Genomic DNA, 69704 nt, shown 5'->3' on the forward strand with positions numbered 1-69704 from the left:
AGAGCCACACAACTTCTCTTGCAGGTCTCAGTGCCAGGCATGCACAGACAGATCTATCAGTTTTCCTTTCCCAACTTTCCTCTCCTGCTGGACAACAAGAGCTGGAGCCAGAAACAGCATGGAAATTAAGGACCATGGCAGTGGCCGTAAGAGCTGCCAGATGTGCAGCCACATCTGGGCCTTGGCCAGACCTGAGCTTGGCATTATTGAAGTTCACAACTATTCAGCAACCCTCCCTCTGCATCCCAGCAGCAAAGGTCGTGCCTGACTCTGCCCAAGATGGGACTCGAGGTAACAGGGGAAGAAATCCTAGCGAGCCTAGCTCATTTCTTCTCATTGAGACAAAAACTCTTTAAACTTGCTGCATTTGGCCAAGTTGTAGAGGAAACATTGGGAACTATGAACACAAACACCCTCTTGCAGCTGAGCTCTGAGCAGCAGCTGCCTGGGACACGGATCTGAGCTCTCCTGCAGCACCTCCAACACTGCAAACAAAGAAAGGTTTTCCCCATTTAATCAAGCCTGCAAGCTCTAAGCTTCTACAACCACAGTCGATTATTTTTAGGTTTCCCCGGAGCCGATGTTCCCCAGCTCGGGTTTGTGTCTCTGCCGAGGCGCTGCCGCCGCTCCGCGGTGCCGGGCGGAGCTGACACATCCCGAGCTCCGCATCCCCTTGGATCTGTGCTACTGCCCCCAGGGCTCGGATCAGCACATCCCCTTCATCCCCTTGGATCTGTGCTACTGCCACGGGGCTCGGATCAGCCGGGGGCCCTTTCTGCTGCTGATGGGGAGCCGGGCTCGGGTCCGGCACGTTTTCTGCACGAACCCGCACCGAGGGACCTGCACGGTGAGGAGATGGCTCCTGGTGGCCTGGCCAGGGACAGGAGTGACCCCAGCTCAGCCCCAGCATCTCCCTCCTGCACAGAGAGCGCTGCTCAGCCCTCACCATCCTCAGCGCCTGGGCTCTGACAATTCACACCAGACCCAGCTCGTCTGCGGGGCTCAGACATTTCCAGTGCGTTCTGGGGTAAATTAACCAGGCAAGAGCAGAGCGGGACCTCCCTGGCCGAGAGAGAGGCAGCACTTCTGCTCCCAGGTGTTCGGACAGGTGTTACCCACACACAGCCTGCTTGTAAAAGCGAGCAGATTATTACATTTCATTCCTGTATTTCCACTGCCACCTTCTGTACAGAAGAGGAAGCCTCTGAGTTCAGCAGCTCCGAGGAATGAAACTGGAAAATTCTTCCCCCACCACCCACGTGGAAAAACTCAGTCACTATTGAAATTAAACACTGAAGGATTTACATTTTCAGTAGCTCAACAGCACACTGAGTTGTGCTAGAGACACCCACAGGTGCCAAAACCTTCTAATTTTACAAAGAAAGTACATCACCCTCACTTTGTGTTTGTCATAAATTCGTGCAGTTTCTGGGATGGGATGTAATGGGTGAGAGAAATAAACACACGCTATTATTTTAAAAAGTGAAGTGCAAGCCCTGCTATAAATATCAAAACCTCATGCCAAATAAATTCATAGGGCCATGATTAAAGCATGTGATCAGCCATAGTTGTTTTTCCTCTCTGTGTCATCCTGAGCCTTTCCCAGAGGTTTTCAGGCTGAGGCTGCAGTGTCCTGGCTGTGCCATGGAACACACAGCTCATCCTTGGGGACTACACTGCATCCAACCACACAGAAAGGACTGCAGGAAACCTTTGCTCTGAAGAGCTTTTTTTATACTGTCTCAAGAGCTCGCAGGCATAAAAAAAAAATTTAAAAACAAAAAAAAAATCCCACCCCAAGTTGAATTTTCGTGCCCTTAATTTTAATTTCAAATATTAAGAACAAACCTGATTTTATCAGTTGATGCCTTGCTCCGTTGAGCCACACAGAGTCATTGTCAAAGCCGGACCCAGAGCAGGAGCTTTGCAGAGCTGCATCCCTGGAAGTGCTCAGACTGGAGAAGGCTTTGGGCACCTGAGCCAGGTGCTGTCCCTGCCCTTATCAGGGTGAGTGGGTGATCTTTAAACTCCCCTCCTAACTCAAAGCATTCTGTGATTTCATTCGTCCCTCTGCTTTCCTACAGATAATTACTTGATTACCTGATTAATTACATTCAGGAGGCTTTCCCCTAAGCACTATTCAGCATGATTATCTGGTGCCTCCAGACTTTCAAGGACTCATCTTCCCTGATAGCTGCCCCACGCTGCCCTGCCAGATCTGATCAGCTCTGAGGATGATTTGGAGCAGCCTCAGAACATCCAACCACTTTTAATCGGGGTCAGTGTCTTCACGTCTCTCATTTGCTCTGCTCTGTGACCAGGACCCGCGGGACACAGAGGAGGCGCTGGGGCAGGGAAATCATCCTGCCGTGGTTCCAGAGCTCCGGCAGGGCCACACTGGGCAGCACCTCTGTGCTCTCAAGGCTGTGCAAAGCTGGAGCCCAGTGAATTAAAGACTCCAAACAAGCTCCTCTGAATCCTGGATTTAGGTTCTTGTTTCCACAACGCTCAGTTTGTTTAAACTATACAAGTGAGTGAAGCAATTCTGGCTGAGCAGCCTGTTTCGAGTTTGCTTTCCAGCTGTCTGCTGTATTTGAGTCTCCCTCCCACCAAACTTTAGAGTCCAGATTCTGTGGGAAACTTTCCAAATTCTGGCTGGAATACTCAACCATTAATTCCCAACTTGCCCATCTGCCAGGTCTAGAAAAGATTTCTTTAAATCCTTTAAAACCTATGTCTAAACTGCTTGTTTATCTGTCAGCATTGTCTCACACTATTTAATTTTGAAGCTTAGCTTTTTAAACCTCTCAAGGTTGACCCTGCTCTGACCATGGAGCTGTCAGTAACTTTGCACCGTGTTAAAACTGCCTGTGGTACCAGAGAGGCTGCGTGCCCACTGGCCACACTGCGAGCTGCTCAGATCCTCCCACAACAGCCTTTCCCCTAACCCCGCTAAAATATTTAAACAAAAACAAAACAAAACAAAAAAAAGGAGTTGAAAGGAGGCTGAGGAGCTGGAGAGTGAAAATGCAATTTCCGTGTGAGCTTGCCCGGGCTGTCCCGAGGCAGGCAGGAGCCTCCTGCCCTGGGGATGCTCACACACAGAATTGTCGCCTGTTCATGTGCTCGGCCACTCGGGCTGGCTGCTGGCACGGACCGGCTCACACGGAGCTTTACGGGACACTAATTTCAGTTCAGACACTGCACTTCTCTTGGTTAAATCACTGAGAGTTTGCTGACTCCTCCTCCGCTGCTCCAGCCGCAGAGATTTCCCCATTTCCGCATCCCTGTGCTCCGATATTCCTCTGCCCCCCCTGCCCGAGTGTTTGACTCCTCGGGAGTTCCGCCAGGCTCCCACTGCCACGGCTCGGCCCCGTCCCGTGCCCTCACCCGCCTTTCAAAGCAAAGCTCCCAAAAGGCTCCTCTAAAGCGGGCACCACATGGCCACACACACAGAGTACGTATATGGACACAAAATATGTGATTTATTGTGAATTTTGCAAAGACACATTTAAGCAACAAAATATACATTTGTGAACCTTTAGTTTTATACATAACAATCTGCTACCATAGCAATAAATTAAATATACATTATTTACAACAGACATAGGTCACCAGAAACTACAAAGCACTGCCTCTCTACATCAAAAATAAACTCTGTCAGATACATTTCTTCAAGATTTATTTTTCACTCTATAAACTCTCTTCACATTCTGTGATATAAATCCAGCATTTCCCTTTTGCAGTGCTACATTCACTGAAGGCGATGAAAGCATGCTGGGGGCAGAGGGGGAGAGGAGCAGCGAGAGCGGAGCCGGGACGGACCCAAGAACCGGGACAGACCCAGGGGAACCGGGACAGACCCAGGGGAACCGGGACAGACCCAGGACCCGGGACCTGCCCCGGCTTTGGGGGACCCGGCACCGAGCGCCTCCCGCAGCACACAGATCCCAGCCCCGGGCACAGCCCCTCTGTGGCAAAAACATCTCTTGGTCCCTCACCTGCCTCTCTTGAAGACCCTCAAAACTCTGCAAAGAAACCGAGTTTGCGCTTAGGATCTCCTGCGGCCCTCAGAAAAAAAAAAAAAAAAGCACTTCTGTGTTGTGCTTTGGCTCCGGGGGGTTTCAAGAAGATGCAAGTCCGTGCCCAGTGCTCTCCTGAGCGGAACAGGAGCAGCAGCTCTGTGCCAGCCCCGGTGCAGGGGATGCTGGTGCAGGGAAAAGGCTCCCAGCCCGCTCTGCACAGGGACTCGGAGCCAGCGGTGCCAGATGTGGAGCTGCAGCTGAGCCTGCCCCAGACCAGGAGCTGCTCTGGGCTGCAGCAGGAGCAGGCAGGGACCGGGACCCGGCAGGAAAGGAAGGGGAGCAGCCCCAGCGACAGAGCCCTCTCACCCAGCGGGGGCTTCCCCATCACCCCGAGGCGTTTCTGAGCCCCCTCTGCTCCCTCTGCACTTCTGAGCGGGGCACAAGTTGTGTGCATGGAAACAGTGGAATCAGAAAGGAAAATGCACTGCCCAAAAATTCTAGTGTCAGTTAAGGATCCTTTCCTTTATATATATATAGATATATATATTTTATACATATATATGTATATATATATCTCCCTTTTATATATGTATAGATGTATAAGTGTCACTTATAAGCACAAAACATTTTGCAAAATATATACAGGAACAGCTTCACCCACTGCTGGAATTGCAGAAGTCCCCGGGATGTAGCACGAGCATTTCTCAGCCCCAGAACCGCCCCGGGACAGTCCAGGACAGCCCCGGGACAGTCCAGGACAGCCCCGGGCAGTGGGGCCGCTCTGGGGCCGGACCGGACCGTGCAAACCCAGCTGCTGGGGGGTTACAGCAGAGTTTGGGCTGCTGGAAATGTCCCGCAGGAGCCACAAACCTCGTGCCAGACCCCGGCCCCACCTCTGCTCCAGCACAGAGAGACAAATCCAGAGCACTGAACTCTCCCTGAGGCTTCACACTGTTCTGCCTGTTAGTCCCGTCAGAGTAATTCCCAAATCAATCTAGGTCAAAAAGGAAAGCCACAGTTTCAAATTTTTTAAAAAAAGCAACAAAACAACAAAAAATGGCAAAGCAGCTGACAGTAGCCACTGCATGGTCTGCTGAAAGATCTCACGGAGATCAACACCCACAGGAATGACGACACCTACAGAACCGAGTGACTGCTCGGGGGGAAGAGCAAACCCAGAGCAGACCCTGGAGCAGTCATTGCACCAGCCAGTGTTTCACTGTGCAGCCTCAGGAAACCAGACCAAAGCTTCTAAGAGGAGAACTGGGGCTGGGTTTGAAAGTGCTGCTGAAGCATCATCAGACAAGTGCTGAACAGCAAAGTGTGTGATCCTGAGACACCTACAGCTACACTGCATGCTCCTCTTCCAAAGGGAACTCCAGGCTCAAACTGCACTGAAATGCACAGGCTGGGAGCAGGAGGGGGCATCCCCATGGGAGTTATTGATATTTACTCGTCCTACACAGCACTTAGGGCCGGTGAAACTGTTCCTTGCCTTCTCACAACTGTTCTTCTTTAACCTGGTTCCCCTCCCATCAGGGGGAGGCTGCAGCCTTCGCACAGGGATTAATTACAGCAGAGCACCGATGTGAACAGGACTGTAAGGCTCTCAGGGAGCACCTCCCTGCAGGACCAGGGTGAGCACAGCAGCTTCTGCTTGGCTCGGCTCAGCTCTGGCCCGGGGACATGACAGGGAGGAGGGCAGGTGATGGTTGGATCCTCCTGCCCCAGAGAGGGGAGCAGGAGCGGCCCCAGCCACGGCAGCTGCTGCAGGAGCACAATTCTGCACCCCCCTCCAAAAGCTGTCAGGTGCCCTGTGCCCCTGGGAGCACCCTCTGGGGGAAAGTGACTTTGGCACTCAAAGCCCTGTTTTCAGTAGGAATCACAAACTCAAAGAACGGTGTTCACTTGAGACTGAGAACCTCATTTCATGAGGGTTTCCAAAGGTCACAGGCTGTGGGGACAGGGGGGAATATCTCTGCAGCATCGTGGCCTGTCTTCCAGAAAACGGCTACGGGAAATCCACGGGCAATGGGAAATCTACGGACAGGCTTCAGAAAACTTCACATGAAGTTCCATAAAGGAGCAAAAGGATTTCTTGGCATATTGAGAGAGGTATTTTCTGGGAAAGGGCATTATGAGAAAGTTACCTTTGCAGAATCTATAATCCTTTCAGAATAACAAGAGCTTGCTCAAAAGCAGCAGGACAGACTCTGCAAGGGCTGGAGCAGCCTAATGCCTCACAAGTCACTGCAGTTTTATGCATTTGCTTGCCTGGTGACCCAAGCCATAGGGCAAAGCAGAGCCCAGCAGGTAAATGCCCTCTGGTTCCAGTTCTAGTACTTAGAAAAGCTAAAGCTGTGATACAGCCCAGCTTTAGCTCTGGGTCAGCGTTGCCAGGCTGTGCTCAGTGTCAGGCAGGGACAAAGCAGGGAGGACAAACCTGCCAAGGAGGATGAGCTGCCTGCAGTCCCCAGCTCCACTCCCTGGCCAAGCCACTCACCTGCCTCTTGTGCAAGAAACTGGGGAGGTTTGGAGTGAGGGGCTGCCTCTGCCCCAAGGGTTTTGGGGTGTAGGTAGGAGCTGGGGATGCCTGGAGAGACACTGCAGACCCCACTCCAGGGAGAGCTGCCCAGGACACCCCCAGGGAGGTTTTGCTCCACTGCCCCCAGAGAAGAGAACAGCAAACGATTGCAAATTGCCCCAGAGCCACTAACACTAACTTTGGCCTGACCCCCCACCCTTCAAAAAACAAACATAAACCCCTGTTTCCCACTGATAACTGCAAATTAAGCACGGAGGGACCTAAACTACGCAGAGGTCTCTCCTGCTGCCCCTCTGCCCAGAAGGAGCTGCCAGGCAGCCCAGGGGCAGGGGGAATGTGGGCAAGCACAGGGTGAGCCAGCACAGCACCAGGAGGGGACGTGGCCCTGGCCATGTGTGTGTGTGCAGCACGGGCAGAGACACGTCCCCTCGGGCACACAGGGCGTGTGCCGGGCAGGGGGACAGCCGGTGACGAGGTGCTGCTCCCTGCCAGGACAGCACTGTAGCAAGGTGAGAGCTCTTTTCTGGTGTAGCAGGCAGCCAGCAGGCGAGGGCACCTCGCTGCCCATGGCTGGGCTTGCGTGGTCCCATGGGGTGTTGAAGATTTTTCCCTTTGTTGAAACATTCTGTGCAAAGAAGAAAAGGATGCAAGTGTCAGGAGTGTGGAAGAAGAATACTCCCACCCCTGAGGGCTGGCTGTGAAGCATCTGTCCCAGGGAGGGGGCTGAAGCCACGGCAGTGCCCTTCCCCAAAGCACCAGGCCACCCATCACTGCCAGATTCTGGGAGAAGGAAACTCAGTGATGGGGTGAAAATCCCAGCTTTTTGAGACCTATGCTTTCAGAAATGTAAATTTCTCTCATTTCAAGTTCTATGGACTCTTCTGCTCAGCTTGGGTCTTCCTAATGACACCCTTAATTTCATGGAACAGGAGCCCAGGTAAATCCCACTGAGTTCCCTTTACCTCTGCCCATGAAATCCATCTCGTGAATCTTCCATTTCCCCCTGGATTTTTGGAATGGGTAAGGGCCTGCACCTCCCTTCCACCCCAGGGCCCAGAGCACAGCAAACGTGGAGATGGGCACCAGTGTTTGACAAAGGTTAGGTGGGAACAATGCAGCCTGACCCTGGGAGCTGGGTGCAGACCTGTCACCAGTGCCTGCCCTTTCCCTCACCTACAGCAGTTTAAGGGGCTCCAAGGCACAGGCTGGACCCCACAAAGCAATAACAAGCTGAACACAAAGAACCTCTTTGCACAAAACAAACAGATCCACACTCACCTGCAGGTCCATGACTTCCTCCTGCTAGTGGCTCTACGTGAAAGAACAGAACACGGGGGGGTTGCAGACAAACAAGTCACAAAATCCCTTCTCTTTTCTCCCTCGGGTGCACCCCCAGAGCCCAGACCCCCCATGCCAGGCAGGGAGGACACGAGTGCCCAGCATCCCCCAGGGATCCATCCCCCCTGGCACCCACCATGCTGGAGCTGCCGTGGCTGAGCTTGTCAAAGCGAAACTTCAGGTTGGACCTCGGAGAGTTTCTGTTCTTTAGATCTGCTGGAGGGAGAGGACAAAGAAAGAACGAAAATAATAAACTGTGAACAAAAATATTTGCTGCAGTACTGGCTGCACTCGCCCAGATAGGCACTTTAATAGGCTGTCAGGAGTGCTACCAATATTTAGTCTGCCTTGGCTGAATGTTTGGCAAAAGCTGTACATTAAGTGTTTGAGATGGAACAAATTGAGGCTTAATTACATTTCACAGTCTTTCTCCTGGAAATGCCACTGAAAAGGCTACAAGGAATGACTGATCCATATAATGTATGGGTGGATTTTCATGTTCTTGGCAGGAAAAATACAAAATAAACACTTCAAGAATTAAAAGGGGCTGGTTTAAGGCTTCAAAAAATCATCAATGAAATAAGGGGGAGGACCTGCGGGTGCCGAGACACAAAAAGCCTGCCTGCACTCCGTGGCCCCATTTTGCCTGCAATACTCCCAGTCTCAGAGCTGTTTGGGTCTATTTGTGCTTCCTGGCTGTTTCAGAAACAGCTCCTCAGCTGACAGAGTGCCCCACGTGGATGCTGGTGCCTTGTGGCTCTCTGTGGCTCGAGGAATCAGAGACACGGGGATTTGTGAGCGAGGGGTGACTGCAGCCATCCCCTGTGTCACTGCACTGTCACCCCAGGATGGGCCACAGAGAGCTGCTCCTGCCTGCTCTGCCCTTTTGAGCTGCACCTCAGTGTGGAAAGGATCTGAGCGAAATGGATGGAGCTGGTGAGAGGGCTGGCAGGACAGGAGTGGAGCCAGGACCACGGGAAGCTGCTTGTTGATTAAATAATTGTGAGTCATGGCTCAGCCTCTGGAGACAGAGTTTCCACGACTACTGCACATGCCTGTCAGGGGAGACAGAGGGAACAAAGCCACAGCCAGAGGCACCTCTGCTCTCTAATTGAGGAAGGAAACAAATTCCCCATGCAAGCACAGAGCTACAGCTCATGGGGCCATCTCTGCAGAACACCCTGTCAGGATGGGGCTCCCCACACCCCGTGGGTGCCTGTCCTGCCAGCGTGAGCACAGCTGCTGCTCCTCCATCCCAGAGCACAGACCCCAACCCATCCCAGAGCACAGACCCCAACCCATCCCAGAGCACAAACCCCATCCCAACCCAGAGCACAAACCCCATCCCAACCCAGAGCACAGACCCCAACCCATCCCAGAGCACAAACCCCATCCCAACCCAGAGCACAAACCCCATCCCAACCCAGAGCACAGACCCCATCCCAACCCATCCCAACCCATAGCCACAGACCCCAACCCATCACATCCCAAAGCCAGAGACCCCAACCCATCCCAGAGCCAGAGACCCCATCCCAACCCATCCCAACCCATAGCCACAGACCCCAACCCAACCCAGAGCACAAACCCCATCCCAACCCATCCCATCCCAGAGCACAGACCCCATCCCAGAGCACAGACCCCGTCCCATCCCAGAGCCACAGAGCCCATCCCAGCCCAGCACTCCAGGAGCGCAGGGGCTCTGGGTGGCTCCAGGAGGGAAGGCAGAGCCGGTGCCAGCTGGCAGTGTGGCTGTCACCCACCCGTGGGGCTCCTGCTCATGATGACAGGGGTGGCCGTGGAGCCCACGCCGGGGCTCTCGCTGCCGGGGGAAGCGCTGTACACAAACACGTCCTGCTTGAAGGGCGACGCCGTGGAGGGCTGGCTCCCCTGCTCACAGACACAGCACATGGCTCTTCCTGCAGCCAGCTCTTCCCCCACAGCCTGCCCGTGCCCCGCTGCCCCCGTGCCCACCGCACCCCACCACCCTGGGCTGGGCAAGGGCATCCCAAGGCTCACGGGGGTGCCACAGAATGGTTTGGGTTCTCGGTTTGAAGGGACTTTAAAGGCCATTTACTCAGCCCCTCGCTCCCACCAGACCAGGCTGCTCCAGCCCTGCCCACGCTGGCCTTGGACACCTCCAGGGATGAGGCAGCCACGGCACCCCAGTGTCCGGCAGGCACACCCACCCTCCTCCTCCTCCTCCTCCTCCTCCTCCTCACACCCAGGGGCGGGTGGAGCCTCTCCGTGCCAGCAGTGGGAGGCACCTGGGGGCTGGCAGGTGCCAGCAGAGCCGGGCTCTGGGGGCAGCAGCGAGGGCTGTGCTGTGGGGAGGCTCCGGGACATACCACGCTGTCGTACTCCTCCAGGGTCTCGCTCTCCCCCGCCGTGCTGCTGAAGCTGCTGGTGCTGGAGGAGGAACGGGAGATGTTCGACCGCCCGTTCTCTTTCAGCTTCATCAAAGGCCTGGGGAGAGGCGGAATGAAGCAAGGGCGGTGGCTGTCACCAGGGGATTGTGTCCCCTGGGCTCTGGCGGGGGACAGACCCTCCTGCACGACCCCAGGAATGAACCTTTTGGGGTGCTTCAGCACACAACCACGTCCAAAGGCGGGATGAGGCACTGGGTGGGTGCCCTGGTCGAGCTGACTTTGCCTTGGCAGGGAGGGACAGGCACAGCCTTCTGTGCCCTGGGGACTTGGGCAAATGCTGCTTTTTGCTCTTCTTTGTATAAACCAAAAACGAGCTGCGCTCACGAATCACCAGAATTTTTCTCCCTTACTATCAAACTTATTTTAGAATTTAGATACGGTTTTCTTTGACAAATTCCCTGATGTCTGCTGAGCTATGGTGGAAGGAGGACGGGCTCCTCCTGGCTCACCTGTCTTTGTTGGGGCATATTTCAGGGGAGCTGGGGTTGGATGATGTTTCAGATTTCATCTCTTGGGAAGAATGTCCTAAGTCTGGTGTCTTCTGGGCTCCAGAAACGCTGTCACTGAGGGCACAAAGGGACAGGTTGCACGAGTTATACAAGAGACTTAAAAAGGATGGTCAAATTGTGCCACCCAATACCAACTATAGAGTGTGAGAGTTTATAGAGGATGCTCAATAGTCGCCACCACAAACTCACCACCTGGTCCTGCTCTCGGCCTGGCTCTCTGAGGTCGTGGGCAGGCGAGGGAACAGCCCTGAGCGGCGCTTGATGGGGCTCCTGGACTGGTTCTTGGCAGCAGCAGCGGGGACAGGGGGCTGGGAGCAGAGAACAGCCTGGGTTTGAGAGCACAGCTCTCTGCTGGGAGCTCAGACCCCAAACATCCTGCGAGGAGCTGCACTGCCTGTGCATCTCAAACCACACGATGCCAGAACTTCTTTTCTACCTCCTTTTACCTTGGGACCAAAACCCCAGGAAGTTTATATTCGGTTCTTCCACAAAACGAGCCCAACTTGAACAAGGCATCCGAATTGACAGCCTGCTCGAGTCTCCCCCTCACCCTTCCCCTTGCTGCCCGTGCAGGAGACAGCCAGGCTGCATCAGCAGAATGCAGTGACCTGTCGGGCTGTGGAGGGGTGGGAAGAGGAAGGGACAGAGGGACAGAGGGACAGAGGGACATGCTCACCGAGAAGGTGGTCTTGGTGACCTCGCCGCTGTTGTGTGCAATGCCCCCGCTGAGGCTGCCTGGGATGCCACCCCCGTGGTGCCTCTTCTGGCTGCCCACCATGGTCTCCATGGAGTGGCTGCGCACGCGGATGGCTCTCTGTGGCACAGGGGACAGGGTCATCACAGGCTGTCCCCACAGCTCCTCCCCAGGCACAGGGAGACAAACCCGCCTGTGCCTCCCCGAGAACAAGCACAGCCCAACAAGAGCGCACTCGTGACACAGCCCTGGCAGTGCAGCTGGGCATGGGCTACCCCTGGCGACCCCCAAAGCCACCACAGCATCAGATTCTGCCCCCATTGCTCCGGGACATCAAGGACTGCAGCTCTGGGACCAGGAGATGCAGACACAAGCTCCAAGCTCTGCCTCCTGCCTGGCTGACCCACAGAGCCCTCGGCAGGAATGGGGAGCAGAGCCAAGCCACGAGCCATGAGTGTGCACACCTTCCACACTTGTCCCTGCACTCAGAGAGGACAGATCCTCTCCTGCCTTCCTTGCACCTCTCCTGCACCTCTCCAGCCTGCCCCAAAACAGCCCCTGAGCTGGAGGCTTCACAGCCACATAAAAGTGCTTCTGTTCTTCAGCAAGCTACTGCTTGAGAGTACATTTAGCCTGAAGTGCTGCTGTGGCTTCTGGTTCGGTCTATCCAGCTCTGGAAGGGACTGGAGATGAGCTGTGCAGCACTGGCCCCACGGCAGCCGCGGGTTCTCCCTGCTTGCTTTGATCTTCACTTTTCCCCTTCCCTCACTCTTCACATCAGCCGCTCCTCCATTCTCTCCTCAGCTATTCCCTCAGCCACGGCTGCTGCTCCTCCAGCCCCTGAATGAAGACTAAAAAAGCCATGGCAGGCTGAACTCCTGAAGGTGCCAGCACTGCACCTGCAGCATGCAGGCTGTTTGCTGTGCCCCCAGGGATCACAGAGCCACAGGGGGACCCACACCAGGGGAAGAGGAATCTGCAGCCCTGAGCTCTCACCAAGCCTCCAGTGCTGAAGAGACAGCCCCAACAGCCCCTCCTGCCCATCCAATAATCAACATCAAGCAAGAGTCCATCAGACTGAATTTATTTGGGTCAGCAGCAATTCATACACAATTGGACATGTTCTCAGGAAAAAGTGACCAGTTGCTTTGCTGACAAGCAGCCACAGGCACTCACAGTCTGCGGGCTCCTACCCGGGGCTGTGGGACTCTGTGAGCTTCCCCAACACCCCAGCCTTGAGGAGTGGCTCCTTCCCCCCAAAAAGAGGCAAAGGCTCCTCTCAGTCACTCAGAGCCCAGCAGAACTGAGCTCTGCTCACCTCTGAGAGCTGAACAAGGGGATGGGTCTGGAGCCTGGGTCATGGGTGTGAGGCAGCAGGCAGAAAGATACGATGGGGATGAGGTCTCAGCCCCTGCAGCCTCCTCCACCTTGTCCTGCCCCGTCACTCGGACAGGGCACGGTGCAGGATGTAAGCCAGCAGGCAGCCCAGCAGCGCGGGCCAGAGGCGACCAACACCGACCATGGGGCTCACCTCCCACCCCAGCACTCCCTGCAACACCAAGAGAGCACGGTCTGTCCCCTCACACACACAGAGTGTGCCACAACACCCCTCAACCTCAACCTGAGACCCTGACATGAACACCGTGATGTGTGACTGACTGACAGCAGCTCCATTCCTGCACATCTCACACCTGGACAGGACACACCTGAGCCTCTGCAGCGGGACACCCCAGCCCAGGCAGTGACACACCCAGTGCCAGCGCCCTCCGCACTACAGGACAGCTGCACCTCAGACACCTGGCAATGGCTCAAACGCTCAGACTGCTGCCCCTCCCTCTCCAGGGATGTCGCAGCCAGTCACTGCCCCTACTGCCAGCGGCTGCTCAGAGTTTACTCCACAGCACTTTACTCATTCTTTTTCCTCCAGCCCTGCTTTCCCTCACACTCACCCAGTCTCCCTGGCACACTCAGCACCATTTCCCCCTCCACACACAGCACCTTTCTTTCTATCTCTGTTTTAAGCACAACGACCAGCACCTCCCACACCCCCAGGCACCCCTCCTGATCCCTGTGCCACAGCAGGGGCAGCCAGCAGCCAGAACGCGAGCAGGACAAGTCCTGCCACAGCAGAGCCCAGCTGCAGGCACACCCTGTGGCAGGGGACTGGGCTGAGACCCCTCTGGGGACACAAGATCCGCTGCAGCACACTGGTGGAGAGGTGCTCAGGAGCTCTGGAGAAGTCACTCCAATGCAGGCACTCACCAGCAATGTGACCCTGCCAGCTCATGCTGCTCCCACTGGGACCAGCTTGGGCACTCGGCAGGCTGAGCAGGCAGTGGTGGCATCAGCCCCCAGCTCCTCCTGCCACCCTCCCCTTGGGGGACTCCTCTTGTCCCCCGACATGCACTTTGCCAACCCCGGGTGCATTTCAGCTCTGCTGTTGGCAAGGGCAGGGTTTACCTTGAAGGACTCCAGGAATCCTCCATGTCCCCCATTCTCCAGCTTGTCCTCCTCGGGCCCGAGCCCCAGCATGGTCTGGGTGTGCCCGTGCAGCTCGTCGTGGAGGTTGTCCAGCAGGGCAGCCCGTGTGCGATCCTGCAGGACACACAGGGCTCAGCCAGGCTCCAGGGAGGAGCAGTGGCACTGAACCCTGGCACCAGCTCATTCCTCCTGGAGGGCACTGACCCCCTGGCACCAGCTCGTGTCCCCTCCAGGGCAGTGCCCATGGTCACCGTGCCCTCGTCCCTGCCAGCACTGACCCAGAGCAACAGGGAGAGGTGGCTTTGAGGAGGAGGAATGGCAGAGCTCCCCAAGCCCAGCCTCACCTCCAGCTTGGCAAACTTGTCGGACTTGCAGCAGGCGTTCTCAGCATTGATGAGCTTGGTGAGCAGGAACTCCCGGAACTCGGGGCTCTGCAGGGAGAGAACCAAGGGGGAAAGCACACACCACTTTAACACCCCCTGCATCTCTGGTACCACAGCTGTACCAACCCAAAACCCAAGGTCACAGCCCCCAGCAGCCCCTCCAGATGTGGAAGCATTGGTGGAAAACCCCAGATGGGTTTGAGGTGCTCACCTGCACCAACACAGGTGCCCCAGCACCAGAGCCACTGCTGCTGCCTTGCTCAAGTAATGCCATGCAGTGGTGCATGGCCACTCACCCCACCATAAACACCAGGGGCCTCAATGGAAACCAAAATTAATGCAGATCAATTCCAGAAGTCCTGTTTTCCCCAAGCATTTCCCCAGGATGCTTGGAAACATCTTGGAAATGCACATCTACTCTTTTTTTACAGCTTGGAACATGCTTCCCTCTCAGCTCCTACCTTCTGGAACACTGGTGGGCTTGGCAGGGGTGGACCAAAGGAGGGAACGTCTTCCCGGGCTGTGACTGACACCTGAGGAGTCAAGAGACACTTTTGTCCCAGGGGTGTAGCAGGAGAACAGAGTTCATGTCACCTGCACCCCGGTGATATGTCAGACTGCTCCAAGGCACATTCAAACACTGAGGACCACCAAAAGTCCTTAATAAATGAGCTGTTTTACAAACATGTATTTTATGCACTGGTATACACACACACCACGTAGCAGTGCACACATAACACACCTGTGTGCACGTGTGTGTGTGCTCAGCACACAGGTACAGTCCCCACCAGTCTAACACTGCCTGCATCCCTGAGCACAGCGTGAGTGCCCTGGGCAACCTGTGCCAGGGCCTCACCACCCTCACAGGGACGAATTTCCTCCTAATCTCTAATCTAACCCTACCTTTTGCAAGCGGGAAGCCATTCCCCCTTGTCCTGTCCCTCCATGCCCTGGTCAACAGATGCTGAAGCAAAGCTGGGGACTGACATGGGGACTGCCCTCACCTTGTATGCTGTGTTGTCCCCCTCGGGGTTTTCCACCTGCACCACAATGTAGGCGTGCAGGAAGTTGGAGGCAATCATGTCTGGGACAAATGGTGTGTTCTCCTCTTGGAAGATAATTGCCACGATGTCATTGCCAATGTGCCTCTTCCTCTGGAGCTAAAGGGAAAGGGAGAGCGTTGGGTCAGTAAATCCAGGCAGCTCTGCTCCTGCAGGAGCAAGTGCCAGTGCAGCCTGGGGAGCCAAGGAGCCACTTCCCACAGTGCCAGGGTGTGTCAGTGCATCCCCACTCAGACCCCTCTGTGCCAGCCACCTCACGCCCCTTACTTGCTGTGTGTCTCCTTCAGTAAAAGGCAGCTTTGTAGAGACATGAAACATTATCTCCCTGTCCCTGAACACCGTGTACACAGACTCGGCTCCCGTCTGCCCGTGGCTGACATCCAGGCCTCCTCGAAAACTGCACATCAAGGGAAAGGCGGGGAGAAACGGAGAGATATTAATTGAAAGCTTCACAGAGAGCACCGGCGGCTGTCAGGGACAGGCTGAGGGAACAGCCCAGCTCGTTTATCTTTATCTAGCAGCGAGCAAATGGCAAAGAACAAACCGTGCGTCATGTGCTGTAACCTGCCTGAAATACAGGCTGCACACAGAGCAGGGCTGGCCACAGCCATGGGCACCAGCTGTGCCCTCCCCATCCCTCCCCAGCACTGGGGATCTCTGCCCACGCTGTGGCCACTGCAGTGACCGCCCCGGGGGCCCCCGTGGCACGGCACATTTCCACACACTTCCTTCCCCCCGTGGCTGAATATAGCCAGATTTTATCACAACCTCAAAGCTGCAGGAAAAGAAGTTTTTCTCTCTTGGCAGCTCAAATTTTTTTTAAACTCCCCCAGTTTTGAAAAACAAGCCAAAGCTATATTTGCTTCTGCTCCGCACATCCCGCTCATAAGCGAGATGACTTCTGTTCTCACACGTAGATATTTTTACATATGACATGGTCTCTTGTTAATGCATTTGTAAAATCATCCCTTTTATCTCACTTACCCTTTGAAGTCCTGGAGAGTTATGGTGTCTCCCAGAAAACTTAGGAAGTTCTTGAAGGCAGTGCTCTCTTCATTATTGCCAAACAGCTCCTCCTCTTGGGTCTACAAAACACAGGGTGCATCTGCTGACAGCCCCAATTCCTGCCTGTGCAATCCCCTGCCACCTCTATCCACGGGCTCCCTGGGGTCTCACTAGCCCCACGATGCCCTGCACAGCCACAGGCTGCTCCCCACCTCTGCTCCCCAGCTGGCCACCACGCTGGCCACCAGCCACCAGCCCCATCCTTGGGCTGTCACAGCTGCTCAGCACCCAGGACAGCCCAGGGTAAAGCTGCTGAGAGCCTCTCCTGAGCCCCTGCAAGGACCTTAGGATAATATCTGGGTAATACCAAACCAGAAGTGAATCCTCTGTTGAAAACTCCCTGCTCATCTCGCACTTGCTGTATCTCAAAACAATGAGACCCTAATTACGGTCTTGAATGAGTCACTCAATCCATCCCAAAACGCAATATGTAAGATAATTAGAGTGCCTGTGAGGGTAATTCTCAGTGAGTTCCGAGTGTGAGCTCTGCACTCCCCATCCAGAGTCCCCCTGCTAATGACAGCACTTTCAGCAAGCCCACAGTCCCTCCAGACAAACATAGCTGTTTAGCTGTCTAAACATATATCTGATTAAAATACCACGCCTGCTAAAATCCATTTTCACATCCGCTTTTCCCTACTGCAACTTGTGGGCTGATTTCCATACTGAGACTTCTCAATCGTAATTTTTTAATGAGTGGGGGAAACACCCGAGCAATGAGAAGCACAGTCAGTGAGGACACCCAGTGACACGAGGTGCTGCACATGGCAGAATCAACGCCAGGCTTGAGTCTGTGCTGGTGAAACGTGGATCTCTGGTGCACAGGGACATGCTCCATGAAAGCAGCACGGGGACAACTCACCTGCCTGAACTTCTGATAGATCACACCAAACTTGAACGTGTTGTTGACCTCGTGCTCATCATAAGACACTATCATCTGGGATGCCTGCAGGAAAGCAAAATGCCAATTGTTTCATCTGGTGGTTCAAAATGTGGTGGCCAAAAGATCTGTGGTGAGGGGTGAGGAGAGCCCACCAGAGAGCTGCAGCAGGGTATGACAGCAGCTGGGCAGCACCAGGGCAGGGAAGGGGGAAAGAAGCCAGATTCACACATAATTAGGCTAAAAAGTTTTCAACAGTGGCCCTGGGTGTGGCTGTCAGTGTCCCTGCAGAACACACTGGGCAGGTTACCTCACCTTGGGGTAGAGAACCGGGTTGAACTTCAGCCCAGAGGCATCGTCACAGAAAGCCTGTGGGCAAGGGGAAAGAGCAGTCAGTGCCAGATCCTTGGCCAAAACTTCATGAACGTCGAATAAAGAAGCCAAATACAGCCTCCTACAGCAGGAGCTCCCCACCCCTCATCCTCTCACTGGGATGCCCCATGGCCTGGCCGAGGATGCAGCAAGCCAAGTCCCAGCCAGTCTCTCCACGTCAAATGAGGGCCCTTTCCTCTCCTTGTTGGGATCAGCAGGAAACCAACAGCAGGGCCAGCACACAGCCCCACCCACGTGTCCCTTGACCTGAGAGCCCAGGCACTGCTGCCCAACACTGCCCAACACATCCCAACACATCCCAGTGCTGCCCAACACATCCCAGTGCTGCCCAACACTGCCCAACACATCCCAACACATCCCAGTGCTGCCCAACACATCCCAACACATCCCAGTGCTGCCCAACACATCCCAACACATCCCAGTGCTGCCCAACACATCCCAGTGCTGCCCAACACTGCCCAACACATCCCAACACATCCCAACACATCCCAGTGCTGCCCAACACACCCCAACACATCCCAGTGCTGGCAGAGGTTTTGCCTCACATGTTCCAGCCAAGCCAGACAATTCACCTTTGCAATCTGGGGGATACTGGGGAGTTTGCTGAATCCTGCCAGTGGAATCCTTTCGTGCAGTGTCTTCACTTTGGACCTAGCAAAGAAACAACAAAGAGCAGACAGATGTCAGAGTGCCTACAGCAAAGCAACACCCACTGCTGGGAAACCCTGAGGTGCTGCATTTGTGGGGCCTGGTTAGTGAGCAAAGGCTCAATTCGTCTGCTCATCTCTGCAGCCCTTAAAATATTCATAGTTTGGAGGGAAATGACACAATGGTTCAGACATGCTGAGTCCTGTCAGCTTATGGAGGGATGTGACTGGTGTTATCCCAGGGAGGATTAAACCCACAGAGGTTTACATTCAGTTCCAGCGGGTTTAGCAACAGATCAAAGTCTCACGTTCATTATCAGGTTTAGGCAGTCCCAGCCCAGTCCCAGGGATGCTGCCACTGCCTCCCATCCCAGCCAGACCCCCTCCACACGCTGCCAGTCCAGCTCAAGCACTTGCTGTAGAAGCAGAACCAGAGACTCCCAAAACCAGAATATTTTGTTAAGCAAAGCTTTTTTTCCCCATACCTGAGTATAACCCTTAAATACTCTGTGCCATCTGTCTCCTCGCACTTAACAGACAGGATCAGATTTCCGAGGCTGCTGGCTGTACAGTAGAAATTTAAATGATCCTAAAAATAGAAAACAGCAAGTTAGCAGCCGGGAAGCAACTCGCCCATGGCAAGGACACTGCCTGGACACTCACCTGCTACCCCAACCCCCTCCCAGCACTCACACCCCCCTGCCAGGACCAGGGCTGTGAGCAGGAGGGCAGGGGCTGCCATAGAGGGGACAGGAGGCTCGGAGCCAATGTCCCCACTGCTGTGGCTGTGGGGCCAGGGCCATGTGTGGCCACCAGTGCCGTGCTGGGAACCCACCAGTGCCTCCATTCCTTGCAAAGAGGGGAATTGTAAAACTTCAAATGGAGAGTTTTCTTAGCCGAAGGTGTGCAGCTTGGAGCCCGTGCGTGAGGAACCCACCTTGCCCAGGAAATGCTTGCGGTAGGCTCTGGCCTCCCCCTTGCACTCCAGCTTGTAGCCATAGGTGCTGGGGCTCAGGTTTTCCTCCTCCTCCTCGCAGATGCTGCTGTCAGATGAGGTGGGCGTGCCAAGGTTTTCGGGGTCTTCTATCCAGTACCCCCCAAACTGGGGCAGGATGATCAGCGGGTATGGGCTGCCCTTCTCCAGGATCTGCAGAGACATGAGGGCTCAGGCACGACAGGGGTGTGGATGGGGTGCAGAGTCCCTGCCCCGTGTTTTGCCTCCCTGCTGCAGCAGACCCCAGCCCTGGCATCAGGAGGGGCAAATGCAGCCCCTCTCTGAAACCTCTGTCACAGAATAGGGCACATGTTCCTGAGGAAAAGCCAAAAGCCACAAAGGTAGGGAGGGGGGAACACGCTTTATGCAGCTCCTCTCAGAATCTCCACCAATTCCTCTGCCATCAGCAATTTTGGAAAGGCATTCGCCAGAAGGAGTTCAGGGGGTTCAGGGCACCCACCTCATCGATGCTGGGGTATGGGATGTAGTCTTCCTGGAAAAAGGAACCAAAACACCATCTATGACCATCTGTTCCCCAGCAGCTGTCCCTTAAAACCCCAGCCCTGCCACCCAACCCAGGGAGTGCCTCCAGCACCTGCTGGTCCCTCACAGGGAGGTGTCAGTGCAGGCAAAGTCCTGCCTGGAGGGAGTTCCTGTGGTGGCAAACCCCAACCCTCCTGCACAGCTGGAAGCTGAAATGCACCACTCTGGACATCAGGCTGGATTAGGGATTTACAGGCACCACGCTCCCATCTCTGCCATTCAATCAGTGCTTTCTTTTTAGATTATATCTAAATCCTGTCCAGCCCTTTGAGTGACTGTCTCTGACGATCACATTAAACCTCTGAGAGGAGGGGGGGACACTTGAAGAGATCTCCTCAAGAAATAAAAATCAACCAACCTTGTGCTTTTGGCTTCCAGACTTCTGTTCTTCCAGTTTTGGTGCCTGTTTGGAACAAAATTAATGCATCAAATAACGCAGATGCTTTTCCCAACACAGGGGGTTGGTCCACCAACACGAGGGTATTTTGCTACACGGAGATGACTCCAGCCCAAGTGGCTGGGAGGGGGGTCTGCTCCTAGGACAGGCTCCCAGCACTGCTGGGGCCTCTGCTCTGGGCCCTCAGGGGCTCTGCTGGGGCAAACATCCCGAGTTACTGGCATGCACATGCTGCTCACCTGCATTTTTTCCAGCATTTCGAAGAATTCTGCTGACTGAAAAGAAAAGAAGGAAATCTACTTTTGGATAAAAGCAGACACAAGGCAAACCAGTCCAAGCCACATCACAGCAGGGACACAGGACCCCTGCCCCGAGCTCTTGTCCTGCTCCTGAATGTGGCACCAGGAGCTCCCATCCAGCCCAGCCTGGAGCTCAGCATCGTTGCTGCAGGTTCCCTTGACTCCCACAAACGCTGAGCTTTGTGCACGGTTTGATCAGGAGTCTTGAATCATTTATTTTTTTAATCTCAGCAGCATTGGTGAAGGTGCTGCCAGCGGTGCTGGGCTGCCCAGTGCAGGGTTAATCCCCACGTGCCGAAGGAACTAAAGAGATTATTCAGCTGCTCCAATTAGAAACCCTGCTTCTGCTGCCTGGCTCCAGAGCCAGGGGCTGGGCACAGGAGCTGCAGCCTCCAAACACGGGGTGAGTGTTCCCTGCACCCGGGGAGAGGGGCTCAGGGAGAAGGACCCACCAGAGCAGGCACAGCCCACCATCCAGGAGAGCTGCCACGACCAGGCTGACGGGCTCTCCCTCGGCCACGGGAGCCTCAGGTAACCCTGTTCCCACCTTGATCTACCTGTGCTGCCCAGCGGGGACCGTTCCTGGGCTCCCTGGAGCTGCTCTGAGGAGCAGCACCCCTCTAGTGCAGCGCCGCACAAGGGGGGGCTCGCTGGAAAGTCCCGATCCCTCTCCCAGCTCTTCCTGCCGCCAGGTACACACCAATAAATTTCCCAGCCAAACCAGGGCTGTAAATGCGGCACTCCCAGTGAACCCTAAGTGGCTTTTCTGGAGGCGTGGCGCACCCGCCCCGTCCCTTCTCTCAGCCCTCGTTCCACCCAGCCTGGCTCCGCTCCCGACCGAGGGGAGAGGGAAAAGCGGGGTCAGCAACTCCCATCCTCCATCCATCCCGTCCTCCATCCATCCCATCCTCCATCCATCCCGTCCTCCATCCATCCCGTCCTGGCTCTCAGGAACGGCTCGCGGGAGAGACAGGCGTGATTTGGGGCAAAAAAAAAGGCTCGTGGAACAAGGGGAAAGGCACGAGAGACGATGTTTAGTGAACTCTTAGGACAGACTGAATTTCTCAAAAGACAAGAAATAGAGGATAAAACACAGGAGGGGATGAAGTAATGAAAATCAAAGGAAAAGAAAAGTTTGGGAGAGATTTTTTCCTTTAATATTTGTGGTGAGCAAAGGTCGGATTTACAGCACAAGCAGCCTGCGGCTGCCAGCACAGGTGGGGCACCTGTGGCTTGGACACAGCCCTGGCTGTTTCCAGCTTTAGACCATGCCTGTCCTCACCTACCACTCCTGGCAGGACTCAAAAAGAAAAACCCCGTGCTCAGACAGCTCTGTGCCCACAGCTGGATGCTCTTTAAAAAGTATTTTCCTTAGTTTGAGCTTGGTTTATCTCTAGGTACAAATGTTCTTGGATAGTTTCAGGTCCTGCTCTACCAGCAGCCAGAGCTGACCCCACGGTGGCCCCGGACTCCAGCGAGTCCCACAGAAATGCCCCAAGTGCTGAGCAAAGCATGCAGCAGTGTGTGCCCTTCAGAGAGCTGTGCACACTTAGACCCAGCTTTCCTAGGCCGCAAAGGAAAGGACCAGAAAGAAAACCCTGCACCAGTGGGAGCTGCCACGAATGGAGGGCAGCAACCGGCGCTGTGCCAGCACCTCTCCCCTGCACTCTCCCCCACGTGTGGGAGCATTCACCAGCAAGCCCTGGAAGAAATCTATTGCCTTCCTGGCATCAGCCCCCACCTGCATCAGCCACGCAGCCAGAGCTCCTCACGGGCACCCAGCAAGGGCGGCTGAGCACCAGCCCCAGCGCCCTGCCCAGCCCCGCACCTGCCTTCGGTAATGTTTCCTCAAGCCGCAGGGACAGCCCGACAGGGACAGCGGGACAAGCAGACCAGGACAGGGACAGCCCGACAGGTACGGCAGGACAAGCAGACCAGGACAAGTACAGCCCGACAAGCACAGCAGGACACGTACAGCAGGACAGGCACGGCAGGACAGGTACAGTAGTACAGGTACAGCAGGACAGGTACGGCAGGACAGGTGTCTTGTTATTTCAGAGGGTGGCTCCTCTGGCAGGCACAACGCCCGGAACAGGTTGGGCAGGACAGGTGAGGCTTCGCAGGGCAGGTGCCCGCTGGGGTGCACAGCTCGACATGTGGAGCCCCAGGCGGGATGGGCGGCCCGTGGCGGGGACACAGGACATTCCGTGTGTGCCCCATGCTGGCACCGAGCCGCCCAGCCCGGTGCGGGGACACTGCTGGAAGGAAAAGCAGCCCCGGGACTCAGCCCGGCTGGGCAGCGCCGCTCGCGTTGTGTAACGGGGATGGCACCGGCGGAGAGGGGGATGGAGGAACGGGCTCAGCTCCAGACACCTCCCACTGCTGCTCCTGCACCAGCAGCCCCGGGCCGTGCAGCCGCTGCGTTGGAAGCGCTGCTCCCACCAAGCCTGGCTTTCCAAAGCCAGCGCCTGGGCCCGGCCCAGCGCTCTCACCTTCATGGTCGGTGGGGCCGTGAGCGGCGGGGACAGCGGCCGGTCCGGGACCGTCACATCCGCGCTGTTCAGCAGCTCCTGCTTCCTGGAAAACCAAACACGGGCATGTCAGCTCCCCCCGGCCTGAGCCAGCACACGAGGCAGGAGATAACAGGAGATAACCTTTATCTCCCTTGGCAAAGCCTGGTGGGCAGCTGCCTGCACAGAAACATCTGGAATCTGAGAAAAAGCCCAGCGGGCAGTGTGAGAAGGTGATAGAAGCCATCAGAAGAGCCCGTGCCCAGGGTGGGCTGCTGGGTTTCTATGACAGCCCATCCCCACCAGGGCAGGACCCGCGGCTCAGCAGCCTTCTGGCCCCAAAGGAGGCTCAGGGACACCCAGGGACACCCCGGGACACCCCAGCGCGGCTTTGGAGGGACCCAGCTGAGAGCCCCTTTGCCAACACAGCACCTCGCACCCCATCTGGAAGTACCAAGAGCCATCATGAAGATGCAGGACCCCAGGAAAGCAGAGAGCGACTCCTGTGCCACGGAGCTGTCAAGACAGCCCCCCCTAAAAGCCCCCAAGCCTTGGACAAGTACGGCCTCAGCCCTCCCCAGAACAAATCCCCATCCCTCTGGCCCGGCGGCTCCCGGGCAGGCAGCCACGCCATCACGCAGCAGCACTGCCAGATGCTCCTCCGGGAGTCAGAAAATCTGAGATTTAATTTAGTTTCCTCTTGTCCCTGCCAGGTTAGTCCTGCAGAAACCGGGCCAAAATGTCCAACTGTTTATCTCTCCGTAACGAGGTTTGGTTCCCATGGCAGCGCGCCCCGGGATGGCTCCGCTCAGCACAGCGCGCACGGCACCGGCACCGATCCCTGCCGGGGCCTCTCCAGGGCACACAGCTCTGCCAGGGGGGCACCCCGAGCTGTGCCGACACCTGCCCTGACACCCCGAGCTGTGCCGACACCCGCCCTGACCACCCCGAGCTGTGCCGACACCCTCCCTCGCCACCAGCCCCACCGCAGGCCCTGCCCTCCCATCCCCTCCTGCCAAGTCCCAGTGTTGGTGACAGCAGGTGACAATCACCTGCCGGTGTCGGGGTGCTGCAGCCCCTCCTCAGCAGGGCCCTGCGCCGTGGGGATGCTGAGGGGATGAAGTGGGAAGGCGGGAGGAGGCAGCAGAGATGCTGGGAAGGCAAAGTGGGACCAGCAGCATCATCCTCCTCACTCATCATCCTCCTCACTCATCATCCTCCTCCCAGCCAGGGGAGTCACGGCACCACCCGGGCTGTGCCAGCAACATGGGCTTGGCCAGGGGCACGGGGGGAAATAGCCACGGCATTGTGTCCAAACGTGACTCCAGAACAAGGACTGATGTTTCACATGACATTAAACCAAAATAAACCTTCCTTCTCTCTTTTTGATATCAGAGCAGGTTACATTTACATTGTTACACCTCATTTGAGCTCCTGGCATCTTCCAGTTTTTCAATGCAAGAAATTAATTGGAGCAACGTGGGGCAATAGCAGAATTCCTGTCCTGCCCACCCATTCTGTTTATCAAGCTCCTTCCCTTTCTGCTCTCCACAAGCTCACCATGTCTCCACTGCTGAAAAATGCCGAGGATGACAGATTTTCCTTGTTTGCTCTTTGACTTTCTAGGACACTAAAGCACAGCCTGATCTGGAGCAAAGCACTCATCCCCTGCTCTCCTTGCTTTGAACCCTGAGCTGTGCCTGATTGCACTCAGCTGCACAGTGGCCTCAAAGGCACAGAACAGACACGACTTCGAAAAGATTAAAGTTACAGGGATGCGCACAAATAATTTGATTTGATCTGGGATTTGTAGTGGGTTGCCATAGCATCATATTCTAAGTATTATAAAATCACCCAACTTAACAACATGTTCCTCTGTCACATGCTGGCTGCTTCTTTGGGGCCAAACTGCTGGAACTGCTCCTGCAGTTCCGGGAGAGCAAAACAAGCCCATCCCCAGCACTGCTTGGAACGGCCTCTGCTGTGAATCTGTTGTGTTAAAGTCCAAGCACAGACGCCGATGATTCAGCCCGCCATCAGCTGGGGCCAAGGGCCGGCCCATTTCCCAAACCGATTGCCCCCAGGGGGTGATAAATGAATCGGGAGGACGATTAGTGTGTCTTTGTGCAGCCCTCGGGGATCCCCGGGGCCATCGGGGGCTCACAGCAGCCCCACGGTGACCCAGTCCCCAGCGGACACCGAGGCTCTCTGCAAAGGCACAGCAGAGGTGGCAGGTGCCCACTCCAGCCACGACGGGCTCTGGGGACACCGGGCAGCTCCGCAGGCACTCACCTCTCGCTGGCACCACAGGACACACGCAGCTCCAGCACTGACAACGTAACCAAAGGTCCCAGCGCTGTGTTCGCTCCCTAAGGGGGCACCTGGCAGGTACCAGGGGGCTCTGCCTGCCCCTAATGCCCCCAGTGCCCCTAATGCCCCCTGGCCACAGCACCAGAGCCCAGGATGGGCCAGAGCATCCTCCGGAGCTGGACACCAGCCTCTCCAGAAGGAAACGTGGGCATCACTTTCGTAATTTCATTTCTTTGTTTTTCTCATTAGGCAAATTAAGAGAGAAGGAGAAGAGAGAATTAGAATCCTGCATACTTAGTAAATCTAATTAAGGAAATACCTTAATGCAGTTATGGCAGGGCCGACTGCAGGGTTTCCGAACAGAGACTGAGATCACCCCAGCCCCTCCTGGCACTCTGCTCAGGGGACCTGTTGCCAGTTCTCAGGGAGGCAAATCCCACCTGCCAAGGGCTCCTGGCTCCTTCCAAGAGGGGAGAAAATGGGGATTTTTTCCCCCTCACTCTGGGGGAAAAACATGGGCACTGGTGAGCTCCCAACACAGCAAGGGCAGGTGAGGTCTTTCTCTTTAAAGCATCTCTGATCACAGTCCTAAAGCACCTTCAAAATAATATCCTCTATTTTGTAAACCCCACGGACATACTGAAATTCTGATTGAAAAGTCCTGTTCAGCACAGAGCCAAGGCTGCCTGGACCCTTGCAGTGTTCCCATCCAGACCCTGACTGAGTGCACACTCCTCTCATGCTCTCTCAAGACAAAGCCTAATGAAAAACCCCTAATGCATCCCACCTCCTCATTTTGTCCATCCTGTTCATTTCCCAGACAGGCTCTAAACCAGCACAGTGCATTTAGATAAATCACAGGTGGGGAGGGGAGATACCAACATACTTCCTGACATGGTGAAATGCTCCACGACTTATGGTTGGCTCTACCCCTGTCAAGACGTGCAAACGAGATGGGAGCATCCCAGGTTACCTGTATGCCCGTGCTTAATTCCACAGCTCAAACCTGGCCTAAGGAGGCACCAAACTCCTGCAGCAACAAGTTCTGCCTGTCAGATGCCTCATCCTTGAGAAGGTCAGCAATGACTCTCCTGTAAATTAACAGCCTCTATTTTTGGACTCATCATTTTTTATCCTTGATGGGCATCACCTTGCCAGCTGCTTCCTTTTTCATTTGTTTAATATTCCATGCCTGGCCTCATAAGTTCTCAGAGGGGACTGTGCTTCCATATCACTTTCCATCCTACCCTGCCTGGGTTTATCCCTGTCCACAGAGCCGTGGGAGTGGGGCACAGGCTGCTCGTCCTCCCTCTGGGGGGGCTCCTCTCCATCCCCCACACAACTGGGACCGACCCCTGGCTCCTGGGACACGAGCACCTGCTGGCACCAGGCACAGCAGCAGTGGCCAGGAGCCCTTGCCAGCTGCTCACAAAAAAAAAGCTCAACCAAAACTGTGGGGTTTTTGCAACACAGACAAGGGCACCTTGCTGTGAGTTTACACCTGGAAATCTGCAGTGAGTGCCTGAATGAAGAACCTTGCCCTGACTTTGAGCAGCTCTCCACCCAATCCCAGGATGCCAGGCAGGCAAGATCTCGCTGCATCATCACTCATCCCAGGGAGGACAGCAGCAGAGGACAGGCACTGCTGCAGGCTCCCACTGAGGTCACACAGTCGTGGGGCTCCAGAATCCCCCCAGACATGGGGTCCAGCCCAGGCCCTCAGTGCTGCAGAGCCGCCAGACCCTCGGGTAGAGCCCCTGCCATGGAACATCTTCCCTAGAAACTGATTTACCTTGTTATGTCCTGGCTCAGCCTAGCCCTATTCAGCAGTGTTGCCTTCTCACATCAAAGCCTGAGAGTCAGCAAAAAAAAAAAAAAAAAAAAAAAAAAAGTGCAGCATTTCCTCATCTACCTTTCTTGCAATAAATTCTGTATTTGCAAACTGCCAGCCTGCACCTGCACACACACTGTCCTTGGAGCAGGACCGCAGCCCTGCTCAGAGAAAGGTGACATTTAACTGCCACTGGGCTTGGCTTTAATTGCCCCTCAGAACAGCAAATAAAACATTGTTGAACAGTTCAGAGCGTCCCACATGGAGCAGGATCCCTGCTGCCTGCACTGGCCATGGGGTCCCTGCTGCACCACCCTGCCGGGGAGGGGGCCAGCCAGGAGCTGACTCCGGCTTTGCCTGCACCTCTACAGCCCCTGGAATCCTCCCCACTGGCCAAGGGCTTCCCACCGGGCCGGGCCAGGCCAGGCCGGTGAGGCTCCATGTGCATGTAATGGTGAAAAAAGTTAAAATGTTTCACAAAATGTGCTGCCTACTCTCCCTTGCTGGAACACAGAAAGTGGCAATTTCCTGCAGATCTGGGTAAATCAGCCAAGGCACTTGCAGACATTTTCAGACCAGAAGGCTCGTCTGATCCTATTCCTGCCAAACCCGAGCCAGGAGCCTCGGGCAGCCGTTTCTGAGCTGATTCAATAATTTGCAAATTGCAGAGAGCAGCTCCCAGAAAGCAGTGTCTCCAAACGCCGTGGGACTGGTGCCAAAGGGCAAAGGGAGCCTGCGAGTGGAGAAGTGCCCCACACCAGGCACCCACCCCCAGCTCTGCCCTGGGAGGGCACAGCCACCTGAGCATCACCTCACCTGCCTGTGGGACAGTCGGAGAAATTCATTTAGATAGAAATACAGTTCCAAATCCCGGGCTTTCGGAGCAAAACAGGAACAGGGAGGATTCCCCCAGCTGCAGCCGCCCCCCTCAGACTTCCCCACTCCTCCCCTCCAGCTCAGGTGTGCAGGGGAGGCACAGGTGAGAAGAGTGCAGGTGGAGGGGCAGGTGAGCATCACCCAGCTCCGCCAGGGGAGCCCGGTGTGTTGTGCTGCACTTTGCTGGGTTGCTAACAAGGAAGGGACCTGGGCCACCACAGACTCCGCAGCTGCCTCTGATCCTGCCAGGCTTGCATATGGCTCATGGAAAGCAAAATTCAATTGCAAATGCAGAACAAAGACTGAATGTAGGAGGGAAAAAAGCAAATAGGAGCAGGTGGAGGAACAGAGTCCCTTTTGACGATGCCGCTAGCAGTCCCTTCCTTTTCCTGCAGATTATGTCACTTTGATGGCCCTGGCAGCTTGCATAAGATGAAACAACCACCGTAAAGCACTGCTCGAATTCTTGCAATCACTCCCATGGAGGCTCCTCAGTCCACGGCAGACAGAAAAAAAATCTCCTCAGGGTCTCGTTCTCCCCTTGAGATGTCTGTGTGATTCTTGTACTCAGTAAACCCCACAGCAAGAGGCACACTGAGACGTTTTGTGCACAACATGATGCTGGGGAAAAAACAAAAAGGAAAACCAGATTCACACATCATGGGGCAGATTCCTGTGCAAGTTCAGAGCCAGGTTTTTTCTAAGCACTCCAGTGTCATGCTGAGCTCATTCATAGAAACCTGGGACCTGGGGGAAGGACAACTCTTTGGCAAAGTCTTGCTCGGTGTGACTAGTAAAGCACACCCTGCCCTTGAGGCAAAGGCAGGATTGGCCAAGGTGGGCACAACATCCAGAGGATCCAGCGTCACTCTGCACCGGGACAGTCCCCAGACACGGGGGGTTCTGTGCCACACGTGAAAGGAGCAGAGACTTCAGCTCACCCCCCAGCCATTACTGCTGCTCACCCAGGACCTGCAGGTTGGTTTTTTCCAACTGTTCTGCTTTGATCATCTACCTAATACCCCAGCAAGGGAGAGGAAAATGTCCCAAACCAGTGACACAGGAACTCCCCAGGAACGCCAATGTTCAGTCTTTAGAGCATCGCTGAAATCCTGCTCTCCATGGCACCAGCTGCCCAAGGCAAAGTCCCTATGCCAGCAGCACTGGAAAATGGGGTGTAAACCCTGCAATCCACAACTGATGGCAGACAAAAAGCTTCAGCTCCCGTCACCTCACTCTAATTTTTCATGCTTATAGATTAGGGAGTGGGAGAATATTTTACAATAACGATTCCAAATAATCAATTCTTCATTCGAGTTTGGTACAAAATCACAAACTGAACCAAGAAAAAAAAGAAACAAAAAACCCCCTCAGCCTGCAGCAGTGCCCATATTGCTTCCACCCCGAACCAGAGGTGCACACACTGCGAGGTTCGGGTGCATATTTCTGACTATTTTTAACAGCGAAGTTGCCAGAGCAGCAGAGTCCTGGAGGAGAAACCTCCGTGCCCGGGCAGCCCGCAGAGATCAGCGCGGGGTCAATCTCCGAGGCCGCAGGGGCTCCCGAGCGGAGCGGGGGGAGCGGCGCCCGCGGAGCAGATGCCAGCTCGCACAGCCCTGCGAGCAGGCCGCTTCCTACGGCACAAAGTTGGACACCAAGTACAGCCCGCGGTTTCGGCAGTGAAAGATGAAACCATTTGTCAGCTGTTCCCGGCGCAGACAAAGCTGCGGAGCCGAGTCCCGGCAGATCCGCCGGCACGGGAGCCCGAGGGGCCCTGAGGATGGCGCGGCTGCTGCCGGCGGGGCCGGGGCTCACCTGGCACACCCAGCACCGAGCGGTCCCGGTAACCCCGGTAATGTCGGTGCCCGGCTCCGGCACCGCTGCCAGCACACACCGCGAGCGGGTCACGGCACTGCCGGTACCGGCTGCCCGGTCCCCGGCACGGCTCCGGCACACAGCGCACACCGCCAGCGGGTCACGGTTATCCCGGTGCTGCTCCCCAGCTCCCGGCACCCCCTCCCCGGTAATTCCATCCGCCGCTCCCGCGTCCCCCCGCAGCCCCCGGGCTCTGCCCGGCCGGCGGTACCGAGCGCTGCCCGCGGCGTCACCTTCTCTCGCTGCTCTGCCGGGAGCGGTGCAGGAGCCCGATCAGCACCACGGCCGCCCGCACCCCCGCGCGCCGGGACCGCGTCCTGCCGCCCGCCCGGGACATCCTCGCTGCTGCCGCCGCCGACCGAGCGCCGGCACCGGCGGGGGCGGCAGCGCGTCCACGGCCGCGACCGCCCCCGCCCCGCGCCGCCCCGCGCGCGCCCCGCGCCGCCGGTAACGAGCGCGGGGCCGGTAACAACGGGAGCGGGGCCGGTAATAACGGGAGCGGGGCCGGTAATAACGGGAGCAGGGCGGAATGGCCGCAGCTCTGCCCCCCTCCCCTCAGGCCGGGGGTGTGTCCGCAGCCCCCCGGACACCCCCGGGCCGGCTCTGCGGGCGGGCGGGGCTCTGAGCGCGTCACGGGCACCGACCGTGCGCGGCGCAGCCTCCGGGGCACCCCCGGTACCGAGACTTCCCCGGCCGCCACAGCCCGGGCTCCTCACGGCGAGAAGTGCCAGCACAGCCCCTCCAACCCCCGCCGGGGAGGACTCGCTCCTGCCCCACAGACGGGCTCCTCACCGCAGCCAGCCCCGCAGGAACCCCCGGCTGGTGCCAGCCTGGCTCTGCCATCCCTCCGCCAGGGCGAGCATCCCTTCCCCCCCAGCCCAGGCTGCAGCAGCGGGACAGCACGGGGCCTCGAGCCTGGCCCTCACACCGGGAGCTGACACACAGCTCCCTCAGGAAATGAAGTCTTTTTTTTTATTAAGTAAACTGTAAATTATCTACTTCTCACCTCAGCACCTTTCCCTGGAAGTCCTTGTTGCCGTGGTGATAAAACACCCAGGTCCCTCTGCCCCCCTTATCTCACCTTTCTTCTATGCCAGTTTAATTTTCACAGGAACTCGACACAGGACAAGCTACAACACTTTGAGCAACTTCCTAGTCCGAGAGATGAAAGCCCCATCCCTGTGCCAGCAGGTGTGAGATCATACATGAGAACATCCACCCAGCACAGGGTACTGGCACCTGCCCAAAGCCTACTGCTTCTCCTTATCCCTGCAGCCATTAGGAACAGTCGGAACGAGCCTCCTGCACCTGGTCCAGCCCACTGCCCTGGGTGGGTTTAACCAGCCTGGCCTCGGAGCAGGGAGGGCAGAACCTCTCTGGCAGTGGCACACAGGGCACGGCCCCTGGGGAGCTGCTCCCAGTGTCACAGCCAGGTCAGGGCTCGGGTTTGTTCCTGCCACAAGCAGGAATCTGTTGTGGGGCACACACAGGCTGCAGACAACCACATCCACCATCCATTGAAGCAGGACCTGAGCAACTCCGGGGGAAATGGTGAGAAAGGCCCCCTGCTCCCCACCCACAGAGCAAGAGCCCAGCACGGAGCAGGAGCTGCCTGGAAACCCCCGGCTGGGGCAGTCAATCATTAACAATGCATGGGGCTCCCCTGGCAAAGTCTGTAATAAATGTGTTTGCTCAGGAAAAACAGCTTGCAGAGGCCACAGAACACATCTGGCAGGGAACAGCCACTGCTGCTGCTGCCCCGTCCTGCCTGCCACCCTGCTGGAGATCAACTCAACTCAACTGATAACCTCCGTTCTGGCCTTCTCTACCAAATGTTTCAGCAGAATCTCTAATCAGACGGATTCTTTAAATGCAACAACAAAATCCCTATCATCACCGTAATCTCTTTCTGTAAATCAGATAAAAACAGGCGTGATGTTATTTTTGTCAACACACCACATGAATTCACCCCAGATGAACCAGACAGCATTTCAGCGTCACCACAGCACCCATCTGACCTACACCGTGCACTTGGAGCACTCCAGAGAGTCAAGACTCAAAGCCAAGATCAGTATTTTTTGTATTTCACCACATCTCAAGGCCCCTGGGGAGACAGAGGCAGTAGCACCTCCAGCAGACAAGTGTTGAGGTACCCATTTCCACACGGGAAAAACTCCAACTCATTCTCCAAAAAATCCGAAATGCATTTCTGTCTCCTCAGAACAACATCAGATGATGCCAAACTCTGCATAGTGGTGAGAGAACCTAAGTGGGTAAGAGGAATGGATCCTGCTAAACCTGAGTGCTACCTGCACTGCCAAACCTTTCAGTAAAGTTTTTGGTGGATCAACAGATCTCTTCCTGCAGAAAATATCTGTCTGCTTTCCTTCAAGCTGAAGCTATCAGTCTGATAAATTTCTCAAGCATAGAAAAGAAAAAAAAATAGATCCTATTACTGTGCCAAATTACACCAATTCTCCAGCACCTCATTAGTTTCCAGTTAATGGAGGGGGAGGGGGGGTTAATTTGAAATATTTCGTTCTCACATTAAACAGGCAGATTCAAATTTCATTGAGTCTCTCTCTCCAGAGACATTTTCCACATCTCCCCTCCCCTTTTCCAGGCAAGTTAAGTATTAATCTCCTCTTGGTTTATGCTGAAGTGGCTTTGTATTGATTTTTAAAGATGTTCAATTCTCTCCTATTTGGAAACAGACAAACGCTTTGAGCAGAAACTCAGCCAGGTTCCCTCTCCATCCAAACACAGCCTAGCCCTCAATGGAAGTAATTGCATCTGGACTCACTGAGCTGATTTGTAATTTCTAGGCTGAGGCAAGATAATAGATGGCGAGGGGCTGAGGTGGGCTGGGTGCTCACACAGGGAAAAGGAACAGGACATCACCCCCGGCTGTGACAGACCCTGCAGAACCTGCCCTGCATTTCTCGGGTTCTGCATCCGGTAGCTGCTCCAGGATGGAGCAGGGCAGGATGGCAGGGATGCCCAGGACGGGGCACAAGGTGGCAGGGCTGGTGCACCTGGAAGCTCCCACCCTGCCCGTCTTCCCCTGCCTCGCCCAACCTCCCGTTCCCGCAGTGATGCCACCAAAGCATCCATCACCCTCCTGAATGCTGGCAAGAGGGCCAGCACCCCCAGAACCTCTCCAGATGTCCCAAAGGACATCTCCAAAACAGAATGCTGCAGTTCAAGAGCCTCCAAGTTTCCATCCTTCCTGTAAAACATCACCCCTTCAGTCACTAAATTACCTCCAGGGTAAGCAGTTGTCCCTGTTTTATGAAGAAATGCAAATCTCTTGAAAAATGCCCTGACATTTTTGCATCAGAGAAAACAGCTTGGCAGCGAACTAGGGAGCCTGAGGGGCTGGAGGGAGCACAGGACAGGTCAGGACAATTACACAATTACACAATTAATACATCACCTGGCAGCTGCCTGGACACTGCTGAGAGAGAAGGATCTGAAAACACCAGAGCAGGACAAGATTGAGCCTTTAGCCCTAGGAGTGCTGAATCTGCCACGAATAAATGACACTGTTAAGATTAATATTATTATTATGAGGCCATTCATTTATATAATAACTTTGGCTTTTGTATAGATGCTGCTTTGAGATGAAATCCCCATAGGTGAGCAGCCCATCAATCTTCCCCAGCCACCTGCACAGGGCCCAGCCCCGTGCTCTCACCTGAGCTGCAGTCACACCTGAGCTCAGCTCTGGAGGCTCAGAGCCTCCTCAGACAGCGCAGGATCCGTCCCTGCCACCCCCTGTGCCTTCCTGGGCACGAGATATTTCTGGTTCCCTCTCTGACGAGGGACAGTGCCAGAAATACACGAGCTATGCCAGGCATTTGCCACAGCCGGGCTGGAGGCGAGGCCAGCCCATCCCGCAGCACCGAGCCTGAGCCGCCCGGGAGCCCAGAAACCTGCCCGGGGAACCCAGAAACCTGCACAGGGATCTGCCCTGGGAACCCAGAAACCTGCCCGGGGAACCCAGAAACCTGCCCGGGGAACCCAGAAACCTGCACGGGGATCTGCCCTGGGAACCCAGAAACCTGCCCGGGGAACCCAGAAACCTGCACGGGGATCTGCCCTGGGAACCCAGAAATCTGCTCTGGCCCTGCCCCACCACCTTGGGACCCTTGGCCACTGCCCAGGCACTCACCCAGAGCCCCCCTCTGGGCACTGCCCCTCACCTGAGCACAGGCACCTGCACTGCCCAGGTGGGACAGCTGAGATGGGGCAGCTGCACCAGCACCGAGCACTGGGAGCCGGAGAGGAAAAAACGAGACAATGCAACAAAACCCAAAAATAGTAACTGTGTCCCTGCAAAGGAGCAGCCACATCCCGATTTCCCCGGCACGGTAGAAACGGATTTGGGAGCTTGCAAACGAGGGAGAAAGCGATTACAGTGCTTCAATCAGTGCTGCAGGAGGAGGATAAGAGGGCATCCACTTTTAGAGAAGTATCACAAGAAATAGAGCTTTAGATTACATTTCATCTAGCCCCAAGTAATCTGATTAGAAATTTATTTTATGGCTTCAGTTAGAAAGACATGAAGGAAATCCCAGGAAAGCACAGAGGCAGCTCTTGCATGCAGGCAATGAGAGACAGAGCACAGTGAGACGGGTGTGACACGCCAGCAGCCACCGCGTCACTTCTGAGAGATCGCATCGGTGTGTGCCAAGGCGTGGGGCAGCCCCAGCTCCCACCCCACACTGGCAAAGCCCCCCGGCACAGCAGTGCCCCAGCCCTGATGGCTCCTGAGAGAGGAGCAGGGTTGGGGTGCAAGAAAGCAGAAATTTGTGTGGGGAGCTCAAGGAGGAGCACCCAGACCACGGGTTTGCCCTGTCCAGAGCCCATCCCTGCTCGAGGGCAGCTCCAGAGCATCCCAATGGACCCGTGTGTGACACACTCAGCCAGACCAGCCCCAAAGGGGGTTAGACCCGAGCCAGGCCCAGAACTTTGGGAGAGCCTCCAAAGAGCAGTGACCGAGCCTGGAACACTTGAACACGAGTCGGGTGACTTTCCAAGGTTTATCAAGGCACAAAGCAAGCTGTGGGTACAAGGAGCCTCTTGTACACCTCTCCCAGCCATTGTGTGCCACTGGCTATGAGCCAAACACCACCCTGTAACTGAGACAGCTCGAGTGGGTCACCCCTGGGCTCTCCCTGCCCAGCAGCCTGGCTGTGTGGTGGCAACTGGGGGCAGCAACAGCCACAGCACAGCTGATACAGAACGAGGAAGTCATGGCCATGACAGCAGCACAATTGCATGGAAATTGTGTTCCTGATAATTTGGGGTGTTTCTCCCTGTGAACACAGGCCTCCTGAAGAGATGAGCGCCAAGATTTCAGCATCCAATTAAATTAGATCAAATCAGCAGGGGAAATTAGTCTCTGCAGCATGAGCAGATCTTCTGAATTCTACTAGTAAATCAGTGAGCTAAATGTCACCATTCATCAGTAGCATCACTAATAAAGCCAGATTTGGGAGGCACAGCCACTAACATGTGCCACCCACCAGCAGCACCAGCACCCTGCTCAACCCCTGCTCCCCTACAGAGCAAAGGCCAGCCCTGGGTGTGCCAATCAATCCCCAATGGTGTCCTGAGCTGTCCATATGTGACTGTAACCCCAGTGGAGCAATGCAGGGTGTGGGCACTGAGGGGTCCCAGTGCCCCGGGGTGGCAGCAGGAGCAGCAGCACCCACGCTCCAGTGACTCCTGGAGACGACACAGTCTCAATTACCGCCTCCCTCACGCACCCTGTTTGATGTGAAAGCATTAAAAGACATATAATTTGTGGAGCTAAAACACAGGTATTATCTCTGACACATCCATACTACAGGGAACGTTCTGAAGTCAATCACATCCAGGGGTTTCTGCTGCTCTACAGATTCTTCCTTGCCTCTTGCTCCAAATATATAAAAGATGGAAAATGAAGCAGTTTTTAGCAGCACCACCATCTTCCTCTTCAGATCACCTCACACTCATCAGTGATTGGGAACAAGAGACCCAGATCAGCTTGTCAGGGCTTTAGAAAGAGGGCTCTGCACCCCAAACTGGAAAGGATTAACACCATGTTGTTGTAGGAGAAAGGAGCTGTCGTGGTCCCTGGTGTGACACCAGTAACATTTGAGAGGAACGAGACAGGACAGTGCCTGAAAGGAATGACCTTTGAGACTTCACAGAGACTCAGAATATTGCTCTGACCTATTCAAGCACCTGCCAAGCCTCTACGTGTCTCTGCTGGGTGGGAGTCTGAGATGAGCCATGTTTTCACAACAGGCTTTGGAAGATGTGAGTTCCTTGGGTATTGTGTGGGTCACTGAGAGCATCTCTGGAAATAAAACAGCAGAGATGGAGAGCCCATTTACAGTGCAGGACCGTGGCCCTGCCAGCCTTCCCGTGGCACAGGAATGCCGCTGGGGGCCAGTGCCTGCCCATCCCTGCCAGGACCCTGCCAGGACCCTGCCAGCCCACAGGAAAAGCGACAGCCGGCGGGAGCGGTAGAGTAATTAACGAAATTATCATCAGGAATAAACCACGGGCCTTGGCAGGATGCCTGCAGTGCCACGCCAGCACTGCCTACCCTGCTCTGGGCTCCTGGGCTGGGCAGGGATGGGGCTGCTCATGCCCCCAGATCACACCACCCTGGTGGCACACGAGTGGGCACACGGCCAGGGCCGAGGGGAGCCCAGCGGGGCAAGAGCCCCTGCAAGCCCTGCCTGGGTGACCTCAGTGGCTGCTGCAGCCAGGGAGGGAACCAGGGGCAGATGGTGCCTCAATCACCGCAGCCGCCACCGCCCCTAAACCCATCAGGACAATATTTGCTCAGAGGTGCCCGCTCCCCGAGCAGCCGCCCTCCCACTGCAAACAGCTCTGACAGCCTCTAAATACGGCAGGAGGGAAAACCGGCACAGTTTATTAGTTCTGAGACAGAGCTAAAAATAGACCCACGTGGGGCTGCTCAGTCCTCTGGGCAGATGTAATTGTGGATAATCTAGCTTTAAATATGGGGAGGCTGTCTGACAGCAACAACAACATTTTAGCATATGGACGGGGCGGCACTCACGGGAACGTCACCCCCAACGTCACCGGGAGCAGCGCCCGATCCCAGCCCAGCTCTGCTGATCCACGGCTGGGCTCTCTGCAGAAATGCACCCTCACATAACCCCAGTGTCTACAGCGGGTCACTAAGATGAGAGCACAGAGTCAAATACCACGGGGGAGCATCAGTGGAGCTGTGCCAGCGCCCATTCCCCCAGCCTGGAATTTTATATAGCTGAGGCTTACCAGATTAAATGGCTGAAACACTGCAAGTCCTCGGAGCTGACAGCACCTTCCTCCTCCTGTGAAAGCTTCCTGTGTCCCAGGCAGGCTGTGAGACGTGCTGGGAGGATGCTGTGGGTGCAGGGCTGGGTGTGGGCAGGCAGCCAGGGCGATAACTGCCCTTCCACGAAGAGGGAAGCGCTCCCGCCTGCCTGCCGCAGATAGCAGCGAGACGCCGGCACCGGCTGGATTTTGTAAATCTCCCACCAGACCTCGGGCTGACGGGGAAGGACCGACCATGGCCCTGCCACCATCCTGGCAGGCAGCAGGGACCTGTCACCATCCCTGGGCACGCACCTGCAGTTCCCTGGCACTGCAAGGGAGCTCATCCCAGCAGGAAGCCAGCACCAGACCTGCTGCCAACACAAGCACTCATTTTTCCTGGCACACGACTCCGAGCTGCCAGGGCCCTGCACCCTGGGTGCACAATCGACACCCATCGAGAGACTCAGCCCGGCCCCGTTCTGCCCCTCCAGCCCAGCACGGGTTTTAACCGAGTCTGAAGTTTTCTCCAGGTCCAGGGCATTCCTTGCACCCTGGCCCTGCTCAGAACTTCCCCAGGCACAGTGACAGAACGGGGTCACTGCCAGCCTCCAGAATTGGCACAGCCATCAGGGCATGTTGCTGGTGGGGGTCACTGCTGGGGTTTGCCCTGGGCTGGCTCCAGCCTGGCAGCAGTGGAGAGCAGCAGCTCCAAAGAACAGAGATAGGGAGGCTCCCCGTGCTGCTGCTTTGCAGGAGTTCTGACAGCGTTTCCTTTGCATGTGCTTCTCTGGCTGAATATAATTGCAAAACATGCATTTACATGCAATTATCCATTTATGAAGTGTTAATAAGTCAAGGAATTTACTTAGATTGCAATCTGCTCACCAGACCTTGTCCTCGCAGGACCCAAGCACAAACCCCCAAGATCAGTGAAACAGTCAGTGCAGCCACCTCCAAGACATTAAATCATTCCCACATCTTCCCATTAACTCAGCTCCAGCCCATCAAATATTAAAAAGCCTCGAGCCTGGACACAGCTCTTTTTATGAAGGTCAGGCAAATCTTTCATCTCTTCCCACCTTCATCCTCCTGCTCCCATCAGCAGAGGAGCATCACATGCTCTTTCATGTGAGCTCTGACTGCACACACACACTGGCTCCCTGTAATTGCTCTACATGGCTCCTCCATTCCACAGAGACATGATTATTTTGGTGCTATTTTTGCTAAAAGAAGAGGTGTGACTGCCTGAAGGAGGGGCTCTTTTACTGATTTTTTTTTTTTGTTTCACACTGTGCGGTTTCTCAGTACACCTCATCAATACCAAAGAGCAAATAACCAGAGCACAAAGGCTGAGGAGCTGTCGGCAGCTAAAGGGCTGGTGAACCCCCCGTGGGACATTTCTCTACCAACTGGTCCCACAGGACAGGAGGAAGGGCCCCACGAGTCCCATCCCACGTTTCCAGCAGCCCCAGTACAAGGACTTTACCAGGCCGAGGGGGCTCCAGGGTCTGCCTGCTTTCCTGGGGACCCTGCACTCACTGGGCTGCTGTGAGAGGCAAACAAACCCACCTGGCTGGCTCACCTGGCCAGAGCTGCTGCTTGACATGCAAAGATCCTTTGCAGGCTGATATCTCCCTCCAGGGTGACCTTCCCACCTGGGAAGCAGCTTAGCTGCCATCTGGCTCAGGTCTTCCCTTCCCAGCAGCACAGCCTGGCCTCAAACACCCCATGTGTGACTGGGACTGCGTGGAGCCGTGCCCCCAGCAGATCCGAGGGACCCCAGGAACCTGGGGACACTTCCAGCTGCCTACACGTGACACAAGGAAACACCAACCCAAGGCTGGGGAGCTGCTTCTGGACACGTTTCCCCTTTTGCCAGCCCAGGGCATTCAGCTGCTCCAAGCCCTTTCCCCTGAAGTGGGTAAGGAATAAAAAAAATGCAACAGAAAAGTCGGGATCACAATGGAATTGGTCCAAACCAAACCCAGGGTCTGCACATGCCAAATCCCATTTACTGCCCGAGTGTTTCAGTCTCCATCCCACACCAGAGGGGTCACCTGAGCCCTGCGATGCTGCCAGGGCTCCCACCCAGCCTCTGTCCCGACTCTCCCTCTCTGCAGTGCCTGCTCGTGCTCTCCAGCCCCTCAGACACATCCACGGTTTCCATAGGAACCAACGAAACCCGAACTGGAGAAGAGAACGGAGACACAGGCAGAGGGAAAACTGCTTTGATGCCCCGGTGCCACCTGCGTGGGTGAGTTTCTCCCGGCTCTGTGTGGGCGAGTTTATCCCTCGGGAGGGCAGCAGGACCTGCCCAGCATCCCTGAGCCCTCCCTGCCTCGCCCGGTCCCTCCCCACACCGGCTCGGTGCTGGTGTCTGCAGCAGCTCCAGGATCCCTGAGGCGCTCCAGGGCATGCGGAAAGCAGCTCTGATTTTCGGGAATAACGTAGACAGGGAAAGAAAACTTCCGATGCCTGGTGCCTCTGTGGCACGGGTTAAACCAGGACACTCCGACAGAGGCTGCAGCCAGAACAAGAGGGCGCTAAAAACCCAAAAGATTGGGTCTATCATCTTCTTATAATTTTAAAAGATTTTACAAATATGAAAGGTGTCTCTGGCTGAGCCCCAATTACAGAACCAGTTAATGAAGCGGCCTAAGCACAGAGCAGAAGCAGCACGGGGTTGTGGAGAGCTTTAGCTGCAAACAGCAGGGGATGTCCATGGAAAGCTCCAAGGGAACTCCCTCCTTTGGCCACGGAAGGAAAGGTAGAGACAGAGAGAGAAACGCGGCCCCAGCCCCTCACCCTGCCCAGCAGCAGCACGGCATTGTGCCCACAGCCCTGGCACAGCATCCCAAGCACGGCATGAGCTGCCTGGCACGGGGGGGACAGGGGGGTTCTGCTGCAGCAGCCCTCGGATAAAACCAGGGCACGGTGTACAGCAGAGTACAGGAGCAGCTCAGTTGTTGTCTTTCTCAGCTTCACGGGAAAGGAAAAGTCTCCAGAGAATCCCCTCCACTCCCCAGAGTGGTAAACATTGATTTAAACTTCTCATTAGTTCAGCACAACCTGAGCAATGAGCGCAGCACCAGCGATTCTGCCGTGCCTTTTACAACGGGCTCGTTCTGCCAGCAGCTCCCCCGGGCTTTCCGGATACTTTTCCATTAATGAATAATTTGCACAATGATTATAGAGGGAAACCGCACGAGCCATGGCCCCGTGCATTGCCTGGAGCCCAGGGGAGGCTTGGCCGGAGCATTCCTGTGTGCAGGAATGAGCTGCCCTGAGCTCACCATGGGGAACCCCCGGCCCGGGAGCTCGTCTGGGAGGCAGGAGAGGGGAGGAGGATGCTCCACAGTGGGAGGGAAGGATGGGCAGCAGGGAGGACAAAGCCGGTGGCAGCAGGAGGCAGGTCCCAGACAGCCACGGGTGCTGGGGGAGCAGAGAGCATCGGTGCCACCAGAACTTCAGAACTGCCAGACCTTCACCAGCTTCTCCTCCCCATCAGCTGAGGACATATCCCGGCAGGAATGGTGACCTCACACAGCTCACCCCATCACGGGACCTGGCCCTTGCCAGAGCCACATAGCCCACACCACCCACCAGTGTCCAGCAAGTCTGTAAATCCAAGATGGAGCCACCAAGGAACACTGCCAGCCCACGGACCCTCCTGGACCCCAGTAACATCTCCATCCCTTCCAGAGCAGTGCCCAGAGCCCCTCAGCAGCACAGGGAGGAGCTGTGTCACAGGCACCCACTTTCCACTGACACTCACCACCTCTCCAGACTGAAAAACAGAACACAAAACCCGCAGACTTGACTGGATTTACACGCAGAAGCTCAGTGCAGCCTGACCTGCTGATTCCCACCCTGGTTACCCCCGAGGCAGAGCTGGAGCCCTGTGAGTTGCCCCGTGCACAGCCCAGCCCTCTGATCCCACAGCAATGCCATCGCCACGTTTGCTGTGATCTGCCAGCGCCTGATTCACTGCAGGCTCTCAGAACAGACTGTGGGACATGCACGAACTGCACCAGCTGGAGCCCAGCTCCCAGGAAAGCATCCCCCACACACTGAGCCAGCTCCAGCACCACACATCCCACGGGCAGAGAGCAGAGCCAGGTACTCACTTGATCTTCAGGCTGGCCAGCATTGTCTTGTCGATCCTGGGGAGAGAGCAGAGGAAGGTGTTACTGCGGGCACAGGGGCTGCAGATGTAGCTGGGGGAGGTTGGGTTCTGGGGGCTGCTGCCAAACACGACCTCAGCACATCCTTAGGAGGTGCCAGCTCGGGCTGACACGACGATCACCACAGAAAGACTTCATCAGAAAACAAAACCAACCAAGATTTAACCCAAAATGTACCCTGGCAGCAAGCAAGGAGAAAACCCCTCTAGTTCTTTCCTGGTGCTGAACTGCTGCCTCCCAGTCTGGAATGTCAGAGGTGAGCTGGGCAGCAGAGGAGGGCAGTGCCTGTGTCCCAGCTCTCTCCAAAGCACAGCTGCCACAAGCCACGTATTTACAGACGCTGTGACAGCCATGATGTGCTGGGAAGGTCCCACCAAACCCCACAAAGCGCAACCCAGGCAGACAGAACAGAGAACAGCCCCATTGCTCCCAGCCCCAGCTGGCTCATGTGGGACTGGGAGCCTCAGTTCCCTCACTCATTTCCCTGGCACTGGTAATGAGTGCTCATCTCCTCAGAATCATTGTGGTTATAGTCATATTAATATTAATTAATGCAAATCATAGTAATGTCTCAAAATGCAAAACAATGTCTTTTGGCAGTCACTGAAAATGCTCTGTTATCTGCCACATGGAATCAATTCCACATCTCAAAAAAAGACCAAACAGCAAAATAACACCCCCACCACCCTCTTGGTTTGCACTGTGACCACAGAGGACACAGCATGGTCACAGAAATACAGTTCCCACCCACTTGCAGCTTCACCTTCTCCACCCCCAGCCTGGGCTCCACTGCCAGGAGGGGGCTGAGCCTGGCACTGGGGCACAGGTACCATCACCTTTCCCAGGGTCCCTCATTTGCACAAACCTCACCCTCATAAAGCCCTATGGCCACGGGAGCTCTGCTCCAGGCATTTCCCCAAACATCACCTTCCTGCTCTGCTCTGGAGAGCCAGCACACTGCTGCTCCTAAAAATAGATCTAGGGCACCTGCTATTGTGACTTAATACCTGACAAGCCTGCCCAGAGCTTGCTGATCATTAAATCATCAGAACATCAGAGCATGCTGGGGAGCAGAGCTGCTTCCAAGCTCGCTGGCAGAGGCAAAGCAGCTCAGGGACAGTGGGTGCCTGGGGCAGCTCATGGGACCTGTCCCTGAGTGGGGGCTGCACGAGTGGCTCCATCCACAACCATGGGAAGAAAAAACAGCTGCTGTTATTCGGCCTCTTAGGGTGAGAATGGGAGAAAAAAAAAACAAACAAACAAAAAAAAAATGTAAAACCACACAGGAAATAAACTCCCATGTTTGGGAAACCGCAGTTGCAGTGTGACTGTGAGAGCCGTTTGCCTGGCCTGCCCTGCCCTGCCCTGCTCCAAAGGCGGTAAAATGAAACTCCCCACACCCCTGGGGCTCCCCGGCCCGGGCAGCACCGGCTCCGGGCCAGCACTCGCCACGGCTCTGCACACCACGAGCATCCCCACGGCCAAAGTGGGGCCACCGCATCTGCCCCCAGCACCGGCACACTGCTCCGGCCCCTCGCTGGCAGCAGATGCAGCTGGTGGAGAGGAAAAAAAGAGCAATTTCCAGCCCAGCAGAGACTGGAAATAGCGAGTGCAGCCACAGCAGGAGGCGGCTGGGTGTGCCCAGGCACCTCGCACGCAGCCCCACAGGAAGGGTGGGTCGGCCAGGACCGTGAGAAGATGCCCGTGCAGGTACGGGGCTGTGGCAGCTCCCTCCTTTACAGTAACAGCCCAGGGAAGGGCTCTCCCGGCAGCGCAGCCCCAAAACCCCGCACAGAACCCCAAAAGCCGCCACGGCCCCCAAGAGCCAACGCAGCCCCCCGTTCCTGAGTGACTCTGGCTCGTGGTTTTCTTTCCCCTGAAAATGCCAAAGCACAACAAGAAAAAAGCAGAGCAAAGCCCAGCTGGCCCTGGATGCCCCGACAAGGAGGGTCAGGGCTCTGCTCCTCCGCAGGAAGCTCCTGGGATGCCCCCAGAGCCACTGATCACAACAGCGACTGTGGGGCAGAGCTGTCCGGGAGCTGCGATTTGGTCACCGCAAAATGAGCTCACATATCACAAAACTTATTTGCACAGAAATTCATCCAGGTGCTCCCTTCCCCTTTGCATGTAAAGAAAACCCGATCCAGCCGAGGCACTCCCTCGGCTTCAGCGAGGCGTGCTCCATCCCAGGGGACCCTGCCGACAGCCTCTGCCCTCCCACAGCCCTCAGAGTTACTCAGCATTTCCCCCAGCCGGTCTCCGGCAGCTCCGAGCCCACGACACCACATTCCCCAAAGCCCCGGGACTGCCACTGTCCCGTCCCAGACCCTGCAGCCTTGTGCCCCAAGCACCACCACAGCCACAAACAGACTTGGAACAGGCACAAAACACCTCGGAGAGGACACCTGAAGACACGGCAGAGAGAGAACGGTGTCGTTTTCTGTTTCTCCAGAGATCAACACCTCTGAGAGGGAAGGGACAGTCCCGCTGAGCTCGGGGTGCGGGCAGCAGCCGCGGTGCTCTGCTGAGCTCAGACAAGGAAGGGATGACCCAGGGAGGTGCCAGTGGTGCTGGGAACCTGTCCTGGGCCAGGAGGGAGCTTGCTGCACGCCCCAAGGTGCCCAAGGTGGCTGCCAGCATCGCTGCCCGAGTGCAGGAGGAGCAGGGAAAGTGGCGAGAGAAAGGTGCAGGGGTTACCCTCCTGCAGGTAACTGCCCACAGGTGCCCAGAGGTGCCCACCAGGAGCTCTCAGAGAGATCCCCTCACTGCCCATCACCCGCAGAGCACACGAGGTTTGGCTGGGCTGAGGCTGTGCCAGGTTTCCTGCGGGCACAGAGGCCAGCGGGTCCTTCCCGACGGCCACACGCTGGGGCTGGCACGGCCCGGAGGGAAGGGAGGGCACCGAGCCACAGCGCCCGGGGACGGCTGCTGTGCCGGGAGGGGGAAGGAAAGCGCCCCAAGCCTCGCACGGCTCCCGAGCGAGGGAAGGGGAAGGGGAGGGGAAGGGAAGGCACCCACCAGCCGTAGCCGCCGAAGGAGACGCTGCGCTTCCTCTGGAACATGCTGGGAGCTCGGTGCTGCCGGGGCGCTGCGGGCTCGGGGACAGCGGTGGCCGGGTGGGGACGGCCGGAGCCGCTTTGTGCCGGGACCCCAGCGCGTCCCGGGCAGCCGCCCCCAGCGCGGCAGCGCCTGCACACGCGCACACACAAACACCACAAAAAAAAGTCATTTCCTTTTCTTTTCGTGGCCACAGGCTTTTCGCAACCTCACGCTGCAAATATCGTATTTCTCCTAATGGCTGGACCCCCACAGTGCCGCATGGGCAGCGGGGCTGAGCCGCCGTGTCACCCACGAACATCGTGTCACCCACGAACATCGTGTCACCCACGAACATCGTGTCCTGCGGCTGCCCCAGCCGCCAAGGCCCGACCCAGAGGATCGCTGGTGGCAGCACGGTGGTCTGCCTCTTCATCTCTGTCCCCAAAATGTTAGCGCTGCAGTCACAGCACCAGGCTGGCTCCCTGGTACGGGACCCCCCACCCACCCCTCCAGTACCCCTCAGGGGACATCCCACTAAAGGTTTCAAAGCTCAGTCAGCAAAAACTCCATCTCTCATGGCAAACAGATCCCACCATCCCAGAGCCCAGCAAGGCATCTCCCAGCAGCTCCCATGCAGCTGCCTGTGGCACACAGGTTTTCTATCCTCTGGTTCCCAGCAGCTCTGTAAGGCTGAACTGGCACCTGCAGCCTGACCACCACCCAAACCCCCCTGTCCTTTAACAGCCAAGCTTCAGAAATCCCATGGAAATGGAAATGCTGACATCTAGCTGGGTATGAGCTCCCATCCATCACAAATCCCAAGAAAACAGATGCTGCTCCCTGCACCAGGCTTTGGGCACTGTAGGGCACAGCAGAGCTGTGGGGAGGTGAGCCCGGTTCCAGGGGTGGGCACGGGGCCCAGAGGCTGTACCTGGTGCCAGGTGTCCTCACACCTTTCACCTCCTCAAACCAACCACCAGCACCCACTCAGAGCTGGGCTTCACCAGGGGCTCGCCCCCAGTGCAGGTGAGGAGGAGGAGTGGGAGCACTGAGGCAGGGGGAGCTGGGCTGTGCTGGGCTGAGCTGCTCAGCCACACGGGATCCAGGGGCCCAGGCCCCACAGCCACTGCAGCTCCAAGGCCAGAAGGAGCCTCTGGGTCCAGCCAGATCACTCACCTCCTACCCCCATGGTCCAAGCCCACGCCTGGTGCAGACTCACAGCATCCCCTTGCCCTGGCACTCCACACAGCTCTGGCTCCTGGGTCACAGGCAGTTCTAGCCCAGCGTTCTCATCCAAACACCCAAGAGCTTTAAATTGAGAGACATTTGAATTCTGTCTGATGTGTGAAAGAAAGGGGTGGGGGGAGAGGGGGTTGGAGGAGCTGGAGAGAGAAATCACTCAAGTCCAGGGAAAAAACCTGGACTGAAATCCAGTTATTTCAACTCCTACTTTTCTGCCCACAGCCTTAAAGGGATGAAACGATGGAAATTCTTTGAATTTTAGAGCTCTTTAGGACATTATTTTTTAAAAAATTGCTGTAGGCTTTGAAGCCATAATACAGGTACTACAAAATATCTGGAGCAGTCATTTCCTCCTGGCCTGCATGATCTGTGTCAGAGCTCTGCACCAACAGCAGTGTGACGTTATCCTCTCACTTCATCTTCCCCCAGGTCATGTCTTGCTTACACTCCTCCCACTCCATTTCTGCCCACCTCTACTGAGCTGCTCACAATTAACGTGTCTGAAAATAAAAGCTTTGGTTACAGCCAGGCGTTGGAATGAGAGCCAGTGTGCTGCCCTGTGTGCAGACGTGTGGGACAGGGAGTGACAGTGGCGATGGGAAGCGCTGACCTCAGCTGGAGCCACACCAGGAACAGCCTGGAGAGTCCCAGAGAAGTGGCCAGCCTTGGATCTGTCCCATCTGCTGCCTCTTGTTCAGCTCTTCAGCCCTGGCTGAGCTCGTGGCTGCTGGAGGTGGCATGGCAGCGGGAAGGGTGACAGGGACACGCACAGCAAGGCAGGACCTGGCTCCCCTTTGCCTGGAGGTCACCTCAGTCAGCAGGTCATAACCACTCACAGAGTAACCCCACACCTGCCCCAGGATTCCAGAGGACAGGACAAGAGGACAGGACACTTTCCCACAGGGAAATATCTCCATTTCCCGCTGTCCAGGACTGCGTGGGGCAGCCCCACCTCACCCCACTCCTGCACCTGGGCATACCCGTGGCTGGCAGTGGTGCAAGTGGAGCTTTTCCTGCTCCCCATCCCCACACAGCTGGCAGCCCCCAGGGCCACATCTGCCACCACAGATCCAGGTGACAAACTGCATTTGAACCAGGCAAAGGTTAAAAATACACCAGGGACCCAAGCTCAGCTCCCCCGAGGCCACCAGCCTCCCTCACTCGAGTGCCACGGCCCCTCCTGCCCAGCACCATCTCCCTCGCAGGGGCGTGCCTCCAGAAATAGCCTCTGCAATGGCATCTTCTCACTTCCCCTCTTCCCCCTGAGGTATTTCACAGGCTCAAAAACAAAAAGGAAAAAACCTTCCTCCTTTTAGAGGAGCCACAGGCAAATCATAACCGAGCAGCCAAAATTAGGGAACAAAACCCTGGGGGAGGACAACTCCTCGGTACCATCTGCACCAGCCTAAATTAACATCTCCCAGGGGCCTTTGCCAGAACCAGGATCCCACTGCTCTGACCCAGCCTGGTAAGCAGCCCCTGCCTGCGGGGAACAGTGCCACGCTGCAGGTGACACCTCAGAGCAGGATTGTACCCAGCAAGGGCAGCATAATTCTCCCCCCTCCTTCTGGGGTTAGAGACTGATTGCATCATTAGTGCTTTAATATTGTCTGCAGCGCTCTGAGGGCATTCAGCTTCCTATTATGGCTCTAAAGAAGGTTGTGGGCACCCAGAAATATTAGATTTTGCCTGACAGGAAAAACATGCCATGCACATCATCGGCTTGACCTACAGAGCAAAGGAAAACAGTGTCCAAATTACCTCTGACTCATTTCAGAGAATATTTTAAACACTATTTTCTCCCCTTTATGGTACTGCTGAAGTGAAAAGAGAAACTCGATGTCTGAAATGCAGCTTCCCACAAAGCCCAGCTTGGTCCCGGGGGTGTCTCTTCACTGCTCAACAGCTTCAGACCAGAAGGGCTGAGGGGGCTCCCTTGGACACCAGGCTGGGGAGGGGAGCTGTGTGTCACCCCAGAGGACAGGAGAGCTGCAGGCACAGCACAGGGAGCTGTGTGTCACCCCAGAGGACAGGAGAGCTGCAGGCAGGACAGAAAAGCCAGAGACCTTCCTGAGCCCAAGCTCAAGCTGCAAACCACACTCCAGCTCCTCTTCCACATTCTCCAGGAACCACTGATGGCTCATGGACTCATCCCTGTGCCCAAAGTGATCTGATCACTCCTGCTCATTTCTGAGGAAATGGCTAAATAACAGATCCTGGAGGAAGCCACCGTGCGACCTGCAAGCAATCACTTCTCGGGAGCTGGCACAGAGGGACACTTACACCCAGGTATGGCAGCACCAGCTTTCCCAGCACAGGAGAGAAACCCAGGAAACCAGCAGGGCTGTCTGACAGCCTGGCCCCGTGCTGGCCTGTGCCCCCTAGAGCCCTGCTGGTCTCTCTCACATCACATGAACCAGCTCTTTGCTGCAGAGGGACACAGATCGTGTCTCGTCACAGCCCTGAATGCAGAAACTCTCATTGAATTCTTCTCAGCCCACTGTGAATTTAATGTACAGAGTAGCTTGTTTCCTCAAGTCCAACCATTTTGGAGTCCTGCCTTGCTAGCAAGGGCATGAAATCCCTCTCTCATGAAAAGGCTCTCTCTAGGAAAAACCCGTTCAAGCACCCAGATTTCTGTGCCTGTTTTCTCCACCTCTTCCAACCATCCCCTTCCCATGCCAGGGGAGCCTGAGGGAGGATGCTCCAGGGAAGCAGCAGAGCTCACACCCTCACGCACTCTGCTCCCCAGCAGGAAGGCTGCTCTGTGCATCCATCCACACAGTGCCCACCTGGGTGCCTGGCACAGGAGGCTCCAGAGGCAGGGCAGGCACCACTGGCCCCACCGTGCTCCCCTCTGTGCCTGGTGGCATCCGTGCTGCAGCCAGAGGAGCACAGCAGGTCCCTGGGCACTGTCACCATGGCTACCTGCACATCCACGGCACAGCCCACAGCACCACTCACAGCGCAGGCAGTGCAGGGGCTGGAGGAGAGAGGACACTTTGGGGCAAACCTCCCACAGAAAGCTGTTCCCAGTGGCAGGCTGGCACTGGCAGCTGTGCCAGGAACCGGAGAGCGTTTGGCCCAATTCACACAACAAACAGAGAGAGGGGGGGCGGCTGCAGCCAATGAAGAAATCGTGGAGAGACAGAAAAAGAACAGCTTAAACTGAAAACCAGGGCTGGGAAAACGTGGGGGCGGGATGAAAGCATGGGAATGAGAGACCTGAGCATGCTTTGGCTGGGAATTAGGAGGCTTCTAATCTTCAGTACAATCAATCTCTGGAACAGTTTCCTAATAACAGAAATAAAGGAACCAAAAAAAAACCTCCAACTCCCTAATTGAGACTCGGAATGTTTGTGAAGATGTTACACAAGATGACAAAGTCTGGTGGAAGATGTTCCTGTCCACAGGAGGGGTTTGGAACTGTGACCTTTGCAGTCCTTTCAACCCAAACCATTCTGTGATGCCCGAGCAGCAGAGCACTGATCCAGCAGGTGTCCTGGCACCTTCCCCTGGCAAGGGCTGCTCCTCTCAGACACCCCTGCCCTGCACCCCGGCCTCAGCAGCACACGGGATCAGTGGCTGCCCGAGGCTGAGCTGTGCTGGCACAAGGTCAGACTTCAGCAGCCAGGGCTCAGGTTTGAGGCCAAACCCCTGCCTGGACATTCTGAACGTCGCAAACAAGGCACACAGGGCTTGGGTTTGAGCTTTTCCAGATCCTGTTACCTCTTGCCAACATCACCTGTATTTTTCGACCATTTTGGGTGAGTTTTGCGAGAGCCAGGCTGAAATCAAATCATGGATAAGAAACAGTGTTTATGGCATCCAGCTTGGAGGCAGATGTTAACTCCAAGCAGGGATTCATCTACCCCCACAAAACTGCAAAACTGTCTGTGGAGAACGAGCTGTTTTTAGCTCCTGGAAAAAATGTCTCTCCTCCTGTTGCTGCTGAAGTCCTGTTCCTGTTTCCACAGCAGCAGCAGCTACCAAGCACCAGAGCATCTGCCCAGGTACACAGCAGGCAGCAGCAGCAGAGGGCCTCTCTGAGCAGCCCTCAGCACCTCGCTGCCATACAGATATGCTTAGGGATGAAGGGAAAGAAGGATGATAAAACAAACAAGCAAAGAAAAAGGCATTTTTGCTGCCATGGTTATCGTCCCTAGTGGGAGTGCAGTATCTGTGAAACGTGGTATGTGCAAGAGCGAGCCTGCTGCCTGCAGCCACACTGCGTGCTGGATCTGAATTTAAACTCTTTGGCGTGATTCCAACCCCAAATAAACCGTTTCTTGTGGACAGATATTATGTCCCTTCTGCTACTAAAAAAACAAGCGGTCTTAAACAAAACAGCAGAGCCCAGAGCGTGCAGAAAACGGCAGAACCTGGCAGGATCCATCTCACACCTTGCATCCGCCAGGGATGCGAATTTCACGCGGCCCTCCCCGGCTCTGTGCAGCTCCACGCCGGGCACAGCGGTGCTCTGCCCGTGGGAATGAGCAGGATGAAGGGAGATGCTCAGCCTGGTGAGCAGACATTGCGCCGCTCGCCCGTCAGGGGTGAGCTGCAGCCTCGCACAGGGACAGTGCTGGGGAGCGTCACCCCGGCAGGCGGGAGGGGGACATGCAGAGAGGCTCAGACGTCTCTTTTCTTGTGTGCAAACACCTGGGGCTCCCCAGTCAAGGAGGTGCCCGGGGGAGGCAGGACAAAGCCCCGCAAGCCACCGGACCCCGCCACCGCGACCCCCGGGGACAGCGGGCACAGCCCCGCACGGACCGCTGGAAATCGCCTCCTGCAATGGCCAACACCTAAGAGCGGTGCTGGCAGCCACCTCACCATCCTCCCACACGGGTCCCGCTCCACCGTCCCCAGCCCTAGGGCTCCGTACAGCTCCCGCTTCCCGCTCCCGGCCCGGAGCACGTACGTACCGCCGAGGATGGAGCCCGCAGCCCCGCGCCGTGCCCGCCGCTCGCCGCCTGCGGATCCCGCCTCGGTGGCGGAGCCGGCCCCGCGCGGGGCGGTGCGGGGCGGTGCGGGGCCGTCAGGGGCGGTGCAGAACCGTGCGGGTTCGGGCGGGTCCGTGCGGGGCGGTGCGCGCTCCCCGCCCGCCGCTGCCCCGGGATCCCGCAGGCTGCGGGGGCAGAGCCGACTCTCACCGCCCTGTCCTGCCCGAAGCCCTGCCCCGTGTCCTGCCTACAGCCCTGCCCTGCCTAGAGGGGCCATGGGGCAGGAACGCACCCTGGCCGTGGCTGTTTCCTCATTCCCATCCCACCGAGCAGGAGCTGGGCCGGGCGGCCCGGCCCGCAGCATCCCCCGTGCTCCAACAGCTCCGCTCCCGGCCCGCAGCATCCCCGGGCCGCGGCTGCTCTTGCCCAGCCGGAGTTTACACTTGGGCTGCTTTGGGCTGCAAAGATTTTATCCCAATGAGAGAGATACAGACACCACTCATAACTGGTCCCTGGTGTCCCACAGACTCTCCAGACAGCTCCAGGAAACTTCCAGGCAACTTTTCCTCTGGGAAATCAAACAAATCCAGTGGAATTGACCCCCTCGGGAAATCAAATGAATCTAGTGAAATTAACCCCAACAGCACTTAACATTAATTATAAATGACCTTACACGCATTTCAGTTGCACGTGCCAAATGAAACACACACATCACAGGTAAGGCTAACCCAACCTCTGAAAGCAACTTGCAGAAATTAGTTAAAATCAATAAACAGCACAGCCATTCCAGTTTCTGGAAAGCCTCTCCAGCGGCAGGCAGAGGAATTCCCACGCAGGAACAGACAGCAGCAGTAAGTGTGTATGCCATGGCTCCTGCTGAGCACAGCTGGCACATCCCTCATGTCCCTAGGAGTCTCCTCCAGGTGTGAATGTCATCCCCACCCTGCTTGCTGTGTGTGAGGAGTACCCTCAGCCCTTCCTTTCCGGGGAAATCCAAGGCTTTTGGGCACCTCCTCCCTTTGCAGCCACCCTCCCATTGTTGTTCTCATCCGTGCCATTCCAGGCAGATAAACACTTCAGGGCTTTAAGGGCTCTTGGAGCTAAACTGCTGCCGAAAGGAGAGGGGAGAGCTTTCAGTGTCACAGCCCCTCAGGGACTCGGTGTGTTCTGCAGCTCTTTCGGCCTGAGAGCAGATGCTGCTCTCTGTGTGTCTGGAGGCCCACGAGGCTTTTATGTTAATGGTGTTTTATCATCAAACACGGGATGGGAGCTGACAGCGATGCACAGGCATCAGCAGGAGAGCCACAGCACATGCCTGGGATGTGGCTCCCGAAGGGAGAGTTTAAGCACCAAACAAAATCAGGAGATCAGAACAGAGATTTTTCAATGATCACTGATGGCTGGGGGAAACACAGCCCCTGCCTCCCATCTGTTTTTAAGTAAATCTCAAGTGCTGCACACATAAAGCAGATCCTCAGACAAAAGCATGGGGGGATTACAAGAAAAGTTTGGGCAGGCAGGTGGTAATTTGTGCTTTCCACGGCTTTAAACTGAACAGTTCTTATGTGGTACTTGCAGCTCCTGATGCAACCACTTCGCCTGGAACTTTCTTTTAAAGCAAAGCCCAAGATGTTCATGTACCACAGGGCTCCCAGACAGGCTCTGGAGGCCCGTGTCAAAACCACAAGGGCTTGTGAAAGAGCAAGCCCAGGGTATGTGCCAGTGCTCCCCCCGTCCTGTACCCAGCCCCCCTTACCTGCTGGGGGAGCCCAGGTCTGCCCGGCTCACAATGCGGTGCTGCTGGGGCGAGTAGAGCCACTGGAAAGCCGTGAGCGTCCTCTCCTCAATGCGAAAACGGCCTTCCCTCACGTACCTAAAAATAACAGCGAGAGAGACTGAAATATTCATCAGCCCTGGACTGCGGGGAGGGAGCGGCAGGATGCAGGAGCGGCTGGCTCGGCAGTGCCGCTCGGAGCTGCACGTCCTGCACCACCACGCTCCTCAGTGCGAGCAGAAAATCACCCCAGAGCCCGTCTGCCTGCACCCTGTGCCACCCCCATCCCCTGTACCCATGGGCACGGGGCATCCCTTGAGATCCAGCCCCAGGGAGGGGTCCCTGCACCCCCGTGGGTATCTGTGGGGCCACTGCCGGCTGCAATCTCTGTACACAACCCCTGTGCACAACCCAATCCCTGCACAGGGCCCTCAGACCAGACCCACAGGCCCCTGTAACCACCATGTGCAGGAAGGCAAGGAATAAACATTTCCAAAGCAGCACAGGCCATTCCCCTGTAAAACCCCAAGGAGCAGAGGTGCAGCGCCCCCTGCTCAGCACCATCATCTTGGGGTACAGCCTGGCCCCAGACCAGCCCCATCCCCAGGCTATCACTGGCCCCAAAGCCAAGCTAAGGCCCTTCTAGCATCACTTCAGGCCAGATGTTGAGGCTTATTAAGTAATGGTCGAGTGAACTGACGGTTATGAATTCGATTAGAAGAGTATAGGTGCTCTGTTAAGTGAGCAGAATTCTGCCAACTGCAGTTGTTTCCATCTTTTGGAGCAAAATCCTGCTGCCTGCTTCCACCCCAGAAGCCAGCTGCACTTCACACACACTCCTCTGAAAGTGAAATTTCATCAGCCAGTAATTAATAAGGTAAAGCCCCTGTAGTACTGATTGGAGACACACACACCCGGCTGCAGCATCCATGAACCTCAGCAGAGCTGGAGAGAGCTCCTGTCCCTCCCTCTGCATGTGGATGCTCCAGGAAGTTCATTCTCAACATTCCCTGCAGGGATGTGCCCACACTGCCTGGATGGGGCCAGGGGGAGGTTCCACAGTGCCATGAGCTCCCTCCTTGCTGCTGCTGGGCTCTGTGACCTGCCTGAGCCCACCCAGCCCTGCCGGGTCCTGTGCAGCTGGGGACAGTGACAGTGCAGGAACTGCGACTTCCCACTGCAGCTAAAGGAAACCCCAAAGGCTCCCTGAGCTTCCCCAGCACAGGGTGACCTGCCAATTCCCTGGTTAAATCAGCCAGGCACGGTGCAATGCCAACGCTCCCTGCAGCTCTGGTAAATGATAGCCCTGCACAGAGCAGGGGCAGGGCAGCCAGGGGGTCCCTTGGGAAGGGGGGGAGGCAGTGGGGATGCAGAACAGCCAAGCCACGCAGCTGCTGTGAGTGTGTGAGGGAGAACAGCGTCCTTGCCTGCAATAAGGGGGGGAAAGGAAAGGGGAAAAGAAAAAGCTTCAGTGACTCCCACTGTGCCTGCTCGCCCTGGTTTGAGGGGCTCCCACCCACAGCTGGGGCGTTTGCCCAGGGACCAGCCCGGGCCCCGGCCCAGCGCTTCCATCAGCGGAGCCATCCAGCCACAGCCTGGCATCGCCGCAGCGCCCTGCTCAAAAGTCACAAGCTTCGGACGTCACAAACTGCACAATTCAACATAAAAGAACACAGACAAAGCTTGTTCTCAATGTCAGCCCGTCCCGGCTGCTCCGGGCACGGACAGTGCCCTGTTCCAAGCCCCGTCCCTGCACGCCGGAGATCGGAGGAGCCTCAGCATCCTCAGAGTCCCGGGGACTCCCCCGGAGTGAGAAAACCTCGGTGAGGAGACCTCGGCATCCCCGGCACGCAGCCACTCCCACGCTTCCTCCTCGGCGGGCAGGACCCTTTCCCGAGAGCAGAAAGTCTTCGGGATCCGACTCTCGTACCCCTGCCAGCGATCCCCCCTCCCAGCACGGACCCGCCCCTCCCTGCGCCCCCACGTGTGTCCCCGGCTGGAGCAGCCGCCCGCCGGGACCCCCCCGCTCCAGCCGGGACCCCCCCGCTCCAGCCGGGATCCCCCCGGCGCCCCTCGGAGCATCCCGCAGCGCCCCGGATCGAGGGCGAGGTCCCGTGTCCCTTCAGCCCTACCGGGGTGCCTCCAGCCCCGGTTCTCCTCCTCTCCCGGGCTGGGAACAGCCCCCATGGCAGAGCCCAGACCCCCCGAGCCGCTGCCGCTCTTATCTCGGGTCCCCCTTGGCGGGAAAGCCGCGACCCCCGGGCCCGCCGCACTCACCAGCGCACCAGCTCCCAGCGCCGCTCCCCCTCCGCTTTCCCCGAGGCCATCCCGGGGGTCCCGCAGGCCGGGGGGGACCCGCACACCCCGCTCCGAGCCGCCAGCGGCTCCTCCGCACCGGCCCCGGGGCTGGGGCGGCTGCGCCGGTTCCTGCGCCCGTTCCTGCGCCGGTTCCTGCGCTCCCGCCCCCTCCGGTCCCGGGGGAGCCCGGGGGGGCCTGGCCCGGGCAGGTGCGGGGGGGCCGCACCGCTCTGCCCGGTTATGTAAAGCGTTATGCAATGACCCCCCCGGGGCAGCCCCGAGGGGCACACGACGCCCCCGGGACCTCTCTGCGGACCCCGCAGTCCCGACCGGGGCTCCAGAGAAACGAACATTTCCCAGCCTTTTAAACACTGAGAGCAACTCCGCGCTGAGCATCCCAAAGTGCCTCGGGAACACCACCGGGAGCAAGAAACCCCAAAACGGGGCTCTGGCATCCTGGCCCTCCCCAAGCCCCCCACTCACCCAATCCCTCACACAGGGAGGCCACACCTGCACAGTCTGGGGGGCTGAACCCCGCCCCGGGCTCTGTCACGGTCCTTGCTCGCTGTAAGAGCACCCGCCCAACCCACCTGGCAGAACAGGCAGGACTGTTCTCCCGTAAATTCAAAGTAGAACCTGCCTGAGCCGGAGTTTCCGTCCCAGAGCCCCTGGGTGCTGCAGGGGGCTCAGGAAGCAAACCACACTTGCAGTCAGGTGTTACTTCAAGGAGCTTTAAACCACACTGAAAGCTGTTTCCTAAAAGTGGTGTTCTGACCCTAAGTCCTCACTTTTCTGATCTGTGAGAACTTAATTTCACAGCTCAGCAAACGCAGGTGCTGCATCCACAAGCCAGCATCCTCATTTAAAGCAAGTAGCATTAATTACTCAGGTAAATTCCTATTATTGGTAATTCTAAAGTCCTGCTTCACGCCTGAAGGGCGTTGGTGCTTCCTCACAGCTGGGGAGCAGAGGTTGCTTAGCCATGCTGGCTGGAGAGGCTGTGCCTTGCCTGGGCAACAGAAAGGGAATTAAGATAAGGGTCTCCCAAATCTGGGCAGTGCCCTGCCCTCCAGAGGGGCTGTCATCTCCTGTAAGTTATGGCCTGAAGGCTGGAGAGAAGAACCTGCCCAGAGAGAACATGTCCATGTGCCAGGTGGGCAGCTGGTGGATGGCATGCCCCCATGGGAGCCCAGCAGTTGGCCCTCACGTGTGTGTCAGCTGAAATGGCCAGGAAATCCCTGGGACATGATATATGACATATATGGTATGATATATGGTGGCCAGGAAATCCCTGGGACATGATATATGACATATATGGTATGACATACGGTGGCCAGGAAATCCCCGGTACATCACATTTGAGATGATATGGTATGATATGATATGATATGATATGATATGATATGATATGGTATGATTGATATATGGTGGCCAGGAAAACCCTGGTACATGGCATTTGATGGTCAGGCAGCGCTGGGCTCAGTGAGAGCTCTGCAGAGCCGAGAGCTGCAATGAACCCCACACTCTAAAGGGAGAGAGAGCCCAGGGGACAGCGAGCTGGTCCCAGTGCTCCCAGCCCTCCCACTGCCCCGAGCTGAGCCCTGGCTGACCCCAGGGCACTGCCACAGCCTCAGCTCCCCTGCAGCAGCTGCAGGAGGACACGGGCAGGGAAGCAGTGATGGGATGAGAGAGAGGCCACGGGGGGAGCAGGGGAGAGGCTGAAACTCACCCTCCTGTTTCTGGAGCCCCAGAGCTGACCCACCCCTCCTTCAGCACAGCGATTCTTACAGACTTGTAAGATTTAAAAATAAAAGCAACTTTCATTGAAAAAAGTTTTTAAAGCATGAAAAAAATTAAAAATTGGACTGTTCACATATCATATATGTATTAAAGCAGAGGAACAAATTGCATTGCTTAGCTCAAGCAAATATCCTTACAAGTAGATATTTTCCAATCCCTGTGGAAATGTTAAGCTAATGTTAAATTTATTAAAACCCTCCAGCTTTTAGCCTTTAGACTTTAAGGAGCTTTTTATTAGGTTCTTCAAAGCAATTAGAAAGCACACACACACTACATTTCAATTAGGTTGAAAAATAATATCTGAGGCAAAGTTAAACTCATTTATAAATTAAATGCAAAAATCCCCCTAATAATTAACTCGGGGTGGTGGGGGAGGAGAAAGCTCTGGTCTCAAAGCACTCCCGTAGGCATCCTGGAAGGGCACAGGATTCAGGTTAACTCCAGTGCATGTGGGATGCAGCTCCCACTGGGAATCAGCTCTTGGTCCAGGAATCTGTCACCGCTGAAGGGACCTTGGCCACATCCAGACCCGCAGGCAGAGGATCCACCCCTCAGCTCCTGTGGCAGCCCCAGGAAGGAGGATGGTGGGCAGAAGCAGCCCCAGGTGCTGTCCCTGCCCTCTGGCACGGTGTGGGGTGGCTGCTGTTCTCACCTGCCCTCTAGGGACCAGGAGCTCGGCTAAGACGGGATCAGCCAGACCTCAGTGTCACAGTGCCACCGACCACAGAGCCTCGGGGACCTCTGAGGACAGGAGGCCGTGGTGCCCAGCACACCTTCCCCCCCTGGGCAGAGCGGCCGTGCCAGCCCAGCCCAGCCCACACAAACAGAGATAACACGCACATACAAACACAAACACACAAAACACACAGAAGAGACACACAAACATATACACACACACAAACACAGATAACACACACAGTCGTACACAGCACACACACACGCACACAGAGACACAAACACACACACAAGCACGCACTGCCGAACGGGTGCTGCCTGTACCGGTTCCGGTGCCGGTACCGCTTTATCCTTACCGCAGCCTGTAGTGCTGTCCGCACTGGTGCCATTACCGGTGCCGGTACCGCTGTCCGCACTGGTGGCGGTGCCGGTGCCATTACCGGTGCCGGTGCCACTAGAGGTCAGTGCCGGCCCGGAGCAGCGGCAGCGCCGGAGCCCAGCCCCGCTCGGAAGAGCTGCTGCCCGCAGCCCCATCCGCAGCGCCCGCACCCCGCATCTCTCATCCAACATCTGCGCATCCCGTCCGCTTCATCCCTGCATCCTCACACCCCCACATTCCCCTTCCTGCATCCCCACAATCAAAGGCCGCTTTGGTGCAGCAGAAGCCGCAGCTGGGGCGCTTGGTGGGGACACCCACCTGCTGTCCCGCGGGTCACCGTGAGCAGCGGCTGGCAGTGCTCACACCGAGGCACACGGCTGAGATGTCTCCCAGCAGGGTAAAACAGGCTGGGAGCTGCCTGCCTCTGCCTCTGGAGCTCAGTCACACATCTGAGGCTGCAGCAGGGATCCCCCAATTCTTCCTGAATCGGTATTTCTGCCATTTTTGCCTCACTGTACTGTAACGTCAAACTTGTTTGAGAAGGAGCTCCCGTCTCTCGGAGCAAGCAGGGACTGGGGAAGAGCTGCAGCATAATTGCAGTGCAGGACATGACGGTGGCTGGAAGCATCAGCAAAAGGACGTCATGTCCTGCTCAAGAAAGCTTCCAGTGAAACCAGTTAATTGTGGAACTGGCAATGGGAAACATGAGAAGCCTGTGTGCACCAGAGTGACCCCAAGGTGCCAGGTGGTCGCTGTGGAGGCAGCCGACAATTCCCGTGCCGACAATTCACTGCTGAGTGCAGAGGATGCTGCGCTGCGCTGCTGTCCCGCCCGGCAGGCTGCATCCCGGAGCGATGACCTCATTTACAGAGCAGCTCTCTGTCCCCGAGTGCCTGACCTTGACTGTTCGCAGGCTTGTCTTTTATCCAGTGGAAAATCAATGGAATTGTACAAACCTTGTGAAACATGATGCACTCAGACATTCCCCCTCTCTCCTCCCCCACCTCCCGTCTGTAGCTCACTGCTACCCAAGTTAGCACACAAGTTAGGGGAAGACACAGGGAGACATTAAAAACATCCACATACCCCAAACACGGCACACTGCCCTGAGAGGGACAAGTGGCACCTTGGCAAACGCTGGCCTGAGGGTCACAAATGGGTGAGAGGGGCTCCACACGAGACAGTGCTCTGAACAGGAAAGGCTGCACTCTCCCTCTCCACACAGGCATCTGTGACCTCCTAACAACTTCTTGTTTCAAGAACTCATTTTTCAGAGAACACAAGTTGAGAGGAGGGCCACATAGGAGTTGGCATGACGGGGAGAGCATGGCGAGGCCCTGAAGCTCTCTGTTGTGCTGTCTGGGGCTGCAGGCAGATCTGTCTGAATAACATTGCAAATGAGCTTCTTGTGCGTGCATGTACAGACCTTCAGACCACACTGCTCATCTTTTCTCCTGATTTAATGATTTCTTTATTTGTGTGAACCAAACTTAGTCTCCACAGATGAGCCCTAACACCGAGCCCAGCCTTTCTCTGCTACCAGAAACAACGGGCCAGGCTGGACCTCATCATGTGCATCAGCTGAGGGTCCAGTCCTTGGCTGGTACTGTGCAGAGATGTCACAAACCTTCTGTATCACACCTGGAGCATGTGCTTTGCTGCAGGCAGTCTATTGGCCACAGCACAGCCTCGCTGGATCTGTGGAGCACCAGCACTCGCTCAGAGCCTGGAAGCATTCAAGGAGAGGCAAGGATGTGGGACGGCAGAATGCTAACCACAGAGCATTCTCTGTGAGCGCCCCTACACCTCCTGTGTGTGCTGCTTGTACACCGGGATGTGCAGGATTGCAGCGGGTTTAACAGGGAGACGGCAGCACAGTTCAGCATCACAGCAGGAGCGCTGCACTCTCCAGGCACATTTGGGTTTGAGGGAACAGGAATCAGCAGGCAGACTGTCAGCTGATGGGAGGACGCTACCATTTCCCTGCAGCATGGAACAGGCCACCGCATCCCAGGCTCCCTGCCGAACAGAGGCGCAGAGGATTGAGTCATCCTTCAATGTGAAGCCCCAGCTGGTCTGGGCACCACAAACAAAAGGCATGAAAAGCCAGTAACCACTTGAGTAAACAAGTTTTTCTCACCATCTCTCTGACCACAGCTTTGCTGTTTGACCGGTGCCGGCCCCACTTGACTGGCATCCCCCTGGGTGGCGGTGACACCGCAGTCCCGCAGGGACACTCCGCTGCTGCCATCCCCACACACCGAGCCCGGGGCTGCTCGGGGGGCCCCAGCTCGGAGCTGAGCGGGACCCACCGGGGCAGCTCCGGCCTCGGGCTTCAGCACCGCGGACAGCGGCGGGAACGGCGGGGAAGGGCAGGAGCGGCGGCCCGGGAATCTCCGGGGAGAGAGAGCTGGACACGAGGGGTCCCCAGGGAGCGGAGCCCCGAGACCCCCGAGGGGCGGGACCCAGCGCAGCGAGGGTCCAGGGGACTGGGAGGAGGCTCCGAGGGTCGCGGAGAGCTGAGCCCCGCTTCACCGGCGGTCTCGGGGAGCTGCGCCGCAGCCCCGATGCGGCTCCCCCGGCAGAGCCCCGGCTCCAGGGCAGAGCCCCGGCCCCGGGCCCGTCCCCGCCCGCCCCGGCGGAGCTCCCCAGTTCCGGTCACGTTGCCGCTGTTTACGGGCGGCGGGGCCGGGCCGGGCGAGGCGGGGCCGCCGCAGGCAGCGCGGGCAGCGCGGGAGCCGCCGCGGCCCCGGCCCGGCCCCGGCCCCGGCCCCGGCCCGGCCCCCGCCCCATGACGCCCAGCGGGCGCCCCGTGGGGCCCCGGCGCTCCCCCCAGGTAAGGCTCCGGCCGCGGGGCCGGGGGGCGGGTGCGGGGCCGGGGGGCTGCGGGCCGGGTGCGGGGCCGGGCGGGGTCCGGGGATGCGGGAACGGCCCCGCAGAAGTTGCCCGCAGCCCCGCTGTGCCGGGTCTAGAAGTTGCTTTTCTCGGTAGTGACCCCGCGGCAGCGCCGTGCCCGCCCCGCCGGTGCTCTGTCCCCGCGGCCCCCGAGCCCTGCCGGCACCGGCACCGGCACCGGCACCGGCACCGGCACCGGCACCGGCACCGGCACCGGGCAGTGTCGCTGCCGAGCCCCGGAGTGCGGGCGGCACCGCGGGTTCCCCGCCGGGGAGCAGGATCGGCCCGGTTCCGCTGCCGGAGCGGAGCTGGATCCGTAGCGAATTCCCTCGGAGCCGGGAGGAGAAAGCACGGCCTTGCCTTCAGCATTCGCAGCCCCCTGACAAGCCTGGCTGGGGCTGTTCCTCAGGCGTTTGCGCTCAGAGGATTGCGAGAAACACAATAATTTATAATCACCATATGTATTGGTTTTATCTGTAAATAGATACTGACAGATACTGAATAGCAAACAGCACTCCAAGTGTAATTCTGCCTCTGCTGAGATCAGGGAAGGTTTCCCACTGACTTTTCCAAGGCCGGGATTTCACCTCTGGTTTCTATTCCTGGCGTCGCCACTGCCTCTGTGACCTTCTGCAAGTTTCTGAGCTTCCTGCTTGCCTGATTTCCCTACATTTAAAGATACACCAGCTTAGTGGCATTGCTACAGTTTATCTTTTTATTCTTTGAGCTGTAAAATACCAAGCACTATGGATTTCTAGTGTGCACCCGTGTTTATTCCTGCGTATGTTTTAATGGGATGGAGAAGGGGTTGCTGGCAGCCACAGCAGGACAAATTATCGACCTGTTCCTGCAAACCTCATGCCCTCTGACTCCCAGCTAGTTTGCCATTATGGGGAATAATAATCACACAGACAAGGGCCAGACCATGGTGTGACAGTGTGTGTACAGAGGGATGTGGATATGAAATACTGCATCTCTCTTTCAGATGCATCATTGGGATGGAGGGGTTTTCTTGGGTCAAAGTTTTGGGATTCTGATTTACACTGAACAGCAGCCTTAGGCAGAGTTTTGCCCTGGAAGCAAATTCCCAATCAACCTGTCTGTGCAAAGAAAATCAGCTCTTGGTAGACTTGCAACTGAATAGGTCATTATAGCTGCTCCAAAAGGCTGTTTCATTTTGGGTTGTGAAATAATAATTTGATAAATTGGGATGAAATTGTAAATATCACTGGGATTTTCCACCAGCACTTTGAAAGAAGAGGCTGAGATCAGGACTCCCTATATGCTTGTGCCAAAGGTCATGATGAAAGGACAAGGAGTGTAGAAAAAAAAGTGATTTAGAGACAGGTGCACAGGAAGGCTGAGCAGAGACCATTCCCACGGTCACTCCATGTGGAGAAATGGAGGGGGCTGAGCCCAGTGCAGCCTCATCAGTTCTGTGCTCAAAATCTTGGAGGATCAGCAAGGGAATGTTGTTCCTGGAAAGCTCTTGGAGATGGGGCAGAGCCCCATGGATGCCCAGTCTCCAGAACTGGAGAGAACTGTTCGGCCAGAGCTGTGCAGGGAGCAGGGCCCAGCTCAGGCTGGAGGTGTCACCTCTGAACAGGGGCAAAGCTCAGCTGACTGCTGCCTCCTTTGCTGCTGTGTGTGCACATGTACAGCTCTCAGAAGCACAAGGGCACAGAGCATTCTCCAAGCTAAAGAGTGACTGCTATCACTTACTCTTGGCTTTTATTATGAATGACATTGTTTTCTAGGGTTGTAACCTCATACCTAACTCATCAAAATCCCAGAGCACACGGTCACTGTGAGAGCTCCCACCACCAGTTGCCTTGGCATCTTAGAACTGCTCTGGAAAGGAGAAGTAACAGCTACAGCAGCAAGGGAGGGATCAGAGTGGGAGGTTCATGGCTAAACAAAACAAGGTGCTCGCTCCCTCATGAGGGATTTCAGATGCTCCTGCCACAAGCTGAGAGTTGTTTCTCAAGAAACAACATGAAAGTTATGTTGGACAGGCAAAGCTGATTCAAACCCACTAAGAATTTCCTATTGCAGTTCTGGAGACAGACTTCTTTTCCCACACACACAGGTAAATTATGAAGGCTCCTTGCTTCCAAATCAGAGACAACAAACAGATCTCAATTCCAGATTTTTTTTTCTTTAACTTTCTTTGCAGCTTGAAATCTATCAATTGTTTTTAAAGGAAAACATTTTCATTGGTTAAAAAAAAATAAGAGCAATTTCCTACTTAAAGGGAGAAGGGAAAGTTAAATGGAAAATTTGCAGCCATTTTTACTAAGACATTTCAACTAGACAGAACAAAGTGCTTGAAAATAGCAGTACATGTCCTCTGGGCTTTGGCCAACCTACTTTCTGATGTTTCCTGAGATGAGGTGCCACAACTCCCATCAAGAAGCTCAGCCCACCACGGCCAGGGCTGGCAGGAGGATGTACCTGTGGTGTGGCTTGCATTCCTGGTCCCTGGCAGATGGCAGATAACTCCCATGACTCTTGCACTGCACCAGGACATATGGCCCTCCAAGGAGGATGGTCTGGCCAGCCCCAGCCCCTGGCACAGCTGGGTGTGACACCTCTGTAAGGACAGCTACAGGACAATGCACTTTGGGTCATTTCTTTACCAGCAGGTTGGGTTCAGCTGTCCCTAACCAACCTGCAACCCCCACCTCATCAACTACAGGAACAGGGAGACCTGACTGTAGAGTTGTGACAAATCTGCAGAGCCTTTGGCTGGAGCAAAGCTTTGACCTTGGAGCACTGCCAAGACCATTTACTGTGGCATTGATCTTAAATGCATTCTGGTTGCAGGAATTGCAAAATGCCCTATGTGACCATGCCAGGGTGCTGGAATAGTGAGCCACAGCGCTCGTTTGGTTCTGCAGGTTCTGTAGAGAGAAAACTGGAGTCAGACGTGGGAAGCAGCTGCCCAGGGACAGGATGATGCACTCCATCCCTCAGGCTTGTGGCACAGCATCTCCCCATAGAATCATTTAGATTGGAAAAACCTCTCAGGCCATTGAGTCCAGCCACTCACCCAGCACTGCCAGGTTACCTTGATTTGCTGCAGCTTCTCTCCTTCTGGGCTGTGTGTAGGGAGCAAGGACAGATTCCACACACCACGGAATGGTATTTCCTGGGATAAAGGGGTTATTTTTATCTCTCTGTGCAGCAGCACAGGTGGGTGGTTTCTGCAGCTGCTTTTCCAAGGCCACTGATGACGTGGGGATGGACCACCAGCCCAGCTCGAGTGCCTGGCACAGCCTGCCAGCAGCTCTTGTCTGCCAGGCAAATTACCAGGGAAGATGTTCCTTCTCCTGGAAGACAACATGACTCTCCCATCCACGCAGTGCTGATCGGGTTAGACAGAGCATATTGTATTTTTCATGTGCTGGATCGCTCGCTGCAGTTGCTGCTGTGTGATGTGGGGCTTGTCAAGAGAGAGCCAAAATCATCTCTGGTGCAACTCCCACCTGGGAACGACAGGGAACAATCCTGTCCCAGATGCATCCTACTCAGTGATAAAGTATTTCCTAGGGCCAAATTCAGAGCAGACACACATGCTGTGATGCCAGGGTTCATGCAGCAGGATTTTCTGCCTGTGCAGTCTCAGAGCAGGCAGGACAGGAGCCGGCCCCAGAGGTGCTGGAAGGTGAGAGGGTGAGGCCATTCCCAGGGCTGCTCTGCCCACAGCCACAGTCCCCATGGAGAGGGTCAAGGAGGGAAAGCACCACCCTGCACCCCAGGCTCTGCCCCTCTGGGTTGCAAGCCCAGCACTCTGCTGCACGTTTGATCAGCCCTCTCCACTCCCTGCAGACCTGGACTGTGAATTTGGTTGCGATGGAGACCGTGTCCCTGGAGCACCAGATCCAGAGCGTGCAGCGCCACATCGCCTTCCTGAAGAAGGAGCAGATGGAGCTGCTCCATGGCCTGCACCTGGAGATCCTCCGCTTGCAGAAGCACTGCTCAGGTGAGTGTTGGTGGCCAGGGCGTGGGGGAGCCGGCTGCTCACGGAGCACCTTGGGCAGGAAAGCTCCTGCTGCACGCCAGGGTGCCACACAGGACACAGAGAGGAGAGTGCCAGGCTGCAGGGCGAGGCTCAGCGCCCTGCCTGCCTGCTCACAACTGCAGCCCCAACCCCTCTGCAGCAGTGTCACACTCCCCTCCAGCCACCCCTGCAGCAGTGACAGTCACCCAGCCTTCTGCCACCACTGGAACTCATTCCAACTTGTGCTGCTGCTCTCATCAATAATTCAGCCACAGCTAATTACTCCTTGTCTTCCAGCCTCTCATTCTCCCAGGTTCCTGGGAAACAAAGAAATGTCTGCACTGATAAAACTGGCTAATTTTCCCCATCCTTTCTGAGCTTTTGCTGTTCTATTCCATTGTTTTAATTATTTCATCTGCTGCCTCTTCAGGCAGGCAAGACAGTGGGGTTCTCCTGCCTAAATCAAACTGGGGGCAGTCTGTCCCCACGGGCTGGAATGAGCCCACTGCACAGGTGATGTCCCCTTCCCAGTGTGAGCCAAGGACAGCTGTATCTGACCAGAGGGGTCCTGTCCTCCTGGGTGAGGGGTGTGGTTCTGCCAGGAGAGATGGGGGCAACCCCTGGGTAGTTTTAAGGAGATTTTGCTGACCTTTGAGTGTCATTATCTGGGGGGCTGTTTGCAGGAGGAGAGTAGAGTCTGTAAGTCAGTTTTTCCCCACTGTGGCCCTGTGGAGCCTTGCCTGCTGCCCTGGCACTGTTGTTTCGGATTTCTCCACTATGCCCTTGGTCTCTCTGAGGTATCCCTGTGGGAAAGGCTCTCCCTTCCCCAGAGGTGATTCTCAGCTGGCCCTCAGGGGTCATGGGGATGGTACTGAAGCAGATCAGCACCAGCCCTCTGGCTCCAGCACAGAAACTGGGACCCCAGGCCGTGCATCATCACTGCACTTGCTCAGCAGGATGATGTCTTTGGAAATAGGCAACTGCTTTGGTTTTCATTTGAAATATACCTGAGACTGCAAACCTATTATTTTAGCTTCAGAAATATAGCACAATGGCCACTGATTCCCACTGGGGCAGTCGAGAGTGCTGAACGCTTTCCAGAAACTGCATTACGTTCTCAGGTACTTCTGCCTTCTCACTACAGATTTGTTTTCCAAGACAGACAGGCAGAGCAGCCTGAGCCAAGCGTTCTGTTTCAGGAGGATGGCAGTGATGAGGATTAGAGTCAACACAAAAGCAGATTAAAAGAAAAATGTAGGGCAAAGATTAACCATTTGAACTCATTTTCGGGGGAAAAAATAGCCCCAAACAGCTGAATGCTGCTGCTGCCACTCTCCTCCTCTGCTCAGGGCTGTTAGTGGTTGGGTGGGCTGTGACAATTAATTCAAAAGGGACTGTCTGTAAGAGTGCAGGGTAAAGTGAACTCCAGAAGGTCCCTGAGCTGCCCTTTGTGGCCTGGTGCTGTAGCCTGGGGCTAGACAGTGAGCAGGCAAAGAGCAGCAGAGAGGAGGCAGCATGGTGGGGCTGAGCAGGCAGGTAGGTGCTGCAGCTCCGGAGATTTGGAAGGGATTTGGAAGCTCCACGTTGCCCTGGAGCAGGGAGCATCCTTCTGCAGGCACATGGTGCTGGGAGGCCGTCCCTGCTTGCATCACGTGCAGAGGCAGCAATCAGCCTGGAGCAGGAAATTGTGAAATGTTTTGGGTGGCAGCTTACACTCTGGTCTATTTTCAATCCGTTGCTCTGCTCTTTGTCCTGGTTTAAAGTGCTGAAAATGGTTCAGCAGTTGGAAAAGGAAAGACATTGTCAGAGGAGCAGAACCTCCTTCGGACAATGTCTTGGCCAAGAGGCTGCTTAATAACATATAAATTGCCACAATTGCCTATTTTTAGCTCAGCCTGTGGCTGGAGCTCCTGGAGGGCCACAGTCCCATGCGGGCTGGGCAGAGATAACACTGCAGCCACAGTGATGTCCAATGCCTCACAGGGAGCAGAGGAATTCTTGGGGAGCACAGAATGGGTGGCATGCTCCTCCTCAGTCCTGTTGGATTTCTCTTCCAGAGCTCACCCATGACCTGGAAATGAAAGAGCTGGAGGCCCGCCAGCAAGGTAAGAGCACAGCTTTGGGCACGAGGTGTGGGTGCAGAAGAGCCTGAAGCCAGAGGGACCCATCAGAGCTGCAGGGAGGGCACAGGGACCTTGCCTGAGGGCAGTGGGGCTGAGGGCAGGACTGGGAGTGTGCACAGCCTGCTGGCAGCCCAGTGCATGCTGGTGATGCCCAGGAGCCCCACAGCCAGCAGAGGCTGCTCTCCTTCCTCTGTCCCAGCGATGAAACTGAAACTCCTCTCTGGCGCTGCCTGGGCACAGTCCCTGGCACCAAGCCTGTCCCCTGTCCCCAGGGCAGCCAGTGCCAGGGTGGGTGCGGGCTGCTCTCACGGGGGCCAGCAGGGTCCTTGCCCTTGGCACCCTCAGGCAGTGCTGTGGCTGGCTCCATGGGAATTCCAAACTGCCAGCCCCTCCCATGGAGCCAGGGGTCCCTTCTCTGCACCCCTGGGCTTTGCTGGCAGAGGGCTGGTGCCCAGCCCACCAGGTGCCATTGGGTGTCAGCAGCCACGATGCAGTGAGTCTCATCCATGGTGCCTGCCCATCCCTCTGCCTTTTAGAGCTGCACAATCACTTTGCCACGTTTATGGGGCAGCATCTCATTTACGATGCCATCAAATGATTGCTCTTCTAATACCATTCATGCAATAATTACCGCCTGCAAATGCCTCCCTAAGACCTCATTATAAAGCTGCAGGAACACTGAGGAGCTGAGGCTGTAAGCAGCTGCCAATCACATCATAAAAAGCAGATTATTGCAGAGGATAGGAGCAGGCCTGGGCAGGCCAGGGAGCGCGGGCAGGTGCCAGCCTGCACCCTGCCAAGGGCTGGGTGCTGGAGCAGGCAGCCAGGGCTGGGGTCAGGAGTCCTCCTGTTGCCCACTGGGCTCCTCCCCAGAATGCCAAGCTGTGAGTTCCCCAAGCTGCCTGGCCATCCTGCCCCAGGATAGCATTCCCCAGAACCCGCTCCCCCTCCCCGGATGAAGGCTCCTTCCCTGCTGAGCGCAGCCCAGCTCCTGTGTAATCTCGGATTAGCATCTCCATCCTGACTAACCAGGCTTTGGAGTCCCGGGCCTTGGGGCCAAAAGTCCCTCCAAAGTTGGGCTGATGGTTTCCCTGCACCATTTCCTTTTCTCTCCCAGCCCACGTGTGCTTCCCCACACCCTCTGCAGACATTCTAAGTCACTTTTTGGGAGAAAAACTACTTACCTAGGGAAATTTTTAAACTGCAGCAAGGTAGAGGCAGCAGGTTCCATGGCAACAACATCCTCCCCTGAAGCTGCCTTTTGCTTTCAGCACACATTTGGATGTTACATGTGGCACCGTGCCCGGGCTCCTGTGTCTGCACTGGCAGCGAGCTCAGGGAGTTTTGGGTCCCAACTTGGAGAAGCACCCGAGCAGCCTCAGTGGCACTGCCAGGACATGCTGGGACATGGGGCTGTCAGCAGCCACGCTGGGGCTGTGGGGTCCTGCCAGGAGCCGTGGGGCTGAGCCCTGCTCCCCCTCCGACCCCTCTGTGCCTTGACCCGCAGATGTCCTGGACCGCGAGCTGGAGGAGAAGTGCCGGGCGATGGAGGCCCAGCTGCAGGAGAAGGAGAAGGACAACCTGGAGCTGCGCAAGGAGCTGCAGCACAAGGAGACGCTGGTGGCCGCGCTGCGCTCCAGCCTGCGCAGCAAGGAGCGCCGGTTCCTGGAGGAGCTGAAGCGCCGCAGCCACCGCGTCACCATCCTCGACACCGAGCTGCAGAAGCAGACGGAGGCGGCCGCCTACCTCTCGCTGCAGCTGCACGCCACGGCCCAGCGGCTGCCGGGCCCCGAGCAGCCCCCGGCCCAGGCCCAGGCCCAGGCCCGGCCCCGCCGCCGCGGCCACCGAGCACCCGCCCGGCGCCCGCCCGGGGACGGGCCCAGGCCCCGGGAGCCGGCGCAGGAGGAGCACGAGGCCATGCCCGACCCGGCGCTGTTCCTGTACTCGCCGCGGCCGCACGGCCCGCAGCGCCCGGAGCCCCCCGGCCGGGGCCAGCGGCCTCCCCGGCAGCCCCCGCAGGAGCCGGCGGCCAGGGCCAGGCCGGCCAAGGGCGAGCCCGGCAAGAGGCAGGGCTCTGGTGCCCACGGTGGTCATGGTGGTCATGGTACCCACAGTGCCCACAGTGCCCACAGTGGTCACAGTGCCCACAGTGGTCACAGTGCTCACGGTGCTCATGGTGCCCCCCGGGCCCAGGAGTAGGCAGCGAGGGGACGGCGTGGCCCGAGCAGCCGGAAAGGCCTGAGCCCGGCCGAGGTTCTGTTCTTTCCCCCGTCCCCTCAGTGCAGGGGAAGGGGCAGCCGAAAGTGGAGCCCTGCACTCACCTCCCACCCACCGGCAGCCAGAACCTGCCTCTGCCAGAAAGGTCTGGGCCAGGGATGTTACCGGCAGTGCTGTGGGACAGGGGAGCATCCAGCACCAGGCTGTGAGGGGGACACGTCCCAGCACCTGTCCACAGCCTGCAAGGAAAGAAAGAAAGAGAGGAAGAAAGAAGGGGAAGCATTTTTGAGATGAGATCTTGCTGCTGCTGCTGCCCTCAGAGTGGGTGCCGGGAGGTGGGTGTGCAGTGCAGCACATGGCTTGGCACCGTGGGATGGGCTCAGCCCTCGCCATCACGGCACCGGGCACTGAGGGGGCCCAGGACACCCCCAGGAAGGTTCTCCAGAACGCAGGCAGCTGAACAAGGGGGATCCTGGGGGTGATGGAGGAATCCCCTGGCACAAGGACAGTGCTGCTGTGCTGACCAGGCCCTGTCCCACGCTCCCCTGTGCAGCAGTCTGTCCACTCATCACGTTTGCAGCAGGACTCAGACAAGGCAGCTGGACAGAGATTGGCAGTCCTGGCAGTCCTGGCAGTCCTGGCAGTCCTGCTGGACACCCCGTGGCTCCTCGGCCACTGCAGCCAGGCTCCATGTGCTGCTGGAGCAGGGCTGCACCCTGTGCCC

General features: G+C 56.5%; 2 protein-coding genes across 14 annotated transcripts in view; one reads left to right on the plus strand and one right to left on the minus strand.

Moving 5' to 3' along the window:
* Window positions 1-3464: 3464 nt before the first annotated feature.
* Window positions 3465-54917, minus strand: RAP1GAP2 (RAP1 GTPase activating protein 2). 12 transcript variants are annotated; one of them, XM_088176859.1, is made up of 26 exons: window positions 54868-54917; window positions 52573-52689; window positions 41536-41571; window positions 23173-23257; window positions 20621-20656; window positions 20343-20387; window positions 19902-19934; window positions 19385-19594; window positions 18933-19036; window positions 18373-18451; window positions 17723-17776; window positions 17390-17473; window positions 16447-16547; window positions 15730-15859; window positions 15406-15561; window positions 14863-14934; window positions 14363-14449; window positions 13998-14132; window positions 11520-11657; window positions 11033-11151; window positions 10784-10897; window positions 10254-10314; window positions 9669-9795; window positions 8045-8124; window positions 7849-7881; window positions 3465-7195 (listed from the first exon to the last, which is right to left on the minus strand). In XM_088176859.1, exons 1-25 carry the CDS (start codon window positions 54915-54917, stop codon window positions 7873-7875), a joined length of 2262 nt encoding a protein of 753 aa, XP_088032985.1. In that variant the 3' UTR covers window positions 3465-7195; window positions 7849-7872. The 12 variants fall into 12 exon arrangements, with proteins under 12 accessions (XP_088032985.1, XP_088032983.1, XP_088032982.1 ...); XM_088176857.1 differs by having other exon boundaries at window positions 8045-8121; window positions 10254-10371; XM_088176856.1 differs by having other exon boundaries at window positions 10254-10371.
* Window positions 54918-60530: 5613 nt separating this feature from the next.
* CCDC92B (coiled-coil domain containing 92B) overlaps window positions 60531-69704 on the plus strand; it is a 13864-nt gene continuing 4690 nt past the window's right edge. Inside the window, exons 1-5 of one of the 2 annotated variants that reach the window (XM_088176961.1) lie at window positions 60531-60578; window positions 64469-64622; window positions 66698-66745; window positions 68271-68829; window positions 68923-69704. The exon at window positions 68923-69704 is cut by the window's right edge and continues 4690 nt beyond it. In XM_088176961.1, coding sequence (XP_088033087.1) covers window positions 60534-60578; window positions 64469-64622; window positions 66698-66745; window positions 68271-68829; window positions 68923-68962 — 846 coding nt within the window. In that variant the 5' untranslated portion in view covers window positions 60531-60533 and the 3' untranslated portion in view covers window positions 68963-69704. Of the gene's footprint in view, window positions 60579-64468; window positions 64623-66697; window positions 66746-68270 lie in introns of both variants that reach the window. The other variant, XM_088176960.1, reaches the window with a different exon arrangement.

Source organism: Sturnus vulgaris, chromosome 21 (assembly GCF_052056855.1).
Source record: "Sturnus vulgaris isolate bStuVul1 chromosome 21, bStuVul1.hap1, whole genome shotgun sequence".
Classification (NCBI taxonomy): Eukaryota; Metazoa; Chordata; class Aves; order Passeriformes; family Sturnidae; genus Sturnus; species Sturnus vulgaris.

What these genes read in the sequence shown, in the direction of transcription:
- RAP1GAP2 (XM_088176856.1), bottom strand. Translation starts at nt 54,917, where the DNA reads ATGGCCTCGGGGAAAGCGGAGGGGGAGCGGCGCTGGGAGCTGGTGCGC. An exon ending in CTGGAAGCCAAAAGCACAAG is followed by an intron (nt 19,935 to 20,342) that starts GTTGGTTGATTT and finishes TCCTTTTTCCAG; the next exon opens with GAAGACTACATCCCATACCC. An exon ending in GGGACAACACAGCATACAAG is followed by an intron (nt 14,935 to 15,405) that starts GTGAGGGCAGTC and finishes TTGACTCCTCAG; the next exon opens with GTGTCAGTCACAGCCCGGGA.